This window comes from Triticum urartu, chromosome 2A (assembly GCF_056163025.1).
Source record: "Triticum urartu cultivar PI428250 chromosome 2A, HENAU_Tu73, whole genome shotgun sequence".
In the NCBI taxonomy this organism is placed as follows: domain Eukaryota; kingdom Viridiplantae; phylum Streptophyta; class Magnoliopsida; order Poales; family Poaceae; genus Triticum; species Triticum urartu.
The window spans coordinates 343,183,449-343,247,559 of record NC_141874.1 but is presented as its reverse complement, the minus strand read 5'-3'; the positions used below and the strand labels follow the sequence as shown (position 1 = coordinate 343,247,559).

The 64,111-nt window shown below is 45.3% G+C and overlaps 1 pseudogene; it reads left to right on the top strand.

Moving 5' to 3' along the window:
• Positions 1-4,937: 4,937 nt before the first annotated feature.
• LOC147985034 (uncharacterized) lies at positions 4,938-61,175 on the top strand (annotated as a pseudogene).
• Positions 61,176-64,111: the final 2,936 nt, after the last annotated feature.

Here is a 64,111-nt window from a genome sequence, read left to right as displayed (position 1 = left end):
ACTTCTGGGTGAGCTAAGGAAGGACTACATCATCTTCTCATTGAACATTTTCTTCTTGACCAATGTCTTCAGCTGCGATGGTGTCAACAACTATAATCTCTTCAGTGACATGAGCATCTATGGGAGCAGGTTCATGCACAACCATACCTCTTTCTTGGTGGGAGGAGGCAGAGAAAACAATTGAGATGGGCTCCACAAGCAGCGGCTCCTGAGGATCAGATGAAGAGGTTGGTGCTTGTGCCCTTCGCGAAGCCTTCGACGACTTCGTCTTCTGCCGCTTCTGTGAAGAAGGGACATTAGAAGCATCTTGGTGTTTTTGCTTCTTGGCTTCGGCTTCATCTTGCTTTGTCTTCTTCCTTTCGGAAGCAACAGATGGAGCGAATGGCTTCGAAGCAGCAAAACTGGGAGGGAAGATACTCTTCGGCACTTCTTGTCGTCAAGCCTCAGCTTCGGGTATGACGGGGCGACCAAGTGCATTTCTCTTCAAGGCCTCATTATGAGCCTGAACACACTTTTCAGCATAGTACTTGAGGCGCTCACGAGAGCCCTTGGCTTCATCACAACACTTTTGAAATTCCGCCTTCAGGTCAGCCATCATCAGATGAAACTTCTGAACATCTGAAACACTGAGCTTTGCCATATGCTTCTTGAAGACGACCTTTTCATGATCAATCTTGTTCTTATGCTCAATGACCTTCTGAGCAATAGCAAGTTCCTTGGCAATGCAGCCTTAGGAGGTGACACTGATGCCAATGGGCAGCTGCAAATCATCAATAGTAAGTGACGTATCTTCGAACCACTCATCAATAAAATTGTTCAAGATGTCGGCATCAAACAGAGACAGGTCCTTGAAGATTTCAGCCTCCTGCTTGCTCTTGATCAGCAGCTCCAGTGCATCATCAGCAATATCTTCACCACTGGACAGATCTATGATGTCATCATCATCGCACATAATACTTACTAGTGTAAGGCCTTGTCTCGAGATTTTCTTTGTCTTCGGAGAGGTCTGAGACAAGGCTTTAGAATGCACATTGGATTCAGGAGGTGCAATTTTCATAGGCTTCACTCTTGAAGCTTTTGGTGCAGATACAACCTTTGAAGCCTTTGCCTTCTTGGTAGGCTTTGGGGACTCAGGAGTGACAATTTCTTCTTGAGCAGCTCCAATGCTTGCCCTTTGGTCAGTGCAGTGTGCAAGATAAGAAGCAAGGTCATTAAAGGGACCAATAATATTGGGTTCAGCTTCACGGGTGCCATCTGGCCTAGGCTTTGCTGGACGTGGGTTGAAGTCAATCCCAATATCCTTCTTGTTCTGAGGTGTAGAGCCTCTGGCAAACTGGTAGTTGGCTTCAAAAATATCATCACCATGACACCATAACAGGCTTGAGGGATCAGGGTTTTCAGGCAATGACCCTCTCACCATGCACGGATAGAAGTTCAACTGAATGGCTTCAGCCTTTGTCTTCGGATAAAGCTTCTTATAGACAATATCGGCCCACGGTGGCCTCATAACGTTCTTGGCAGCATACTCTGGGGTCACAAACTTATATTGAAACCATTGTTCAGCCCAGTACATGCGAACCCATTGCACGTGTGATTTGCGCTCAACATAACTTTCCACTGGATCAAATTTATACATTTCATATAGATCTGGAAGCAGATCCAATGCAGTATTCTCACGACGCTGTCTGCCCCCCTTTTTAGTAGATTTTCCACCTTCCATTGGCTTCACATATATGATTGGCTTCACAGAAGGGATTGTCTTCGCTTTGCTTGTTAGATAAGAACTAGTTTCAAGAGAGTCAAGGTGAAGCTGTAAGAAGTCTGCAAATGAATTCAGACTATGAGAACCAAGAGACTCGCCCGCGGACATGTACCTGTGAAAGAATTAGAGATGTGAGGGAAACAGGAGAGGTCATATGCATTCTCAGAGTATTTTGAAGATAAAATCAGTTTGAAGATATTGACCTCATAGTGCGAAGACATTCACTTATTGGGATAAGTTGGTTCCAAATTTGTACTAATTCGTGAATAGGTACAAGTGAGGAATCACACTAGTTGTGAAGCATAAGTGGAAGTAATTGGCAAATCACGAGATGCAAAAGATAGAAGATCCATATGTGAAGTGACAAAACAACTTTCTGAAGATACAGAAAGTTTAACGGATAACAGATGGTAAAAATTTAGATTTTATTTACCGCTCAAGAACCGGGAATGAACTGCAAGATGAGTTGGAGAGGAGGCCGAGCAGTTCGATCTCCTGCGCCCTAACTTGGCGGCAGAAGACAGCGATGGTAGCGGCGGGGCGAAGATGACCGTGGCCGGCGTGAGTACGACGATGGAGAGGTTGTGGCAACAAAGCGCTTCCTCTCCGGCGACGATGATGGCTAGCAACGATGCTGTTGGGGAACGTTGCATGGAAAACAAAAAAAATTATATGCACACGCAAGATCTATCCATGGGGATGCATAGCAACGAGAGGGGAGAGTATGTCTACGTACCCTCGTAGACCGTAAGCGGAAGCGTTTGACAACGTGGGTGACGTAGTCGAACTTCTTTGCGTTCCATCCGATCGAGCATCGAACATACGACACCTCTACATTCAGCACACGTTCAGCTTGATGACGTCCTCCGCCTTCTTGATCTAGCAAGACGGTGAGGTAGTGGATGAGTTTCGGTACCATGACAGCGTGGTGACGGTGATGGTGAAGCTATCTTCGCAGGGCTTCGCCTAAGCACTACGAAAATATGACCGGGGGTGTAAACGGTTGAGGGGGGCGTCGCACGCGGCTAAGACAATGTTGTCTTGTGCTAGGCATCCCCACACATATATAGGTGGGAGGGAGGGGGAAGCAGCCAAGGAAGCGCCTCAAGTAGGCCGAATCCAACTTGGGGTCCTCCCTTAGCCGCGCGCCCCTCTTCCATATATAGGTGCGGGGGAAAGCCAGGGGAGGGAGGCACCCCCTTCCCTTTCTCCCATGAGAAGGCGAAGGCAGGAGGGGTTAGCCCTCCCTCTTTCCTCCCCTAGGGCTGGCCGGCTAGGGAGAGGGGTGCACCAGCCCCCTATGGGCTGGTCTACCCCCTCCTTGGCCCATTAAGCCCATATACCTGCCGGGGGGTGTTCGGAACCCTTTCCGGTGACCCGATGACTATGCAGTGCATCCCGAAACTCTTTCGGTGTCTGAATATTATTGTCCTATATATCAATCTTTACCTCTCGACCATTTCAAGACTCCTCGTCATATCCGTGATCACATCCAGAACTCCGAACAACATTCGGTCATCAGAACATATAACTCATACAACACTATATCGTCAACGAACGTTAAGCGTGCGGACCCTACGGGTTCGAGAACTATGTAGACATGACCGAGACACATCTCCGGTCAATATAACTCATATAACACTATATCGTCAACGAACGTTAAGCGTGCGGACCCTACGGGTTCGAGAACTATGTAGACATGACCGAGACACATCTACGGGTTCGAGAACCTAGATGCCCATTTGGCTCCTACATATTCTACGAAGATCTTTATAGGTCGAACCGTTATGACAATATACGTAATTCCCTTTGTTCATCGGTATGTTATTTGCCCGAGATTCGATCATCGATATCTTCATACCTAGTTCAATCTCGTTACCGGCAAGTCTCTTTACTCGTTCCATAATACATCATCGTGCAACTAACTCATTAGTCACTTTGCTTGCAAGGCTTCTTATGATGTGTATTACCGAGAGGGCCCAGAGATACCTCTTCGATACTCGGAGTGACAAATCCTAATCTCGATCTATGCCAACTCAACAAACACCTTCGGAGATGCTTGTAGAGCATCTTTATGATCACCTAGTTACGTTGTGATGTTTGATAGCACACAAGGTATTCCTCTGGTATCCGGGAGTTGCATAATATCATAGTCGAAGGAATATGTATTTGACATGAAGAAAGCAATAGCAATAAACTGAACGATCAATATGTAAGCTAACGGATGGGTCTTGTCCATCACATCATTCTCCTAATGATGTGATCCCGTTATCAAATGACAACACACGTCTATGGTTACGAAACCTTAACCATCTTTGATCAACGAGCTACTCTAGTAGAGGCTTACTAGGGACACGGTATTTGTTTATGTATTCACACACGTATTTAAGTTTCCGATCAATACAATTCTTGTAACACCGCGGATGTAACCTACCTTATTGTATTCCAACTCTTGCAGTTTCCGGCACTAAGTTATTTTATTTCATCGTTGTCGGGTTTTTGTCTCCGTGTGTTTTGTCTTTGTCATGCATCTCATATCATATCGTCATGTGCATTGCATTTGTATACGTGTTCGTCTCATGCATCCGAGCATTTTCCCCGTTGTCCGTTTTGCATTCCAGCGCTCCTATGTCCTCTGGTGTCCCTTTCTACCTCTTTCCGTGTGTGGGGGTTAAATGTTTTCGGATTGGACCGAGACTTGTCATGCGGCCTTGGTTTACTACCGGTAGACCGCCTGTCAAGTTTCGTTCCATTTGAACTTCGTTTGATACTCCAACGGTTAACCGAGGGACCGAAAAGGCCTCGTGTGTGTTGCAGCCCAACACCCCTCCAAAGTGGCCCAAAACCCACCTAAACCTCCTCCATCATCTAGAGCATTCGATCACGATCGCGTGGCCGAAAACCGTGCTCAATTTGGAGCCTCCTAGCTCCCTCTACCTCTATATATAGTCCCCTCCACGAAATTTCAGATCTCTTCCTATCCTAACCTAGCTCCCCGCCTCCTCTGCGCGGCCGGACAACGTCCGCCGTCGCCGGACACAACCGCCACACCAGTCCCCGCGTGCCATGTGGCGCGCCGCCACTCCCTCCGATGCCGGCCCGACGAGGCCCAGTTCGCCCCCCAAGCCCATCCACGCACCGCCGCCCGCGCGGGTGCCCGAGACCCCGCCGCCCAATGGCGCTCGCCCCGCCGTCCGCCGTAGCTCGCCCCGCTGCCCGCCATTGCTCGCTCCGCCGCCAGCCGGCGCTCGCCTCTGCCGCGCCGCCCGAGGCCGGTGCCGCCACCACCGCCATCATCCTCCTCGACGACCGAGCCCCTCCGGCGAGCTCCCTCCTACTCCTGCCACCTCCTCCAACTCTGGCGCCCCAAGCTTCTCCTGCGAGATCCGCCACCGCATCGCTACAGTACCCCCGCGCCGGATCCAGATCTGAGACGATCTCGGGGTTGACTTTTTCGTCCCTAAACCCTAGCATTTTTTTTGCAATCTTTGTCATGCCATAACTCTGCATCCGTAGCTCCGATTCGTGCGTGGAGCATATCAAAATGTTCGCCTCGACGAGTACATCATTTCATCCCATTGCATCATTTTCATTTGAGCTCATCTTGATGCCCGAAATGCTGTTGGAAGAGGGCTATGTGATGATTATTTCAGATCTGTTTCAGCAAATGCACTTTTGTCATTTTTGCCATGATTAATGTGTGCATGCTATGATCCTGAGCTCTACATGTGTTTTGAAGAATGCCATGCCATCTTTACAGGGGTGTATGCCATGTATTTTTGTGATCTTTGTGGTGACTAGCACAAGCATGCAAAGTAGCTTACTTAATGATGCTGGTTTCAGGGACTTAGAATTTCACGAAGTCCTTGCCCTGTCATTATTTTTATGCCATATGTTCATGTTGTTTCCTAGTGATCCGCGCATCTTTTGGGCATGATCAGTAAGGATGTTTTGTAGATAATGTTATGCTCTATCCATCCATGTCGTTGTTTGCAATTATGGAGCACCCTAGCTTGAGTCAATCGAGCTCTACTTTTGCTATTAAATGTTCCTGGCAGATTGTTAACATGTTTACCAATTTTGCCGAGCTTGTTGTTGTTGATCCGTGCATGCTATGTTGTTGTTCTTGTCATGTCTAGCTTCTATGCCGTGTCTATTTGCTGGGTGTATGCTTAGTTTGTCAAGCAATGCCTCGTAGTGAGTGCATCGAGCTCGTAAACATGCCTACTTGTTAACTGTTTTGCATGCTCTAGTTTTTCACCAAGTCTGAATCTGTTTATGTTTTGCTATGTTCACATGCTTGCAATTGTATTTTTTGATCCCTTTTGGCTCATGGTCACTAAGGGACTTTTGTTATATGCTTTGAGTAGCTTCATGCCATGCCTTACGTTGCCATGATATGTTCCTGTAGCATGTAGTTTTCATGCTCTAAACATTGCTTCCTCATGATAATTTCCTGACTTGCTGTTAATTTCACCAAGTCTGAGACCAGTAATGTTTTGCATTTTTGCCATGCTTCTTTGAGCTTGTTATTGAGTGAATTAGCCATAGCTCAGTGTTCATATTTTGATAAGCATCATGAGTGGATCACTGACATGTATTTTGTTGCCATGTTTGAGTGCCGTAGCATATTTATCTTGATGCATTTAGATGGCTACTTGCTGTTTATCGCAGACCGGTGCCATATTTGTTTTGCTTGCCATTTCCAAACCGTGCATCCTATTCCGGTGATGTTTATATCGATTTCGACAGAAATCAACTCACCTTTCCAGTGGCACTCTTGGTTTTCCAAGTTGAGGCCAGGTTCAATCATTCCTTTCCAAGTAATGCATATGCATCACATATCGCATCCCGCATATCATACCATGTTTGCATCATGTTGTTTGAGCATTGCACGTGGTTGATTGTGTTCCTTTTGCTTGTTGTTCTTGCTTGGGTAGAGCCGGGAGACGAGTACGTGAACGAGGAGCCCGTCGAGTACGCTTTCGAGGATCAAGGCAACTCTGAGAACTTTGCAGGCAAGATGACCATACCCTCGAAATCACTTCTATCTTTGCTTTCTAGATGCTCACTCTTTTGCTATGCCTATGCTACGATGCCTACCACTTGCTTATCATGCCTCCCATATTGCCATGTCAAACCCCTAACCCACCTTGTCCTAGCAAACCGTTGTTTGGCTATGTTACCGCTTTACTCAGCCCCTCTTATAGCGTTGCTAGTTGCAGGTGAAGATTGGAGATCGTTCCTTGTTGGGACATGTTTATTGTTGGGATATCACCATATTATCTTGTTTATCTTAATGCACCTATATACTTGGTAAAGGGTGGAAGGCTCGGCCTTTGCCTAGTGTTTTGTTCCACTCTTGCCGTCCTAGTTTCCGTCATATCGGCGTTATGTTCCCGGATTTTGCGTTCCTTACACGGTTGGGTTATAATGGGAACCCCTTGACAGTTTGCCTTGAATAAAACTCCTCCAGCAATGCCAACCTTGGTTTTACCATTCGCCACCTAGCCCCTTTTTCCCTTGGGTTTCCGGAGCCCGAGGGTCATCTTTATTAAACCCCCCTGGGCCAGTGCTCCTCTGAGTGTTGGTCCGGCTGAGCTGCCTGCGGGGCCACCTCAGGGAAACTTGAGGGCTGGTTTTACTCGTAGCTAGTCTCATCTGAGTGTGCCCTGAGAACGAGATATGTGCAGCTCCTATCGGGATTAGTCGGCACATTCGGGCGGTGTTGCTGGACTTGTTTTACCATTGTCGAGGATGTCTTGTAACCGGGATGCCGAGTCTGATTGGAATATTTTGGGAGAAGGAATATCCTTCGTTGACCGTGAGAGCTTGTGATGGGCTAAGTTGGGACTCCCCTGCAGGGATTTGAACTTTCGAAAGCCGTGCCCGCGGTTATGGGCAGATGGGAATTTGTTAATGTCCGGTTGTAGATAACCTGAAACTTAACTTAATTAAAATGCATCAACCGCGTGTGTATCCGTGATGGTCTCTTCTCGGCGGAGTTTGGGAAGTGAACACGGTGTTGGAGTAATGCTTGACGTAGGTTGTCCTAGGATCACTTCTTGATCATAGTTGTTTGACCGTGCTTTTGCCTTCTCTTCTCGCTCTCCTTTGCGAATATGTTAGCCTCCATATATGCTAGTCGCTTGCTGCAACTCCTCATCATACCTTTACCCTTCCTATAAGCTTAAATAGTCTTGATCGCGAGGGTGTGAGATTACTGAGTCCCCGTGACTCACAGATTACTTCCAAAACCAGATGTAGGGACCGATGATACCACTCCAGGTGATGCGATTGAGCTCAAGTGGGAGTTCGATGAAGACTCTCGTCGTTAGTATGTGTCTTTCCCAGATGATCAGTAGTGGTGCCCAGTTGGGGCGATCGGGGACTTTGTCGCATTTGGGGGTTGATCTTTATTTTGGTTTCGTAGTCGGACCTTGAGTGTATTTGGATGCATGCAATGTTATTTATGTATTTGTGTGTCGTGGCCAGTGTAAGCCAACTATGTATCCTTTCCCCTTTATTTATATTACATGGGTTGTTTGCGAAGATTACCTCACTTGCGACATTGCTTTCGATGCGGTTATGCCTCTAAGTCGTGCTTTGACACGTAGGAGATATAGCCGCATCGAGGGCGTTACAAGTTGGTAATCAAAGCCATCCCCAACCTTAGGAGCCCCCTGCTTGATCGAATCGCTGGCGTTGTTGAGTCTAGAAAAATGTTTTGAGTCATTTAGGATTATATATATCAGAGAGTAGGAATTCTTTTTACTCCTCAGTCCCTTCGTCGCTCTGGTGAGGCATCCTGACGTAGAGTTTTGACTCTTCTCTTCTCAAATTTCACTAATTTTTTTAGGATCACGCGGGTATCTTGGAATCGTTCCAATGGTTTTGTGACGAGAACATTGTTCTTGGTGCCTCCTGACATTTAGGGGTTGTGGCAGTGTCCCGGGGAGTTGAGCTCCGAGGTGTTGTCGTCACAATTTTATCGTTGAGATTCTGGAATACCTGAGTTTCGCCGACATCGAAAATCTCTTTTATGCAGTTGTTGGTGAGATAACCTCGACGCCACCCAGTACTGGGGCGGGAGTTCGGAAGTGTCGCTCTAACTCGTATAACAGATGCTTTTCGAAGGTTGAGGTAAATGGTTTCCGAAGGTTTCTTGGTTATGTGTTGAAGGATGGATACACCTGGATGTAGGATTTGCTAGCTTTGGGTGAGATATTATGCTTCCCATGTATCCCCAACACCTGATTGCATAACCAGAAAGGTTCGGGAGTTTCATAGGTGGGAATTCTTGTAGCTCTAGTTCTTCTTCCGCGGATATTTGGTTTGTGATTGGGTAATCCTTACCAAGTATTTGTTCTTGTCCGTACCTTGTTGTTTTATTCTTCTACCTCTATCTAAGTGGCTTCTCAATTTATGGATATGTGACCATTTCAATTGGAATTCATTCGTTCATGTTGTTCGGATGTGAAGGCTATAAGTTCCAATTTCGATCCATTTGATTCAGCTTGAATATATGTCTGTCAAGATGCTAACGGATGTCACCCTCTCTAGGATGGCTCCTCCAACGCGCACGACTCCGACTCCAGAGGCATGGCAAGCTGTGATGGCCGCTACCAATGCAAACACACAGCTGATCATGCAAATTCTGTAAGAGCGCAACCAAGGCCATGGCAACAATCAGAATCAGTTTGCTACACTCAACCAGTTCCTTGCTAATCAGCCAAAGACCTTCAGTAACTGTGTCGAGGCCTCAAACGCTGATGATTGGCTCGTGGATATCTGCAAGCATTTCGAGTGCAGCAACGTCATGCCTGAGGACTTTGTCAAGTTTGCCTCCTTCCAACTCAAAGACCAAGCTGCAGAATGGTTTCAGCAATACAAAGATTCCAGAGGAGGCCGTGTGATTACCTGGGATGAATTCTGTTAAGACTTCAAAGCTCATCACATTCCTCAGAGTGTTGTTGAAAGCAAGCGTGAGGAATTCCGCAACCTGAAGCAAGGCACTTTGTCTGTTTATCAGTATAACATTCTGTTCCAGAGGCTCGCCCGTTTCGCTAAGCAGGACGTCCCTGACGAGAAGAGCATGATATATCAGTTCAGGGGTGGCCTCAGAGAAGAACTCCAACTAGCTCTCGTCCTTTTTGAGCCCAAGAAGTACGATGAGTTTTACAACATGGCAATGAAGCAAGAGGCTGCCCAACTGAAGTGCGATGCTTCCAAGAAACGAGTCAGAGATGTGACTTCTTCTTCCTCAACTCAAGTGGTTTCTAAGAAGCAAAAGTATTGGCTGCCTCCTCCTCCGTTCCGTCAGCCTTATCAGCAGAAGAACAAGAGTGGCAGTGGATCTTCCCACCCACCCAACCCAGGCTTTCAGAACAAGACTTCGTCTCAATCTCCAAGATCAAGTGCTCCGTATCACCGTCCGCTCTCGGAGGTCACGTGCAACAAGTGTCAGCAGAAGGGTCACTATGCCAACAAATGCTTCAATCAGAGGCATCTTCCTCCTCCTGTGAGATCTGCTAGTACCGCAGTGGTCAAGCATAACCCCAAGCACGCCAAGGTCAACTTGCTGAATGCAGCTCAGGCAGAGGACTCGTTAGATGTGATTATGGGTAACCTTCCTGTTAACGATATTCCAGCAAAAGTTCTTTTTGACTCTGGTGCATCGCATTCTTTCATGTCATTCCCATTTGCATCGGAGCACAACTTTGGCACTAAGGCATTACCTAAAGCTTTGCAAGTTGTTTCTCCGGCTAAGCGTTTGAGTTCTAGCATGATGGTCCCGGATATTTCTATCATGATGGGTGATTTCAAGTTTCTGGCTTCCCCAATGGTCCTTGGTAACTTGGATATCGATCTTATTCTTGGAATGGACTGGCTTTCTAAGCACAAGGCTCAGCTTGATTGTGCCGCCAGGCAGATTCAATTGACTCATTCGTCTGAGGATGTAATTGTCTTTGCCGCAAGGGATAATACCATCCGTCTGTTTTCTCTCAATGAGAAGGGCGAGCTGGATGCCATCTCGCAAATTCCGGTCGTTTGCGAATATCAAGACATCTTTCCAGAAGAGCTTCCAGGAATGCCTCCGCACCGGCCAGTTGAATTTGTCACCGATCTTGAGCCTGGCACGGAACCTGTTTGCAAACGTCCTTACAAGCTTGGACCTGAAGAGTTGAAGGAGTTGAAGAAGCAACTCGATATTCAAGAGCGTATGGGTCTCATCCGACCTAGTTCTTCTACGTGGGGTTGTGGAGTTCTTTTTGTGAAGAAGAAGGATGGAACAGACCGACTTTGTGTCGACTACCGTCCATTGAACAAGAAGACTAAAGAACAAGTACCCACTTCCCAACATCAACGAGCTGTTTGAACAACTCAAAGGTGCTCAAGTTTTCTCCAAGCTTGATCTCCGTATGGACTATCATCAGATTCGCATTCGTGAGCAAGATATCCCTAAGACAGCATTCAGAACGAGCTATGGTTCATATGAATGCATTGTCATGTCTTTTGGCCTCGTCAACGCTCCGCCAACATTCTCTCGCATGATGAAATTCATCCTCAACGCCCACACAAATGACTTCGTCTTGGTCTACCTCAATGACATTTTGGTCTTTTCCAAGAACAAAGAGGATCATGCCAAGCACTTGCGTTTGGTGGTGGATAAACTCAGAGAACATCAGTTCTATGCGAAGTTTTCAAAGTGCGAGTTTTGGCTCGATGAGGTTCTCTACCTTGGGCATATCATCTCTGCCAAGGGCATAGCGGTGAATCCTGAGAAGGTGTCTGCAATTGTGAATTGGGAACCACCTCAGAACGTGAAGCAACTCCGCAACTTCCTTGGTCTCACAAGCTATTGTCGAAGGTTCGTTGAGAACTTCTCTGAGATCGCGGCTATATCTCCTACGTGTCGAAGCACGACTTAGAGGCATAACCGCATTGAAAGCAATGTCGCAAGTGAGGTAATCTTCGCAAACAACCCATGTAATATAAATAAAGGGGAAACGATACATAGTTGGCTTACAATCGCCACTTCACACAATACATGAATAAAGCATTACATCATCCAGATTCACACAAGGTCTGACTACGGAACCAAAATAAAAGAAGACTACCCCAAATGCTACACAGATCCCCGATCGTCCCAACTGGGCACCACTACTGATCATCTGGGAAAGACACATAGTAACAACGAGAGTCTTCATTGAACTCCCACTTGAGCTCAATCGCATCACCTGGAGTGGTATCATCGGTCCCTACATCTTGTTTTGGAAGTAATCTGTGAGTCACGGGGACTCAGCAATCTCACACCCTCGCGATCAAGACTATTTAAGCTTATAGGAAGGGTAAAGGTATGACGAGGAGCTGCAGCAAGCGACTAGCATATATGGTGGCTAACATATTCGCAAAAGAGAGCGAGAAGAGAAGGCAAAAGCACGGTCGAACAACTATGATCAAGAAGTGATCCTAGAACAACCTACGTCAAGCATTACTCCAACACCGTGTTCACTTCCCGGACTCCGCCGAGAAGAGACCATCATGGATACACACACGGTTGATGCATTTTAATTAAGTTAAGTTTCAGGTTTTCTACAACCGGAAATTAACAAATTCCCATCTGCCCATAACCACAGGCACGACTTTCGAAAGTTCAAATCCCTGCAGGGGTGTCCCAACTTAGCCCATCACAAGCTCTCACGGTCAACGAAGGATATTCCTTCTCCCAGGAAGACCCGATCAGGCTCAGAATCCCGGTTACAAGACATCCTCGACAATGGTAAAACAAGTCCAGCAAAGCCACCCAGATGTGCCGACAAATCCCGATAGGAACTGCACATATCTTGTTCTCAGGGCACATCGGATAGGTCAAGCTACGAGTAAAACCAGCCCTCGAGTTGCCCTGAGGTGGCCCCGCAGGCTGCCCGTTTCAGACCAACACTTAGAGGAGCACTGGCCTGGGGGGGGGGGTAAATAAAGATGACCCTTGGGCAGGCCTACCCAAGGGAAAGAAAAGGCTAGGTGGCAAATGGTAAAACCAATGTTGGGTCTTGCTGGAGGAGTTTTATTCAAGGCGAACTGTCAAGGGGTTCCCAACCCAACCGCGTAAGGAACGCAAAATCCGGGAACATAACACCGATATGACGGAAACTAGGGCAGCAAGAGTGGAACAAAACACCAGGCATAAGGCTGAGCCTTCCACTCTTTACCAAGTATATAGATGCACTAATTAAATAACAGATATTGTGATATCCCAACAAAATAACCATATTCCAAACATGAAACAAGCTCCAATCTTCACCTGCAACTAACAACGCTATAAGAGGGGCTGAGCAAAGCGGTAACATAGCCAAACAACGGTTTGCTGGGACAAGGTGGGTTAGAGGCTTGGCTTAGCAATATGGGAGGCATGATAAGCAAGTGGTGGGTATTGCAGCATAGGCATAGCAAAAGAGCGAGCAACTAGCAAGCAAAGATAGAAGGGATTTCGAGGGTATGGTCATCTTGCCTGAAATCCCGAAGAAGAACGAGCCCATGAAGAAGACAAACGAACGTAGTCGAACGGATCCTCACAAACGCGACGTTATCAGAACCAACCCGAAGAAGCAACACCAGAAAGAAGCAAACCACACAGTAAACAACCACCACATTAACATGGCATGATGGACAATCAAGTATGATGCATGTCTGGTTTAAAGAAGCATGGCATGGCAAAGTGCACAAACAATCCTACAAATTAAGTGAATCTCAATATGCAATGAGTTGCATATTGATGGAACACCACATTCAAGTTATTTAGTTCGATCTCGGTTATGTACCCAACAATATTAAATGTTGTTAAACATGGCAAGAGGGTGAAGCAAATGAAAACTACCTATCTAGGCAAGTTTAAATGAGGCCGGAACAACAAGCAACAAGTCCGGAAAAATCCTCATGTGCACAACCTTCTCCAGAAGCACGTCAAGTACGTCTGGTCTCCTAAATGTGACATCGCTTTCAACACCCTGAAAGAGAAGTTAGCCACTGCTCCAGTTCTGACTCCTCCTGATGAATCCAAACCGTTCGAGGTCTTCTTTGATGCTTCCCTTCAAGGTCTTGGTGCAGTGTTGATGCAAGAGAAGAAAGTTGTGGCTTATACCTCTCGCCAGTTGAAGCCCAACGAAAAGAACTACCCCACTCACGACCTCGAGTTGGCGGCAGTTGTGCATGCTCTTTTAACTTGGAGACATCTCTTATTGGGAAGAAAAGTGGACATCTTCACTGATCATAAGAGTCTCAAGTACATCTTCACTCAGCCTAATCTCAACCTCAGCCAGACTCGTTGGGTCGAAATTATTCAAGAGTATAATCCGAGTATCGAATATACTCCGGGCAAGGCCAATGTAATTGCTGACGCATTGAGCAGGAAGGCTTACTGCAACAATTTGATTCTCAAGCCTTACCAACCCGAGCTTTGTGAAGCTTTCCGCAAACTCAACCTTCAAGTTGTTCCTCAAGGTTTCCTCACCAACCTCCAAGTCTCTCCTACTTTGGAAGATCAGATTCGCGAGGCTCAACTTCTTGATGCTATGGTGAAGAAGGTGAAGATTGGGATTGCCAAGAGTCAACCCAAGTACAAGTGCTATCATCTTGATGACAAGGATACTCTATTCTTCGAGGATCGCATTGTTGTGCCTAAAGGTGATCTTCGTAAAGTCATTATGAACGAGGCTCACAATTCACTCCTCTCTATCCACCCTGGAAGTACAAAGATGTACCATGACCTCAAGCAGTCGTATTGGTGGACTCGAATGAAGCGCAAGATTGCTCAGTTCATGAACGAATGTGATGTCTGCAGAAGAGTGAAAGCAGAACACTAACGACCAGCTGGTCTCCTCCAACCTCTTGCCATTCCAGAATGGAAGTTTGACCACATTGAGATGGACTTCATGACTGGATTTCCAAAGTCCAAGCGTGGCAATGATGCTATCTTCGTTGTCATCGACAAACTCACTAAAGTGGCTCACTTTCTGCCTATCAAAGAATCTATCACAGCAGCTCAATTGGCAGAGCTATATACCTCCCGGATTGTCTTGCTGCACGACATTCCGCAGTTGATATCTTCAGATCGTGGCAACATCTTCACCTCTAAGTTTTGGGATTCTTTTCAGAAGGCCATGGGCAGCAACATTCGCTTTAGCACAACTTTTCATCCTCAAACTAGTGGCCAAGTTGAGCGAGTAAATCAGATTCTTGAAGATACGCTCAGGGCTTGCGTCATCTCCTTCGGTATGATGTGGGAAGATTGTCTTCCATATGCCGAGTTCTCCTACAACAACAGCTTCCAAGTGAGTTCGGGCAAGGCCCCATTCGAAATTCTCCATGGCAGGAAGTGCCGTACTCCTCTTAACTGGTCAGAGACTGGTGAACGTCAACTTCTTGGCAATGACTTGATCACAGAGGCAGAAGAGATGTGCAAAGTCATTCGTGATAATCTCAAAGCCGCGCAATCGCGCCAGAAGAGCTACTATGATAGCAAGCACCGTGACTTGGCTTTCGAGATCGGAGACCATGTCTACCTCCGCGTCTCTCCAATGAAAGGTACTCGTCGCTTCGGTATCAAAGGGAAGCTTGCCCCTAGATACGTGGGTCCTTTCAAGATCGTCAGCAAGAGAGGCGATCTGGCCTATCAACTTGAGCTTCCCTCCAACTTTGCAAATGTGCATGACGTGTTCCACGTGTCTCAACTCCGCAAGTGCTTCAAGACTCCTGACCGCACCGTCAACTTCGAAGACATTGATCTCCAAGAAGACCTGTCTTATCGTGAGCACCCCGTTGCTATTCTTGAAGAAACTGAGTGCAAGACTCGCAACAAGTCAATAAAATTCCTCAAAGTCAAGTGGTCACATCATTTCGACCGTGAAGCCACCTGGGAATGCGAGGATCACCTCCGTTCTGAGTACCCGGAGTTTTTCCAACCCTAGATCTCGGGACGAGATCCTTTCGTAGTGGTGGAGTGTTGTAACACCCCGGATGTAACCTACCTTATTTGTATTCCAACTCTTGCTGTTTCCGGCACTAAGTTATTTTATTTCATCGTTGTCGGGTTTTTTGTCTCCGTGTGTTTTGTCTTTGTCATGCATCTCATATCATGTCATCATGAGCATTGCATTTGCATACGTGTTCGTCTCATGCATCCGAGCATTTTCCCCGTTGTCTGTTTTGCATTCCGGCGCTCCTATGTCCTTCGGTGTCCCTTTCTACCTATTTCCGTGTGTGTGTGTGGGGGGGGGGGTTAACCGTTTTCTGATTGGACCGAGACTTGTCATGCAGCCTTGGTTTACTACCGGTAGACCGCCTGTCAAGTTTCGTGCCATTTGGACTTCGTTTGATACTCCAATGGTTAACCGAGGGACCGAAAAGGCCTCGTGTGTGTTGCAGTCCAACACCCCTCCAAAGTGGCCCAAAACCCACCTAAACCTCCTCCATCATCTAGAGCGTTCGATCACGATCGCGTGGCCGAAAACCGTGCTCAATTTGGAGCCTCCTAGCTCCCTCTACCTCTATATATAGGTCCCTCCATGAAATTTCGGATCTCTTCCTACCCTAACCTAGCTCCCCGCCATCTCCGCGCGGCCGGACAATGTCCACCGTTGCCGGACACAACCGCCGCACCAGTCCCTGCGTGCCACGTGGCGCGCCGCCACTCCCTCCGCCGCCGGCCCGACGAGGCCCAGTTCGCCCCCCCAAGCCCATCCGCGCGCCGCCGCCCGCGCGGGTGCCCGAGACCCCGCCGCCCGACGGTGCTTATCCCGCCGTCCGCCGTTGCTCGCCCTGCCGCCCGCCGTTGCTCGCCCCACCGCCCGCCGGAGCTCGCCTCTGCCGCGCCGCCCGAGGCCGGTGCCGCCACCGCCGCCATCGTCCTCCTCGATGACCGAGCCCCTCCGGTGATCTCCCTCCAACTCCGGCCACCTCCTCCAACTCCGGTGCCCCAAGCTTCTCCGGCGAGATCCGCCACCGCATCGCTACAGTACCCCCGCGCCGGATCCAGATCTGAGACGATCTCGGGGTTGACTTTTTCGTCCCTAAACCCTAGCCTTTTTTGCAATCTTTGTCATGCCATAACTCTGCATCCGTAGCTCCGATTCGTGCGTGCAGCATATCAAAATGTTCGTCTCGACGAGTACATCATTTCATCTCGTTGCATCATTTTCATTTGAGCTCATCTTGATGCCAGAAATGCAGTTGGAAGAGGGCTATGTGATGATTATTTTAGATCTATTTCAGCAAATGCACTTTTGTCATTTTTGCCATGATTAATGTGTGCATGCTATGATCCTGAGCTCTACATGTGTTTTGAAGAATGCCATGCCATCTTTACAGGGGTGTATGCCATGTATTTTTGTGATCTTTGTGGTGACTAGCACAAGCATGCAAAGTAGCTTACTCAATGATGCTGGTTTCAGGGACTTAGAATTTCACGAAGTCCTTGCCCTGTCATTATTTTTATGCCATATGTTCATGTTGTTTCCTAGTGATCCGTGCATCTTTTGGGCATGATCAGTAAGGATGTTTTGTAGATAATGTTATGCTCTATCCATCCATGTCTTTGTTTACAATTATGGAGCACCCTAGCTTGAGTCAATCGAGCTCTACTTTTGCTATTAAATGTTCCTGGCAGATTGTTAACATGTTTACCAATTTTGCCGAGCTTGTTGTTGTTGATCCGTGCATGCTATGTTGTTGTTCTTGTCATGTCTAGCTTCTATGCCGTGTCTACTTGCTGGGTGTATGCTTAGTTTGTCATGCAATGCCTCGTAGTGAGTGCATCGAGCTCGTAAACATGCCTACTTGTTAACTGTTTTGCATGCTCTAGTTTTTCACCAAGTCTGAATCTGTTTATGTTTTGCTATGTTCACATGCTTGCAATTGTATTTTCTGATCCCTTTTGGCTCATGGTCACTAAGGGACTTTTGTTATATGCTTTGAGTAGCTTCATGCCATGCATTAAGTTGCCATGATATGTTCCTGTAGCATGTAGTTTTCATGCTCTAAACATTGCTTCCTCATGATAATTTCCTGACTTGCTGTTAATTTCGCAAAGTCTGAGACCAGTAATGTTTTGCATTTTTGCCATGCTTGTTTGAGCTTGTTATTGAGTGAATTAGCCGTAGCTCACTGTTCATCTTTTGACAAGCATCATGAGTGGATCCCTGCCATGTATTTGGTTGCCATGTTTGAGTGTTGTAGCATATTTATCTTGATGCATTTAGATGGCTACTTGCTGTTTATCACAGACCGGTGCCATATTTGTTTTGCTTGCCCTTTCCAAACGGTGCATCCGATTCCGGTGATCTTTATATCAATTTCAACCGAAATCAACTCACCTTTCTAGTGGCACTCTTGGTTTTCCAAGTTGAGGCCAGGTTCAATCATTCCCTTCCAAATCATGCAAATGCATCACATATCGCATCCCGCATATCATACCATGTTTGCATCATGTTGTTTGAGCATTGCACGTGGTTGATTGTGTTCCTTTTGCTTGTTGTTCTTGCTTGGGTAGAGCCGGGAGACGAGTACGTGAATGAGGAGCCCGTTGAGTACGATTTCGAGGATCAAGGCAACTCTGAGAACTTTGCAGGCAAGATGACCATACCCTCGAAATCACTTCTATCTTTGCTTGCTAGATGCTCGCTCTTTTGCTATGCCTATGCTACGATGCCTACCACTTGCTTATCATGCCTCCCATATTGCCATGTCAAACCTCTAACCCACCTTGTCCTAGCAAACCGTTGTTTGGCTATGTTACCGCTTTGCTCAGCCCCTCTTATAGCGTTGCTAGTTGCAGGTGAAGATTGGAGATCGTTCCTTGTTGGGACATGTTTATTGTTGGGATATCACCATATTATCTTGTTTATCTTAATGCACCTATATACTTGGTAAAGGGTGGAAGGCTCGGCCTTATGCCTAGTGTTTTGTTCCACTCTTGCCGTCCTAGTTTCCGTCATATCGGTGTTATGTTCCTGGATTTTGCGTTCCTTACATGGTTGGGTTATAATGGGAACCCTTTGACGGTTCGCCTTGAATAAAACTCCTCCAGCAATGCCCAACCTTGGTTTTACCATTCGCCACCTAGCCTCTTTTTCCCTTGGGTTTCCGGAGCCCTAGGGTCATCTTTATTAAACCCCCCTGGGCCAGTGCTCCTCTGTGTGTTGGTCCGGCGGAGCTGCCTGTGGGGCCACCTCGGGGAAACTTGAGGGATGGTTTTACTCATAGCTAGTCTCATCTGAGTATGCCTTGAGAATGAGATATGTGCAGCTCCTATCGGGATTTGTCGGCACATTCAGGCGGTGTTGCTGGACTTGTTTTACCGTTGTCGAGGATGTCTTGTAACCGGGATGACGAGTCTGATCGGAATGTCTTGGGAGAAGGAATATCCTTCGTTGACCGTGAGAGCTTGTGATGGGCTAAGTTGGGACTCCCCTGCTGGGATTTGAACTTTTGAAAACGTGCCCGTTGTTATGGGCAGATGGGAATTTGTTAATGTCTGATTGTAGATAACCTGAAACTTAACTTAATTAAAATGCATCAACCGCGTGTGTATCCGTGATGGTCTCTTCTTGGCGGAGTCCAGGAAGTGAACACGGTGTTGGAGTAATGCTTGACGTAGGTTGTTCTAGGATCACTTCTTGATCATAGTTGTTCGACCATGCTTTTGCCTTCTCTTCTTGCTCTCTTTTGCGAATATGTTAGCCACCATATATGCTAGTCGCTTGCTGCAGCTCCTCATCATACCTGTACCCTTCCTATAAGCTTAAATAGTCTTGATCGCGAGGGTGTGAGATTGCTGAGTCCCCGTGACTCACAAATTACTTCCAAAACTAGATGCAGGGACCGATGATACCACTCCAGGTGATGCGATTGAGCTCAAGTGGGAGTTCCATGAAGACTCTCGTCGTTACTATGTGTCTTTCCCAGATGATCAGTAGTGGTGCCCAGTTGGGGCGATCGGGGACTTTGTCGCATTTGGGGGTTGATCTTTATTTTGGTTCCGTAGTCGGACCTTGAGTGTATTGGGATGCATGTAATGTTATTTATGTATTTGTGCGTCGTGGCGAGTGTAAGACAACTATGTATCCTTTCCCCTTTATTTATATTACATGGGTTGTTTGCGAAGATTACCTCACTTGCGACATTGCTTTCAATGCGGGTATGCCTCTAAGTCGTGCTTCGACACGTAGGAGATATAGCCGCATCGAGGGTGTAACAAGTTGGTAATCAGAGCCATCCCTGACCTTTGGAGCCCCCTGCTTGATCGAATCGCTGGCGTTCTTAAGTCTAGAAAAATGTTTTGAGTCATTTAGGATTATATATATCGGAGAGTAGGAATTCGTTTTACTCCTCAGTCCCTTCGTCGCTCTAGTAAGGCATCCTGACGTAGAGTTTTGACTCTTCTCTTCTCAAATTTCACTAAATTTTTCTTTAGGATCACGCGGGTATCTTGGAATCGTTCCGATGGTTTTGTGACGAGAACATTGTTCTTGGTGCCTCCTGACATTTAGGGGTTGTGGCAGTGTCCCGGGGAGTTGAGCTCCGAGGTGTTGTCATCACAATTTTATCGTTGAGATTCTGGAATACCTGAGTTTCGCCGACATCGAAAATCTCTTTTATGCAGTTGTTGGTGAGATAACCTCGACGCCACCCAGTACTGGGGCGAGAGTTCGGGAGTATCGCCATAACTCGTATAACAGATGCTTTTCGAAGGTTGAGGTAAATGATTTCCGAAGGTTTCTTGGTTATGTGTTGAAGGATGGATACAGCTTGATGTAGGATTTGCTAGCTTTGGGTGAGATAGTATGCTTCCCCTGTATCCCCAACACCTGATTGCATAACCGGAAAGGTTCGGGAGTTTCATAGGTGGGAATTCTTGTAGCTCTAGTTCTTCTTCCGCGGATATTTGGTTTGTGATTGGGTAATCCTTACCAAGTATTTGTTCTTGTCCGTACCTTGTTGTTTTATTCTTCTACCTCTATCTAAGTGGCTTCTCAATTTATGGATATGTGACCATTTCAATTGGAATTCATTCGTTCATGTTGTTCGGATGTGAAGGCTATAAGTTGCAATTTCGATCCATTTGATTCAGCTTGAATATATGTCTGTCAAGATGCTAACAGATGTCACCCTCTCCAGGATGGCTCCTCCAACGCGCACGACTCCGAATCCTGATCCGCTGCCACCACCTCCACCTCCGGAGGCATGGCAAGCTGTGATGGCCGCTACCAATGCAAACACACAGCTGATCATGCAAATTCTGCAAGAGCGCAACCAAGGCCATGGCAACAATCAGAATCAGTTTGCTACACTCAACTAGTTCCTTGCTAATCAGCCAAAGACCTTCAGTAACTGTGTCGAGGCCTCAGACGCTGATGATTGGCTCGTGGATATCTGCAATCATTTCGAGTGCAGCAACGTCATGCCTGAGGACTTTGTCAAGTTTGCCTCCTTCCAACTCAAAGACCAAGCTGCAGAATGGTTTCAGCAATACAAAGATTCCAGAGGAGGCCGTGTGATTACCTGGGATGAATTCCGTCAAGACTTCAAAGCTCATCACATTCCTCAGAGTGTTGTTGAAAGCAAGCGTGAGGAATTCCGCAACCTGAAGCAAGGCACTTTGTCTGTTTATCAGTATAACATTCTGTTCCAGAGGCTCGCCCGTTTCGCTAAGCAGGACGTCCCTGACGAGAAGAGCATGATATATCAGTTCACGGGTGGCCTCAGAGAAGAACTCCAACTAGCTCTCGTCCTTTTTGAGCCCAAGAAGTACGATGAGTTTTACAACATGGCAATGAAGCAAGAGGCTGCCCAACTAAAGTGCGATGCTTTCAAGAAGCGAGTCAGAGATGTGACTTCTTCTTCCTCAACTCAAGTGGTTTCTAAGCAGCAAAAGTATTGGATGCCTCCTCTTCCGTTCCGCCGGCCTTATTAGCAGAAGAACAAGAGTGGCAGTGGATCTTCCCACCCACCCAACCCAGGCTTTCAGAACAAGACTTCGTCTCAAGCTCCAAGATCAAGTGCTCCGTATCATCATCCGCTCTCGGAGGTCACATGCAACAAGTGTCAGCAGAAGGGTCACTATGCCAACAAATGCTTCAATTAGAGGTGTCTTCCTCCTCCTCCTCCTGTGAGATCTGCTAGTACCGCAGTGGTCAAGCATAACCCCAAGCACGCCAAGGTCAACTTGCTGAATGCAGCTCAGGCAGAGGACTCGTCAGATGTGATTATGGGTAACCTTCCTATTAACAATATTCCAGCAAAAGTTCTTTTTGACTCTGGTGCATCGCATTCTTTCATGTCATTCCCATTTGCATCGGAGCACAACTTTGGCACTAAGGCATTACCTAAAGCTTTGCAAGTTGTTTCTCCAGCTAAGCGTTTGAGTTCTAGCATGATGGTCCCGGATATTTCTATCATGATGGGTGATTTCAAGTTTCTGACTTCTCCAATGGTCCTTGGTAACTCGGATATCGATCTTATTCTTGGAATGGACTAGCTTTCTAAGCAGAAGGCTCAACTTGATTGTGCCGCCAGGCAGATTCAATTGACTCATTCGTCTGAGGATGTAATTGTCTTTGCCGCAAGGGATAATACCATCCGTCTGTTTTCTCTCAATGAGAAGGGTGAGCTGGATGCCATCTCGCAAATTCTGGTCATTTGCGAATATCAAGACGTCTTTCCAGAAGAGCTTCCAGGAATGCCTTCGCACCGGCCAGTTGAATTTGTCATCGATCTTGAGCCTGGCACGGAACCTGTTTGCAAACGTCCTTACAAGCTTGGACCTGAAGAGTTGAAGGAGCTGAATAAGCAACTCGATATTCAAGAGCGTATGGGAGTAATAAACCTTTATCATGAATAAGGAAACATAAAATAACAACTTTATTATTGCCTCTAGGGCATATTTTCTTCGGTTTCCCACTTGCACTAGAGTCAATAATCTAGATTACATTGTGATGAATCTAACACCCATGGTGTCTTTGTGTTGATCATGTTTTACTCGCGGAAGAGGCTTAGTCAACGGGTCTGCCACATTCAGATCCGTATGTACTTCAAAAATTTCTATGTCTCCATCCTTGACCTTTTCACGAATGGAGTTGAAGCATCTCTTGATGTGTTTGCTTCTCTTGTGAAACCTGGATTCCTTCGCCAAGGCAATTGCTCTAGTGTTGTCACAAAAGATTTTCACTGGACCCGATGCACTAGGTATTACACCTAGATCGGATATGAATTCCTTCATCCAGACTCCTTCATGCGCTGCTTCCGAAGCAGGTATGTACTCTGCTTCACACGTAGATCTCGTCACGACGCTCTGCTTGGAACTGCACCAACTGACAGCTCGACCATTCAATATAAATACGTATCCGGTTTGTGATTTAGAGTCATCCGGATCAGTGTCGAATCTAGCATCGACGTAACCATTTACGACGAGCTCTTCGTCACCTCCATAAACGAGGAACATATCCTTGGTCCTTTTCAGGTACTTCAGGATGTTCTTGACCGCTGTCCAGTGATCCACTCCTGGATTACTTTGGTACCTCCCTGCCAAACTGATGGCAAGACACACATCAGGTCTGGTACACAACATAGCATACATGATAGAACCTATGGCTGAGGCATAGGGAATGACTTTCATTTTCTCTCTATCTTCTGTAGTGGCAGGGCTTTGAGTCTGACTCAATTTCACACCTTGTAACACAGGCAAGAACCCTTTCTTTGACCAATCCAATTTGAACTTCTTCAAAACTTTATCAAGGTATGTGCTTTGTGAAAGTCCAATTAAGCGTCTTGATCTATCTCTATAGATCTTGATGCCCAATATATAAGCAGCTTCACCGAGGTCTTTCATTGAAAAATTCTCATTCAAGTATCGTTTTATGCTATCCAAAAATTCTATATCATTTCCAATCAACAATATGTCATCCACATATAATACCAGAAATGCTACAGAGCTCCCACTCACCAGCTTGTAAATATAGGCTTCACCGTAAGTCTATATAAAACTATATGCTTTGATCACCTCATCAAAGCGTATATTCCAATTCCGAGATGCTTGCACCAGTCCATAGATGGATCGCCGGAGCTTGCACACTTTATTAGTACCTTTAGGATCGACAAAATTTTCTGGTTGCATCATATACAACTCTTCTTTAAGAAATCCATTAAGGAATGCAGTTTTGACATCCATTTGCCAGATTTCATAATTATAAAATGCGACAATCACTAAAATGATTCGGACTGACTTAAGCATCGCGACGGGGAGAAGGTCTCATCATAGTCAACCCCTTGAACTTGTCGAAAACCTTTTGTGACAAGTCGTGCTTTGTAAATGGTGACATTACCATCAGCGTCTGTCTTCTTCTTGAAGATCCATTTATTCTCAATGGCTTGTCGATCATCGGGCAAGTCCACCAAAGTCCACACTTTGTTCTCATACATGTATTCTATCTCAGATTTCATGGCCTCAAGCCATTTATCAGAATCTGGGCTCATCATAGCTTCTTCATAGTTCGTAGGTTCGCCTTGGTCTGGTAACATGACTTCCAGAACAAGATTACCGTACCACTCTGGTGCAGATCATGCTCTAATTGACCTATGAGGTTCAGTAGCAACTTGATCTGAAGTTTCATGATCATCATCATTAGCTTCCTCTCTAGTTGGTGCAGGCATCACGGGAATGGATTTCTCTGATGTGCTACTTTCCAAATTGAGAGAAGGTACAATTACCTCATCAAGTTCTACTTTCCTCCCACTCACTTTTTTCGAGAGAAACTCCTTCTCTAGAAAGGTTCCATTCTTGGCAACAAAGATCTTGCCTTCGGATCTGTGGTAGAAGGTGTACCCAATTGTTTCCTTAGGGTATCCTATGAAGACACACTTCTCTAATTTGGGTTCGAGCTTATCAGGCTGAAGCCTTTTGATATAAGTGTCACACCCCCAATTGTAAGAAATGACAGCTTAGGTTTCTTGCCAAACCACAGTTCATATGGTGCCGTCTCAACCGATTTAGATGGTGCCCTATTTAACGTGAATGCGTCTGTCTCTAATGCATAACCCCAAAACGATAGTGGTAAGTCGGTAAGAGACATCATAGATCGCACAATATCTAATAAAGTACGGTTACGACATTCGGACACACCATTACGCTGTTGTGTTCCAGGTGGCGTGAGTTGTGAAACTATTCCACATTGTTTTAAATGAAGGCCAAACTCGTAACTCAAATATTCGCCTCCGCGATCAGATCGTATAAACTTTATTTTCTTGTTACGATGATTCTCCACTTCACCATGAAATTCTTTGAACTTTTCAAATGTTTCGGACTTGTGTTTCATCAAGTAGATATACCCATACCTACTCCAATCATTTGCGAAGGTCAGAAAATAACGATACCCACCACGCGCCTCAACATTCACTGGATCACATACATCGGTATGTATTATTTCCAATAAGTTATTAGCTCGCTCCATTGTTTCAGAGAACGAAGTTTTAGTCATCTTGCCCATGAGGCATGGTTCGCAAGTATCAAATGATTCATAATCAAGTGATTCCAAAAGTCCATCTGCATGGAGTTTCTTCATGCGCTTTACACCAATGACCTAAACGACAGTGCCACTAGTATGTTGCACTATCATTATCAACTTCACATCTTTTGGCATCAATATTATGAATATGTGTATCACTACGATCGAGATTCAATAAGAATAGACCACTCATCAAGGGTGCATGCCCATAAAAGATATTACTCATATAAAGAGAACAACCGTTATTCTCCGATTTGAATGAATAACCGTCTCGCAATAAACAAAATCCAGATATAATGTTCATGTTTAATGTTGGCACCAAATAACAATTATTCGGGTATAAAACTAATCCCAAAGGTATATGTAGAGGTAGTGTGCCGAGGGCGATCACATCAACCATGGAACCATTCCCGACGCGCATCATCACCTCGTCCTTAGCCAATCTTCGTTTATTCCGCAACTCCTATTTCGGGTTACAAATATGAGCAACCGAACCAGTATCAAATACCCAGGCGCTGCTACGAGCATTAGTAAGGTAAACACCAATAACATGTATATCAAATATACCTTTTTCACTTTGCTATCCTTCTTATCCGCCATGTATTTGGGGCAGTTCCGCTTCCAGTGACCAGTCCCTTTGCAGTAAAAGCACTCAGTTTCAGGCTTGGGTCCAGCTTTGGGCTTCTTCCCAGGAGTGGCAACTTGCTTGCCATTCTTCTTGAAGTTCCCTCTCTTTCCCTTGCCATTTTTCTTGAAACTAGTGGTCTTGTTAACCATCAACACTTGATGTTCCTTCTTGATTTCTACCTCCGCGGCCTTAAGCATTGTGAAGAGCTCATGAATCATTTTATTCATCCCTTGCATATTATAGTTCAGCACGAAGCCTTTGTATCTTGGTGGTAGTGATTGAAGAACTCTGTTAATGACATTATCAACTGGAAATTCAAGTCCTAGCTGAGTCAAGTGGTTATGATACCTAGACATTTTGAGTATGTGTTCACTGAGAAAACTATTCTCCTTCATCTTGCAGCTATAGAACTTGTTGGAGACTTCATATCTCTCAACTGTGGCATTCGCTTGAAATATTAACTTCAACGCTTGGAACATCTCATATGCTCCATGACGTTCAAAAAATCTTTGAAGTCCCGATTCTAAGCCATAAAGCATGGCACACTGAACTATTGAATAGTCATCAGATCGAGCTTGCCAGCATTCATAACATCAGCTTCAGCTCCTGCAGTAGGCCTTTCACCTAGCGGTGCATCAAGGACATAATTGTTTTGTGCAGCAATGAGGATAATCCTCAAGTTACAGACCCAGTCTGTGTAGTTGCTACCATCATCTTTCAACTTAGCTTTCTCTAGGAACACATTAAAATTCAGGGGAACGGTAGCTCGGGCCATTGATCTACAACATAGATCTGCAAAACTATAAGACTAAGTTCCTGATAAATTAATTTCAATTAATCAAATGACTAATGAACTCCCACTTAAATAAACATCCCTCAAGTCATCTGATAGAGGCTAAGGTGTCCCGATGTTTCGATGAGATGGTGGCTATCGTTTTCTGTGGGAGTCGACCTTGACGATCCGACTACGAACGTGCGAGACGTCGCGCCTTAGCAACCGCTAAACCAACTTCCGAGGGTTATTGACCACGCCGGAGCACGGTCAACCTGACCACGAGGGTCTGTTTCCTGCGAGCAAACGAAGAACAAGCAAGAAACTGAGATTGCAATCGGGATATTGCGAATATAAGATGAAAGCTTTATTGATCAAGGTGGGGTTCTGTGACGCCTTGGTCTGGTCGTTGGACACAAACGAAGTACGCGAAGTTGCAGCTATGGCGAACTTTTAATCTAAACAAAACCCAAAGTCTAAACGACGCCCTAAGGGCTGTATATATGGAGGAAGAGGGGGGGAATTTCGTGGCCCTTGAGGGTGGGGTCCGAAACCAACCCTAACTCTTGTTTCCCCACACATACGGACTCTAAAATAGCCTATACTTAAGTATTTCGAAATTACATGGGCCTGGCCCATTAATAAGGTGACGCAGCACCTAGAATAGCCTATGGACGAATATTATGAAGTGGCATCTTGTATATTTCGTCCAAGGCTTCATGCACTCCTTATGGCGGCTTCAAAGTCCTGAAATCATCACTTGTAACTCCGTTCTTGATCCCCTTGCGCATGCCATCAACTCCATGCGTGTTCTTGCTCCAATGTTCATCCTTCTCCAAGCTAGGCCCTTCATTTGTAAGCAAAACAAATGTATCCAATTTAGGCAGCATCATAATCTCATGAACATTAGAATCATTACCAAGAAACGAAAGTACCTGGTAATTTAATTGGCGTGCGCGAGCTCTAGTAATTGGTCTAGTATATGTAACAGTAGGGGCTGTGGGTGTAACAATGGTATTGATGTCCTCATCATCCTCCCCTTATTGAAATGAAGTCGTCCTCGACGGAAGCGCATCTTCCTCACCCAAATAAGGCTTCAAATCTGCAATGTTAAAAGTGGGACTAACCCCAAAATCTACAGGTAGCTCAAGTTTATATGCATTATCATTTATTTTCTCTAACACCTTAAAAGGACCATCAGCACGTGGCATTAGCTTTGATTTGCGCAGATTAGGAAATCTATCTTTACGCAAATGTAACCAAACAAGATCTCCAGGCGCAAACACAACATGTTTTCTACCCTTATCTCCAGCAAGTTTATATTTAGCATTCATACGCTCAATGTTTTCCTTAGTTAACTCATGCATTTTTAAAATCAATTCAGAACGTTCTTTAGCATCAAAATTAACCTTCTCTGAAGATGGAAGAGGCAACAAATCAATAGGTGCACGAGGTAGGAAACCATACACAATTTCAAAAGGGCACATCTTAGTAGTAGAATGCAATGAGCGATTATAAGCAAATTCAATATGAGGCAAGCATTCTTCCCACATTTTCTTGTTATTCTTGAAAACAGCCCTAAGCATAGTAGACAATGTTCTATTGACTACTTCAGTTTGTCCATCAGTTTGGGGGTGACAAGTAGTACTAAAAAGCAGCTTAGTCCCCAACTTAGCCCATAAACATCTCCAAAAGTGGCTAAGAAATTTAGTATCACGATCTGAAACAATAGTATTTGGCACACCATGTAAGCGAATAATTTCATGAAAGAACAAATCAGCAACATTAACAGCATCATCGCTTTTATGACATGGTATAAAGTGTGCCATTTTCGAGAACCTATCCACGACAACAAATATGCTATCCCTCCCCTTCTTTGTTCGAGGTAAACCTAAAACAAAGTCCATAGATATATCCTCCCAAGGAACACTAGGTACTGGCAAAGGCATATATAAACCATGAGGATTGAGTCGTGACTTAGCTCTTTGACATGTAGTGCAGCGAGCAACAAAACACTCAACATCCCGTCTCATCTTTGGCCAAAAGAAATGTGTAGCAAGTATATCCTCCGTCTTCTTGACGCCAAAGTGTCCCATTAATCCTCCTCCATGCGCCTCCTGCAACAACAAAAGACGAACGGAGCTAGCTGGAATGCATAGCTTGTTAGCACGAAACACAAATCCATCGTTAAGAACGAACTTGTTCCAAGTTCTCCCTTCCTTACAATTCTGCAATACATCTTTAAATTCAGCATCATGAACATATTGATCTTTGATGGTCTCCAAACCAAATATTTTAAAGTCAAGTTGTGAAAGCATAGTATAACGACGAGACAAGGCATCAGCAATACATTTTCTTTACCCTTCTTGTGTTTAATGACATAAGGGAAAGTCTCAATGAATTCAACCCATTTAGCATGTCTACGGTTCAATTTTGCTTGACTTCTAATGTGTTTCAAAGATTCATGATCAGAATGTATAACAAATTCCTTGGGCCATAAATAATGTTGCCATGTTTCTAAGGTCCGAACAAGAGCATATAATTCTTTATCATAAGTAGAATAGTTCAGACTAGGCCCACTCAATTTTTCAGAAAAGTATGCAACAGGTTTTCCATCTTGTAATAACACACCTCCTAATCCAATTCCACTAGCATCACATTCAAGCTCAAAAGTCTTATTGAAATTAGGAAGTTGGAGTAAAGGAGCATGTGTCAACTTATCTTTCAAAACCGTGAAGGCTTCTTCCTGTGCGGTACCCCAAACAAAAGGCACATCCTTCTTTGTAAGCTCGTTGAGAGGTGCAGCAATGGTGCTGAAATCTCTCACAAAACGCCTATAGAAACCAGCGAGGCCAAGGAAACTCCTCACTTGTGTGACCGTTTTGGGCTGCGGCCAACTCTCAATAGCTTCAATCTTAGCTTTATCAACTTCAATTCCCTGTTGAGTAACAACATAGCCAAGAAAAGATACTCGGACGGTGCAAAAGGTGCACTTTCCAAGGTTTCCAAACAAACGTGCATCACGTAGAGCAATAAAAACAGCACGTAAATGTTCCAAATGTTCCTCCAAAGATTTGCTATAAATGAATATGTCATCAAAGTAAACTACCACAAATCGTCCAATGAAAGCACGTAAAACTTCGTTCATTAACCTCATGAAAGTACTAGGTGCATTAGTTAACCCAAAAGGCATGACTAACCACTCATATAATCCAAACTTAGTTTTAAATGCTGTTTTCCATTCATCACCCAATTTCATACGAATTTGATGGTATCCACTACGCAAATCAACTTTGGAGAATATTGTAGAGCCACTCAATTCATCAAGCATATCATCTAGCCTAGGAATAGGATGACGATAACGAATAGTAATATTATTAATGCCTCTACAATCAACGCACATACGCGACGTACCATCCTTTTTCGGCACTAAAATGATAGGAACAACACAAGGACTAAGGGATTCGCGTATATAACCTTTGTCGAGCAGTTCTTGTACTTGACGCATAATCTCCTTCATCTCCTCTGGATTGGTACGGTATGGTGCACGGTTGGGTAGCGAAGCACCGGGAATTAAGTCAATTTGATGCTCAATCCCTCGAATAGGTGGTAATCCCGGTGGCACGTCTTGTGGAAAGACGTCAGCGAACTCCTGCAAAATGTTAGTGACAACAGGGGGCAAAGAGGAAGGCACGTCCTCGAATGAAAATAATGCCTCTTTGCACACAAAAGCATAGCAAACAGATTTGCTGAAATCTAGCTCATCAATATCAGATTTGGTGGCAAGTAAACATGCACTTTTCAATTTAATTTCAGAAACAACAGTAGATGGTTTATTATTAGGCTTCATTTGGTGCTCAAATTCTTTTGCCACAATCTGATTTTCACTCTTATTTGTCTCCTGTTTTGCTTTATTAGCTCTATTAATATCATCTTTCAAAATGGAATCAGGAGTCATAGGAAGCAAAGTAATATTTTTATCATTATGAACAAGAGTATACTGATTGTTTCTACCATGGTGTACAGAATTTTTATCAAATTGCCATGGTCTACCAAGTAATAAGGAACATGCTTGCATAGGTACCACATCACAATCAACATAATCAGCATATGTAGAGATACTAAAATGCACACGAACAGTACGTGTTACCTTAACCTTGCCACTGTTGTTGAACCATTGGATGTAGTAAGGATGTGGATGTGGTCTTGTGGTGAGAGATAGCTTCTCCACCATCTCCATGCTAGCCAAGTTATTGCAGCTCCCTCCATCTATGATCACGCGAACAGAACGTTCCTTCACAACTCCCTTTGTTTGGAACAAATTATGCCTCTGATTTTGCTCAGCTTGTGTAACCTGCACACTCAAAACACGTTGAGCAACTAAACTTTCATACCTATCAGCATCTTCAGGAGCCATGTATTGCGTCTCATGATCAGAATCGTCTCTACCGTGTTCGTCACGTGTAATAAGAGCCAAAGTCTCCTCATCATAGTCACTAGCGGACTCATACCCACCATCCTCAGTAACAATCATCACGCGCTTAGATGGGCATTCTCTCGCATAATGACCTCCACCCTTGCAACGTCGACAAATAATATCATGTGTTTGCCCTGTTGATGCCATGGATGAAGAAGAGCTCTTTGCAGGCCCAGAAGGTGTGCTCTTGGCAGATAGTGGTGATTGTGCCTGCTTTATTGTATCACGGTTGGAGGTGGTAGCCGACGGAGGCGCCGGTGTAGCAGAACGTGTGGAAGTAGATGATGCATGTGGTGTCCATGATGAAGGTCGACCTGCAGAAAAGTTAGTCCGCGCCAATGCCTGTCGATCCTGCACTTCACGTTCAGCTTTACAAGCAAGATGGAATAAACGAGTGATATTAGTATACTCCTTATACTCTAGAATCGTCTGAATCTCTCTATTTAATCCACCCATAAAACGTGCAAGCATAGCTTCATTCTCCTCAACAATACCACATCTAATCATGCCAGTTTGTAATTCCTGATAATATTCTTCTATAGAATTTTTTCCCTGTCTTAGGCGCTGCAATTTTTGAAGTAATTCACGTTGATAATATGGTGGAACCCAACGAGTACGCGTAGCAGTTTTCAAAGCAGCCCAAGTAGCCGGAATAGGATATAATCTACAATGCTCAAACCACCAAACACATGCAAAACTAGTGAAAGCACAAACAGCAGCAGGAACACGTCTCTCCTCGGGATATTGTAAACATGTAAATCGTTGTTCAGTTTCTAACTCCCAAGTAAGATATATATCAGGAACATATCTACCCTCAAATGGTGGAATATTCAATTTTAGTTTAGGGAGATGGTCATGATCTCGTACCTGAGGGTGAGCCCTACCATTGCCATTATTTGCATGTGGACGACCTGGTGGTTGCTGTGCTGTTGGTGGCACGTAGTTCTGATTTTGATCAACCTCATCCTCATAATCTCCCACATAAGCATCCTCCTCCACATCAGCAGTAGGAGCCACAGAAGTATCAACAGCAGCACCAGCAGTTTGGCCCGACTGAAGAGGGACACGGCTCGCTCGGCGGAGGGCTGTTTCCCGACATGGAGGTAGTCGGTGTTGTTGCTGTTGTTGCAGAGGTGCGGCAGGAGCAGCTGGTGGTGGTGGTGGAAAACGCGAAAGCAATTCAGCAAACTTGTTATCGAGCTTTGTTTCAAACGTCTTCTCCATGCCATCTATCTTCTCCATGGCCTCTTCAAATCTGTTTATCACATCTTGCACCTGTCCATTCATCATTTGCTGAAACGTATCATGAAGCTCCTTGTTCGTCAAGTTCTCCCAGTCAGTCTCGTCGGCTTGTGATCCTGGCATGGTTAGCAGCAATAGAAACACACAAGAATATGATCCTACAGACTACTAACAAGTGGTGGTGGTGGCGGGTGTCACAAATCCGTCAAGCAAATCTCAAATTCTTACCAGTTCTTACCCAGCAGCAGGCGGTGATCGGCAACCATTGTAGTCAAAAACTCTCAAAAGCTTGGATAGAGCGATTGCCAGGGAGAGTCAAACGCACGACGTAGATGTATGTGGAGCTGGGAAGGCTTATAGTATGGTAGCAAAAAGGGTCAGCAATAATCAATTCAGAGATGCAAAGTTGAATAAACGCTCAACGACGGTACTGTGCTGGTCCTAGGCTAGACCGTGCTAGAGACGCGAGCCTAGAACACTAACAAAATCACGGCGCTGCACATAAATATGGGAAAAGCACACTCTGGAACTTTTTTTTTCGCTCTTTTTTTTGCGCTCCTCTTTTTTTTGCGAAAAATCACTATAATGGCGAGTGTCTCAAAACTCTTCCCTCGTCAAACTGATAGGATGGACACGAAAATTTTTTTTTTTCACTTTTTTTTCGGAAATCAGGGCAGCGACGACGAAAAAGTGCGACAAAAAATCACTATGATGGCACGTGGCTCAAAAGACTCAGAAAAGCCTAAAAATAGGATAGGGAAAAAAAAATTTGCCCGTGAAAATTTTGGCCTAAAAACTGCCCGGGAGTCTCCAGACTTTTTTTTTCCGAGACCTACGCAGGCAAGGAAACACGAATCGGAATTTAGATTGATCTCAAGAACAAACCTAATATGAGAAGATGAGGACATCAAGGATAAACAAAATATCACATGCAATCAAAATATCGAGATCGCACGGCAACTATTGCTTCTACAACTATCGCTAATGCATAGTGATAAAGTAAAGCAATTACATGGCGCTTGCACTTCATACAATAAAGAGACAACCCTAAGGCTCCTACCGGTTGTCTGATGAGGACATCAATACCATTGTTACACCACAGCCCCTGCTGCTATACATACTGGACCAATTACTAGAGCTCGCGCACGCCAATTAAATTACCAGGTACTTTCGTTTCTTGGTAATGATTCTAATGTTCATGAGAATATGATGCTGCCTAAATTGGATACATTTGTTTTGCTTACAAATGAAGGGCCTAGCTTGGACAAGAAAGATGAACCTTGAAGCAAGTTCAAGCATGGAGATGATGGCATGCGCAAGGGGAACAAGAATAGAGTTACAAGTGATGATTCCAGGACTTTGAAGCCACCATAATGAGTGCATGAAGCCTTGGACGAAATATACAAGATGCCATTTCATAAATTTCGTCCAGAGGCTATTCTAGGTGTTGCGTCACCTTATTTTTGGGCCAGGCCCATGTAATTTCGAAATACTTGATTATAGGCTATTTTTAGAGTCCGTATGTGTGGGGAAACAAGAGTTAGGGTGGGTTTCAGACCCCTCCTCCAAGGGCCACGAAATTCCCCCTCTCTCCTCCATATATACAGCCCTTAGGGCATCGTTTAGACTTACGGTTTTGTTTAGATTAAAGTTCGCCATAGCTGCAACTTCGCGCACTTCGTTTTTGTTCAACGACCAGACAGAGGTGTCACAGAACCCCACCTTGATCAATAAAGCTTTCCTCTTATATTAGCAATATCCAGATTGCAATCTTAGTTTCTTGCTTGTTCTTCGTTTGCCTGTAGGAAACAGACCTTCGTGGTCAGGTTGGTCGTGCTCCGGCGTGGTCAATAACCTCTCGGAGTTGGTTTAGCGATTGCTAAGGCGCGACGTCCTCGCACGTTTGTAGTCGGATCATCAAAGTCGACATCCTCCAAAATGATAGCCACCAACTCATCGAAAGACGAGACACCTTTGTGTCTATCAAGTGGTATCAGATTTTCAGATTGCTCAGTTAGATTTTACAATTTTTCGTAGTTTAGATCGAGTCTGTTCTTCATACCTACAGTCCATGAAAAAGCCACAAAAAAATTAGGGTTAGTTCATCATATCCGAACCAACCCGAGCCTTTGCATAATCTTTTTAGGGTTTTTGCTTTGTTGAATTTGCGGTTGCATCGTCGTGTCTAGTTGCTGGTCTTAGCGTCTAGTCTTTTAGAGTTTCAAGTTCTGGTCATAAGTTGTCACGCCGCCACCGCACCATCATTATCGCCCCTACCATCTACCACCACCGCTTATCCGCCACCGCTCTGAATCCGTATCCTTATACCACCACCAATCTGTATCCATATACAACCACCGCTGCCATATCCTACCACCAATCCGAGTTCCTTTCATATTAGGTTTGTTTTTGAGATCCATCTAATTTCCAATTCGTGTTTCCTTGCCTGGGTAGGTTTTAAAAAAAGAGTCTGGAGACCCCCGGGCAGTTTTTAGGCCAAAATTTCGGCGACCGAAAATATTTTTTCCTTATCCTATTTTTAGGCTTTTTTGAGTCTTTTGAGACACGTGCCATCATAGTGATTTTTTGTCGCACTTTTTCGTCATCGCTGCCCTGATTTCCAAAAAAAAGTCAAAAAAATTTCGTGCCCATCCTGTCAGTTTGACCTGGGAAGAGTTTTGAGACACTCGCCATTATAGTGTTTCTTTGCAAAAAAAGGAGCGCAAAAAAATAGAGCGAAGAAAAATTCCAGAGTGTGCTTTTCCCTTGTTTACGTGCCAGGTGTGATTTTGTTCGTGTTCTAGGCTCACGTCTCTAGTACGGTCTAGCCTAGGACCAGCACAGTACCGTCGTTGAACAATTATTCAATTTTGCATCTCTGAATTGATTATTGTTGATCCTTTTTGCTACCATATTATAATCCTTCCTAGCTCCACGTACATCTACGTCGTGCGTTTGACTCTCCTCGGTAATCGCTCTACCCAAGCTTTGAAAGTTTTGGCCACAATGGTTGTCGATCACCGCCTGTTGCTGGGTAAGAACCGGTAAGAATTTGAGATTTTCTTGATGGATTTGTGACACCCACCACCACATCTTGTTAGTAGTCTCTAAGATCATATTCTTGTGTGTTTCTATTGTTGCTAACCATGGCAGGATCACAAGCCAACGAGATTGACTGGGAGAACTTGACGAACAAGGAGCTGCATGATAAGTTTCAGCAAATGACGAGTGGACAGGTGCAAAATGTGCTAAACAGATTTGAAGAGGCCATGGAGAAGATAGATGGCATGGAGAAGACGTTCGAAACAAAGCTCGATAACAAGTTTAATGAATTGCTCGCGCGTCTTCCACCACCACCACCAGCTACACCTAGCGCACCTCTACAACAACAACAACAACAACAACATCGCCTTCCAAATCAAGTGGGATGGGCACTGCGCATTCCCCTTGAGCCTGGTCAAAATTCTAGTGCCACTGTTGATGCTTCTGTAGCTCCTGCTGCTCCTGCAGAGGTGGAGGACCATTACGAGGAATATGTTGATCAAAATCAAAACTACGTGCAATCACCAGCACCACCGCCAGCAGGTCGCCGTCATGCATATCATCACAATGGTAGGGCTGCACAACCACCTGAGGTATGGGATCATGACCATCTTCCTAAACTAAAATTGAATATTCCACCATTTGAGGGTAGATATGTTCCTGATATATATCTTACTTGGGATTAGAAACTGAACAACGTTGACATGTTTACAATATCCTGAGGAGAGACGTGTTCCTGCTGCTGTTTGTGCTTTCACTAGTTTTGCATGTGTTTAGTGGTCCGAACATTGTAGATTATATCCTATTCCAGCTACTTGGGCTGCTTTGAAAACTTCTATGCGTACTCATTGGGTTCCACCATATTATCAACGTGAATTACTTCAAAAATTGCAACGCTTAAGACAAGGAAAAAATTATGTAGAAGAATATTATCAGGAATTACAAACCGGCATGATTCAATGTGGTATTGTTGAAGAGAATGAAGCTATGCTTGCATATTTTATGGGTGGATTAAATAGAGAGATTCAGACCATTCTAGAGTACAAGGAATATAATAATATCACTCGTTTATTCCATCTTGCTTGCAAAGCTGAATGTGAAGTGCAGGATCGACAGGCATTGGCGCACACTAACTTTTCTGCAGGTCGGCCTTCATCATGGACACCACGTGCATCCTCTACTTCCACACGTTCTGCTGCACCGGTGCCTCCATCAGCTACCACCGCCAACCATGATACAAGAAAGTAGGCACAACCACCACTATCTGCCAAGAGCACACCTTCTGGGACTGCACAGAGTTCTTCTTCATCCATGGCATCAACAAGGCAAACACATGATATTACTTATCGTTGTTGCAAGGGTGGAGGTCAGTATGCGAGACAATGCCCATCTAAGCGTGTGATGATTGTTACAGAGGATGGTGGGTATGAGTCCGCTAGTGACTATGATGAGGAAACTTTGGCTCTTATTACAAGTGAAGGACACGGTGGAGATGATTCTGATCATGAGACGCAATACATGGCTACTGAAGATGCTAACAGGTATGAATGTTTAGTTGCTCAACGTGTTTTGAGTGTGCAGGTTACACAAGCTGAACAAAATCAGAGGCAAAATTTGTTCCATACAATGGGAGTTGTGAAGGAACGTTTTGTTCGCGTCATCATAGATGGAGGGAGCTGCAACAACTTGGCTAGCATGGAGATGGTGGAGAAGCTATCTCTCACCACAAGACCACACCCACATCCTTACTACATCCAATGGTTCAACAACAGCGGCAAGGTTAAGGTAACACATACTGTTCGTGTGCATTTTAGTATCTCTACATATGCTGATTATGTTGATTGTGATGTGGTACCTATGCAAGCATGTTCCTTATTACTTGGTAGACCATGGCAATTTGATAAAAATTCTGTACACCATGGTAGAAACAATCAGTATACTCTTGTTCATAACGATAAAAATATTACTTTGCTTCCTATGACTCCTGATTCCATTTTGAAAGATGATATTAATAGAGCTAATAAAGCAAAACAGGAGACAAATAAGAGTGAAAATCAGATTGTGGCAAAAGAATTTGAGCACCAAATGAAGCCTAATAATAAACCATCTAGTGTTGCTTCTAAAATTAAATTAAAAAGTGCATGTTTACTTGCCACCAAATCTGATATTGATGATCTAGATTTCAGCAAATTTGTTTGCTATGCTTTTGTGTGCAAAGAGGCGGATGTACCTTCCTGTTTGCCTCCTGCTATCACTAACATTTTGCGCGAATGCCATGTGCTGATGGTCCTTTTAAGGTGTTAGAGAAAATAGATGATAATGCATATAAACTTGACCTGTCTGCAGATTTTGGGGTTAGTCCCACTTTTAACATTGCAGATTTGAAGCCTTATTTGGGTGAGGAAGATGAGCTTCCGTCGAGGACGACTTCATTTCAAGAAGGGGAGGATGATGAGGACATCAATACCATTGTTACACTCACAGCCCCTGCTGCTATACATACTGGACCAATTACTAGAGCTCGCGCACGCCAATTAAATTACCAGGTACTTTCGTTTCTTGGTAACGATTCTAATGTTCATGAGAATATGATGCTGCCTAAATTGGATACATTTATTTTGCTTACAAATGAAGGGCCTAGCTTGGACAAGAAAGATGAACCTTGGAGCAGGTTCAAGCATGGAGATGATGGTGTGCGCAAGGGAAACAAGAACGGAGTTACAAGTGATGATTCCAGGACTTTGAAGCCACCATAATGAGTGCATGAAGCCTTGGACGAAATATACAAGATGTCATTTCATAAAGTTCGTCCAGAGGCTATTCTAGGTGATGTGTCACCTTATTTTTGGGCCACGCCCATGTAATTTCGAAATACTTGATTATAGGCTGTTTTTAGAGTCTGTATGTGTGGGGAAACAAGAGTTAGGGTTGGTTTCGGACCCCTCCTCCAAGGGCCAGGAAATTCCCCCTCTCTCCTCCATATATACAGCCCTTAGGGCATCGTTTAGACTTTGGGTTTTGTTTAGATTAAAGTTCGCCATAGCTGCAACTTCCCGTACTTCGTTGGTGTTCAACGACCAGACAAAGGTGTCACAGAACCCCACCTTGATCAATAAAGCTTTCCTCTTATATTCGCAATATCCAAATTGCAATCTTAGTTTCTTGCTTGTTCTTCGTTTGCCTGCAGGAAACAGACCTTCATGGTCAGGTTGATCGTGCTCCGGTGTGGTCAATGACCTCTTGGAGTTGGATTAGCGATTGCTAAGGCGCGACGTCCTCGCACGTTCATAGTCGGATAGTCAAAGTCGACTTCCTCCAAAACGGTAGCCACCATCTCATCGAAAGACGGGACACGTTTGCCTCTATCATTGTCGTTATTACAAAATATGACCATCTCATACATCAACATATATCACATCATATCTTGACCATATCACATCACAACATGGCCTACAAAAACAAGTTAGACGTCTTCTACTTTGTTGTTGCAAGTTTACGTGGCTGCTATGGGCTTCTAGCAAGAACCGTTCTTACCTATGCAAAAACCACAACGATGATTCATAAAGTTTGCTATTTTAACCTTCTTCAAGGACCGGCCGTAGTCAAATTCGATTCAACTAAATTAGGAGAAACAGACAGTCGCCAGCCACCTTTTATGCAAAACTAGTTGCATGTAAGTCTTGGAACCGGTCTCATGTGCGTGGACATGTAAGGTTGGTCCGGGCTGCTTCATCCGACAATACCGCCAAATCAAAAAAAGACGTTGGTGGTAAGAAGTATGACTATCACCACCCACAACTCTTTGTGTTCTACTCGTGCATATCATCTACGTATAGACCTGGCTCGGATGCCACTGTTGGGAAAGATTGCATGGAGAACGAAAATTTTTGTATGCACACACAAGATCTATCCATGGAGATGCATAGCAATGAGAGGGGAGAGTGTCTCTACATACCCTTGTAGACCGTAAGTGGAAGCGTTTGACAACGCGGCTGATGTAGTCGAACTTCTTCGTGTTCCAACCGATCGAGCACCGAATGTATGACACCTTCGCGTTTAGCACAACTTCAGCTCGATGGCGCCCTCCGCCTTCTTGATCCAGCAAGACAACAAGGTAGTGGATGAGTTTCGGCAGCACGACGGTGTGGTGACGGTGATGGTGAAACTATCTCCGCAGGGCTTCGCCTAAGCAATATGAAAATATGTCCGGGGGTGTAAATGGTGGAGGGGGGCACCGCACACGGCTAAGACAATGTTGTATTGTGCTAGGTGCCCCCACACACACATATATATATATATATATGTGGGAGGGAGGGGGAAGCAGCCAAGGAGGCGCCCCAAGTAGGCCGAATCCTACTTGGGGCCCTCCCCTAGCCACGCGCCGCCTTCCATATATAGGTGCGGTAGAAAGGCAGGGGAGGGAGGCACCCCCTTTCCTTTCTCCCATGAGAAGGGGAAGGCAGGAGGGGTTAGCCCTCCCCCTTTCCTTCCCTAGGGTTGGCCAGCCAGGGAGAGGGGCGCACCAGCCCCCTGTGGGCTGGTCTGTCCCCTCCTTGGCCCATTAAGCCCATATACCTACCGAGGGGTGCCCGAAACCCTTTTCGGTGACCCGATGACTACCCGGTGCATCCCGAAACTCTTATGGTATTTGGATATCATCATCCTATATATCAATCTTTACCTCTCGACCATTTCGAGACTCCTCGTAATGTCCGTGATCACATCCAGTACTCCGAACAACGTTCGGTGTCAGGACCTCAATTCTAAGTCATACCGATCTAGCCTGTAACACCTCATATCACATTGCGGCCTCACACATGGTATTCCCACGGGTGTCGCCTTACCATGGCCCGGGACCGTTTGCACCTTTTGGCTCACGTATATGATAGTGTCGCTAGAATCCATATGACAGAGAACCCGGGCCGACATGACTAGTCGTGAACCCAAAGTGGCACTAACTTACGGGGATAGGCATACATGAATCAACATCGAGCATCTCGGTCAGCAGCGTGCGAATCCGGGCTGTAGAACTGGGCTAACAGGACTCCGGGAACTCGGGCTGTAGCAGGCTAGGCAGGACTCCGGATGTCACCGCGTGACATTTCCCCGAAGGGACAGACACATGAACAAAGTGAATCACATGCCAACCAGTCAAGTGTTCCGGAGCAATAGTGCTGGGCTAGCAGGACTCTGGTGAACCGGGCTGTAGCGGACTACTATGGCTCATGGAAGCACAAGACTACATTTCCTCATAAGAGAGGCTACCAAGGATAAACAACTAGGTTGTCGGATCCCACACATACCAAGCATTTCAATCATACACACAATATGCTCGATATGTGTAAATACAACATGTCATCACAACATAACTCTACGACTCGAGTATTTATTCAATAGGCTCCGAGGAGCCAAGTATTACAAACATGGGTCTCATGACCCAACATACAGAGCATACAAACAACAAGCACATGAGGAAGCTTAACTTGTCTGAGTACAGACAACTAAAAATGAAGAAGGCTGAGAAGCCTGACTATCTATAAGACCCTGCCGAGGGCACAAGATCTTAGCTGAGGTAACAAGCTAAACGTCGAAGTCCACGCAGAACTACTAGCGAGACTGACGTCTCTCTGCAAAAACATAAAATAGGCAAACGTGAGTACAAATGTACCCAGCAAGACTTACATCAGAACTAACTACGTATGCATCCGTATGAACAAAGGGGTGGTGGAGTTTAACTGCAACAAGCCAGCTTTGACTCGGTGGCTATCCTGAACTACGACAACAAGTAACTCTTTTGAGGTGGCGCACACGAGTCCACATATTCACCATATCAATACACCACTATGGATCCACTCCCGTCTCCCTACAAGAAGGCCATCCATAGGACTCACGCTTATCTTGCGAGTTTTAGAGTATCCATTTCAAGTGATCTATGAACTGTACAGGCAACCCAGAAGTCCTTTACCGCGGACACGGCTATTCGAATAGATGATGTTAACCCTACATGGGTGTACTTCTTCATACATGTTTCCACCACTTAGCGTCTGCACACGACATGTGCTCGACAGACTTCAAGCGAAAGCCGACGTGGGTGTAGACCACGACCTACCTAAACACTCAAGTCTCTAGTCTAGGTTTATCGCCTATCCAGGTTCCATCTGCAGGGAGTCCGGCCGAGGTTTCCACATACGGCCCCGAACGATGTGTATAGGGTTCTGCGACACCAAACGGGCGCCTGGCATACCCGGCCACGTGCCTACCGCATCACAGCCCACCCCTCGGGCCAGCGCTGCACACGGCCTCCAGCATTCTACAAACACCAGAAACTACTTGGAACTCCTGGACAGAGGACTAGGGTGGTTAAGAAGTCGAGCGGGGTCATATTTCAGGGCCCAATGCACGGTAGTAGCTGTTTCATGGATCACAAACACAAAGCTCAGTTCCTGAGGATGGTTTCAATGAGACAACCCACCATGTACTCCTACATGGCCTCTCACCGCTACCTTTACCAAATCGTGTTCACACACTTAGCTCACACACATTAGGACATGTTCACAACTTTCCAATTCATCCCCGATGAATCAGACCTGACACAACTCTAAGCAATAGCAGGCATGACAAACAAGCATGAATGAGTAGGCACATTAGGGCTCAAACAACTCCTACTCATGCTAGTGGGTTTCATCTATTTACTGTGGCAATGATAGGTCATGAAGAGGAAAGGGGTTCAACTGCCGTAGCATGTAACCGTTGAATCGTTGTTGTCCTAATGCATTAAAAGAGAGCAGGAGCGTGAGAGTGGGATTGTATCGGAATGAACAAGGGGGTTTTGCTTGCCTGGCACTTCATAAGATAGTATAGCTCTTCATCAGTGTCATCGAACTCATCGTCGAAACCACGTCTACTGAGAGGGGACAAACACCGACAAACAGGAGGGAACACAATCAATGCAATGCAACAATATGATGCACGATCATGACATGTCAAGAATGTTACGATTTACACTAATGCATCTAGCAACAGTTTAAATGAAGTCCATATGAGCTAAGGGTTCATATGCAAACTCCATATTTAGCATTTAAAATGTCATTATCATGTTTTCACCTATACAACAGGTATAACTTAGTTTGACATGCATGAAAATGTTACAGATGGATAGATTGCATTTTCTGATAATTTTTCATATATAAATTATTTAATTTGGAGTTACGGTTGAATTTATATGATTTTTAGAAGTTTTGGGAATTTTCTGAATTTCCTGAATAAGAATAATTCCAAGAAAAACCTATTACTACGTCAGCAGGTCAACAGGCACCGTCCAGGTCAAACCTGACCAGTGGGGCCCACAGGTCAGTGACTCAGTTGGTTAACTGGGTTGATTAGGGTTAGACTAATTCTAACAAAATTGTCAGTAGGGCTGGGCCCACATGTTAGTGGCTCAGGGTTAGTTTAGTGAGGGGATTAACACATAATAGCGGTGATTAGCACTAACTAACACCTAACTAATCCAGTTTGGGCCGGCCCCACATGTCATAGTCTCTGGGCGGGGCCCAGCCGGGGTCAAAGTGGGTCAAACCCACCGGCGACTCGACGCCGGCGAGGCCCGAGACGGCGGCGTGGCTCGGGAAATGCCCACAGGGCACGGACAAGGCCGTTCTTGGGCTCGTTGGAGAGCTGTTGCAGGCGCGCGTCGAGTGGTGGTGGAGGCCGGGCGTATGGTGGCCGGAGCCGACGACGATGAGCTCCAAGGCGGCGGTCGGAGTTTGGGCAACGACGGGTTCGGCGCTACGGTGCATGGGAGGAGGAGCTGGTGGGCGCTACGGGCTCCCGGGAGTGCACTGAGTGTAGTGACGCGCTCGGTTTGGACGAAGGCGAACCAGAACGACGACGGCGACAAGTCCGGCGCCAGTGAGGTCTCGGTCTCGACAGAAACGAGGGCCACGATGAGCTAATGGACATGAGAGTAGGGGGGATCGGTAGAGGAGCTCACGACGAGTGCAGAGGTGGCCTCGGCGTGCTCGGGGAAGCACCGGAGCGAGGGGGGCGGCGAGAGGGATCTTCGGCGGCCGGCGACGAAGATGATGAAGATGGCGTCGATGCACGGCCTCCGGCAAGGCGTGGCTGGACGGAGGGGACGAGTGAGGCGTGGCGATGCTCGTGGACACATCGGGGAGGCGAGGGAGCACGGGGGTTGCGTCTATGGCGTACGGCGGAGATGAGCTCCGCTCAGGCAGATAGGAAGAGAGAGAGCAGACGAGGGGGAAGAGGTCGGGAGAGGGTGAGAGAGTTCCAAGGGGTGGCGTGGTGCTGCGGGAGACGTCCAGGGGGAGGAGGAGGCAGCCAGGCAGGGAGGAGGTGGCCGGTGTGTGGCTGCCCGCGCTAGGCACGCGCCCCTGCCTACTGGCGCGAGGAGGAAGGCGACAGAGGGTTGCGGCGGTGGGCTGGGCCGCCAGTGGGCCTGCCAGGTGTGTTGCCAGGTGAGTTTCCCTCTCTCTCAGTTTTCTGTTTTTGTTTTTTCTATTTTTATGCAACTTCTGAGCTTTATTAAAAATATCAAATCGTTTTCAAAAATCCTGAAGATAATTGTGGGCTCTGTTTGGATTATTCCTAACAGCCCTCACTTAAGTTCGGAATTAATTGAGGACTTAAAATAATATATAGCATTTAAATGCCCAATTGCAAATAGCATATGATTTAATTTAGTGACCTTATGTGTCATATAAAATTGTGCACCATTTTTGTCAGAGGTTCTGGACCAAGGCAAAGATGATGAACATTTTAGAAGGGCATTTCAGGTTCATTGAGAAAATTATTTAGTAACCCTAGTTGGTTTAGGTGGTGCTGGGGGTTTTGAATCATCCCCATTTCAAGTTTCTTTCAAGATTAAACATGATGCACACATGAGGCTAGCCTAGTGCATTACAAGAAGCTAGGGATGTGACAACTCACCCCCACTAAACAAGAATCTCAAGAGAGGCACTGTAGACTAAAATGTCGTCAAATAACACGAGGGCGCATTTGCGCAGAAGGGGTTTGTTTGAGAGTGGCGTTCATGGCTCCCAAGAAGGTGGCTGGTGCTCCCGCGAGGCCGAAGGACATGACCTTGTACTCGTAGTGCCCTTCCAGAGTCTGGAAGGCTGTTTTGAATTCATCGCCAGCTGCCATACGAATCTGGTGATAACCAGCTCTGAGATCGGGTTTAGAAAACCATGAGGCACCAGACATCCAGGAGTTCTTTGACATCCCGAGATTCAAGCATAGGGTAAGATGAAGGGGGAACACAACTAACACAATCTTCACGATCCAGGTTGCACTTCGTAAGAACATTGATTCGTCACCATCTTTGTCTCAACGTCTTGCTTCGGAAACTTCAACCAACACGACAATGAGAAAAAAAAGAAAACTCTAGAAGAATCGATCTTCTTGAAGATCAAACAACTCAGGATCAACTCATGGAGTGAGACATTGAAAACATCTCTCGAGCTGAGACACAAAGCATACATCCAGAGGGATGGAGTGAAACCGATGACGAAGATTCACTAGGTAGGCAACAATTCCACACTTAAGAAGGTGGTGAACGGTTGTCAACGTAGCGAGGAGTTGAGTTGCCATGATACCATAACGAGACATCTTAGAGGAGGTGACTCGTAGAATTATTCCCTTAAGTGGCAAAAAGAATTACTTTTGATACGAAGATCATTGGAACTCTTCTTACCAGCCTAAGGCAATTTACAAACGTTCGTTTGAAGGAGTTTGAAGGAATGACATACTCGGACTAGGATGGATGATGTGGACTACCTTGTTGATGACAACGTAATGGATGATTTGCTTATCATCGGAGATGGATGGGACCCATGGTAAGTCCACTTTTGAAGATGATCCTAAACAACAACTACCAAGGTGCAAGCTGGGAACAAAATGCAAATGATGGGAATGATTCTGGTAACTGGGGAAAAACTCAATAGTCGAGAGTGTTTCCAACGTTCCAATGGTTATAGAATCATCGAAGAAACTGAGAGCACAAGGATCCGTAAGGAACAATTTCAAGAATAAGTCATGCGAAATCCTCATGGGAGGTGACCAAACAGCTTAATCAAGATACTACAACAATAGTGCTTCCAGCTAGGTGCGTCCACTTCACTAGAACCTATATCATAGTTCTCGGAAGAAGTTCCAACCATCATATCTGCCTGAGATTCAAATCTGGTTGGTAACAGGGTAATTCATACAACATGTCTGGAAAATAAAATTTGCAACAAAAACCGACGAGATGACGTTGCGAGATTCTCGGGAGATGAACTACGATAACATGCTCCAAAACATGAGCTGGTTCTGCTAAACACATGTGAACACGCTGTCCGAGACAAGCATGACCACATAGTAGTCTTACAATGAAACACAACCGAGTCCTAGTTGGGAACCATCATCAAGGATATCGAAGCCCTTTCATAAGTCTTGCTCTTAAGAGGGAACTTCTTCTCCTTGAACAAATCAATCTGTGGCTTAGTGTGCTAGGAACACATATGGAATGGAGGTAATTAATCTACCAAACCACAGAATACTTCGCACATGCATGACTGACTTGGGATGATTCCAGAGGAAGCAAAAACAAGCTTTCTCGAATTCACGACGGCAACTTGCATCAAATGCACATGAATTAGAGGAAGTCACTTCTTTCATCCAAACGTAAGCTTCATGAACAGAACACGAAGGCATTGCTTACAAAGTTTTCAACACCAGGTTGATGTTCAACATGAATCATGGGGGAGACAAAATGCTGCTGATGGGTTCAACAGCAACTCATCGGAATTTCCATATCACTGGACTTCCACCATCATGTGAACACGGTGATAGCATTGGTCAGACCAAAAGATGTAATGGTGTATGCTCGAGGAATCAACCACGAGTAAGACAACATTACGAACATCATTGGTTCTGATTTGACTTGACAATAACCCATACTCAAGTCAAAGTTTTGACAAGGCAATAGATCCAACAACTGATCACGAGGACCAATCGATGGAGATATCATCTTTCTTCAACACACACACACACAAAGATATCCCTTAACATGAACTAAGTCGGCAAGCTTTTATCTTCCAACTCTCCAAGTTGTTGTTTGGCTTAACCAACTAGCTGAGGGGTATCCCGCACAGATTCTTGGAGAATGGGTGGTTTGGAGGAAACCAACATGATCACAAACTCAACATAGCGGTCAGGTGACAACCTGGTAATACTTCCGAGAAGATATTCGGAACATCACGAACCACCGATATGTTACTAAGCTCGAGAACAATCTTGCTTTTCAGAGCAAGATGATATGATCAAATAAGCAATGGATTGAATAATCCTCACTCATTGATGGAAGAGTGCACCAGAAATAAGGACTAGGTAGCACAATCTATCTTAGAATGATGACTCAATAACCAACACGCTAAGAATGAGCATATTGTCCATTTACTACCAAGCAACTAGTTGCTAGGAGTATTGATTTCACACATCACGGTTCGGTATTCCGGTTGCAACAACACAGAACCGAGGAGCGAATGATGATGGCGAGAAGTATCACTGCATCAAGAATTCATAAGAGAAGGTGCAATTCTCATGATGTTCCTGACATAAAGTGGGTAATACTTCAGGGTAGAACGGAATCAAAAGCTAGATTGGCATTTTGATCTGCGAAATATAACTACTTTGACCCAATCCTAGATATGGATGAGGTACTGGAGTTTGTTTATCCTAGTCATTCTGAAATAGAATGGCTTGATGGACCACAAGAATAATAGGCATTGATAACACGAATGCACAACTAGTCCTGACTATCAATTGATAGACAGAGGTCAGAATACAACTAAAGAGGGACAACTCAAAAGAACATCTGATTTTCTGAGTTGTGGATGCTTAGATTAGTATGTCGAGCAAAGCTCAACATTTCTTCTGGATAACCCATGCAGAAAGGTAGAACTGGCAGATTCACAATGTAGAATGAAGAACTCATCAAGAGCACTCTTATTGTGGCCTTTTGGTTCAAAGGAACTCCTGCCAAGGATGGTTCATGGTATTTGGAAGAAGGAAATACCACGGACCTCGAGGACTATCGCAAAGGTTACTAATATCCTACGAGCAACACTATCAACACGAGGTAAGTAGAGTGAATTTTGGGTCAAGAACCCAGGAGTAGAATACCTACTACTAAATGGCATCACGGGATGCTTTCGAGAATGGTGGCCAGAATCATCACATAGGGAACACAAACATGGCTAGATTACTACGTGACTCCCTAAAACACCTAGGGTCATAATAATAGCTCCAACATATATGTCGAGGCAACAGAGTACCTCAACTTACCGATTAGTATGATTAATCTCGCCCAAATGGACATCAGGAACATAGAGGAATGATTGCAAGTGCATCAGACTATCTAGAAACCTGGGATGACTCGGACATCGTAACAGTTGTAAATGCTCAAAATATTTAGGACATCCTGAAAAATGGTGGCATAACCACTCAACATCACAATATCAAGGTTCTGAGATCAATTTTCAACACACGGAAGTAGTAGGAACTGAATTGGGGCTTGAAGCTATCAATCCTATAAGTCTATAGATTAGTAACACGTGATCCTGATAGAAGAATGAGAAGTCTAGTTCTTAATCCTCGTAGAAGAGAAGAGGATGACTCGGATCAGAAGGGCATAAGGTAAAGGAGTAAAAAGAGCATTACGTTCCCTTCCATAATCAATTCCCTTATATAACTAAAGCATTTCTAGACTCAAATTCGATCAGTTTGGCTTGGTAATCCTACAGGTAGTCAGGCTCTGATACCAAAGCTGTCAGGACCCCGATTCTAAGTCACACTGATCTAGACTGTAACACCTCATATAACTTTGCGGCCTCACGCACGGTATTCCCATGGGTGTCGCCTTACCATGGCCCAGGACTGTTTGCGCCTTTTGGCTCACGTATATGATAGTGTCGCTAGCATCCATATGATAGAGAACTTGGGCTGACATGACTAGTCATGAACCCAAAGTGGCACTAACTTACGGGGACATGCATACATGAATCAATATCGAGCATGTCGGTCAGTAGCGTGCGAATCCGGGCTGTAGCACTGGGCTAATAGGACTCCGGGAACCCGGGCTATAGCAGGCTAGGCAGGACTCCGGATGTCACCGCGTGACATTTCCCTGAAGGGACAGACACAAGAACAAAGTGAATCACATGCCGACCAGTCAAGTGTTGCAGAGAAGTAGTGCTGGGCTAGCAGGACTCCGGTGAACCGGGCTGTAGCGGACTACTATGGCTCATGGAAACACAAGACTACATTTCCCCATAAGAGAGGCTACCAAGGATAAACAACTAGGTTGTCGGATCCCACACATACCAAGCATTTCAATCATACACACAATATGCTCGATATGTGTAAATACAACATGGCATCACAACATAACTCTACGACTCGAGTATTTATTCAATAGGCTCTGAGGAGCCAAGTATTACAAACATGGGTCTCATGACCCCAACATACAGAGCATACAAACAACAAGCACATGCGGAAGCTTAACTTGTCTGAGTACAGACAACTACAAATGAACAAGGCTGAGAAGCCTGACTATCTACAAGACCCTGCCGAGGGCACAAGATCGTAGCTGAGGTAACAAGCTAAAGGTCGAAGTCCACATGGAACTACTAGCGAGACTAGCATCTCTCTTCAAAAACATAAAATAGGCAAACATGAGTACAAATGTCCCTAGCAAGACTTACATCAGAACTAACTATGTATGCATCGGTATCAACAAAGGGGTGGTGGAGTTTAACTGCAGCAAGCCAGCTTTGACTCGGTGGCTATCCTGAACTACGACTGCAAGTAACTCTTTTGAGGTGGCGCACACGAGTCCACATATTCACCATATCAATACACCACTATGGATCCACTCCCGTCTCCCTACGAGAAGGCCATCCATAGCACCATGCTTATCTTGCGAGTTTTAGAGTATCCACTTCAAGTTATCTATGAACTGTACAGGCCACCCAGAAGTCCTTTACCGCGGACATGGCTATTCGAATAGATGATGTTAACCCTACAGGGGTGTACTTCTTCATACATGTTTCCACCACTTAGCGTCTGCACACGACATGTGCTCGGCAGACTTCAAGCAAAAGCCGATGTGGGTGTAGACCACGACCTACCTAAACACTCAAGTCTCTAGTCCAGGTTTATCGCCTATCCAGGTTCCATCCGCAGGGAGTCCAGCCGAAGTTTCCACATACGGCCCCGAACGATGTGTACAGGGTTCCACGACACCAAATGGGGGCCCAGCATACCCGGCCACGTGCCTACCACATTACAGCCCACCCCCCGGGTCAGCGCTGCGCATAGCCTCCAGCATTCTACAAACACCAGAAACTACTTGCAACTCCTGGACAAAGGACTAGGGTGGTTAAGAAGTCAGGCGGGGTCATATTTCAGGGCCCAATGCATGGTAGTAGCTGTTTCATGGATCACAAACACAGAGCTCAGTTCCTGAGGACGGTTTCAATGAGACAACCCACCATGTACTCCTACATGGCCTCTCACCGCTACCTTTACCAAATCGTGTTCACACACTTAGCTCACACACAGTAGCACATGTTCACAACTTTCCAATTCATCCCCGATGAATCAGACCTGACACAACTCTAAGCAATAGCAGGCATGACAAACAAGCATGAATGAGTAGGCACATCAGGGCTCAAACAACTCCTACTCATGCTAATGGGTTTCATCTATTTACTGTGGCAATGACAGGTCATGCAGAGGAAAGGGGTTCAACTACCGTAGCATGTAACAGTTGAATCGTTGTTGTCCTAATGCAGTAAAAGAGAGAAGGAGCGAGAGAGTGGGATTGTATCGGAATGAACAAGGGATTTTTGCTTGCCTGGCACTTCAGAAGATAGTATAGCTCTTCATTAGTGTCATCGAACTCATCGTCGAAACCACATCTACTGAGAGGGGACAAACACCGGCAAACAAGAGGGAACACAATCAATGCAATGCAACAATATGATGCATGATCATGATATGTCAAGAATGTTATGATTTACACTAATGCATCTAGCAACAGTTTAAATGAAGTCCATATGAGTTAAGGGTTCATATGCAAACTCCATATTTAGCATTTAAAATGCCATTATCATGTTTTCACCTATATAGCAGGTGTAACTTAGTTTGACATGCATGAAAATGATACAGATGGATAGATTGCATTTTGCCTGATAATTTTTCATATATAAATTATTTAATTTGGTGTTACGGTTGAATTTCTATGATTTTTAGAAGTTTTGGGCATTTTCTGAATTTCTTGAATAAGAATAATTCCAAGAAAAACCTATTACTGCGTCAGCATTGCGTCATGCTGACCTCAGCAGGTCAACAAGCGCCGTCCAGGTCAAACCTGACCAGTGGGGCCCACAGGTCAGTGACTCAGTTAGTTAACTGGGTTAATTAGGGTTAGACTAATTCTAACAAAAATGTCAGTAGGGCTGGGCCCACATGTTAGTGGCTCAGGGTTAGTTTAGCGAGGGGATTAACACCTAACAGCGGTGATTAACACTAACTAACACCTAACTAATCCAGTTAGGGCCGGCCCCACATGTCATAGTCTCTAGGCGGGGCCTAGCTGGGGTCAAAGTGGGTCAAACCCACCGGTGACTCGACGCCGGCGAGGCCCGAGACAGCGGCGCGGCTCGGGAAACGCCCATAGGGCATGGACGAGGCTGTTCTTGGGCTCGTTGGAGAGCTCTTGCAGGCGCGCGTCGAGTGGTGGTGGAGGCCGGGCCTATGGTGGCCGGAGCCAACGACGGCGAGCTCCAAGGCGGCGACCGGAGTTCGGGCAACGACGGGTTCGGCGCTACGGTGCATGGGAGGAGGAGCTGGTGGGCGCTACGGGCTCCCGGGAGTGCACTGAGTGTAGTGACGCGCTCGGTTTGGACGGAGGCGAACCAGAACGACGACGGCGACAAGTCCGGCGCCGGTGAGGTCTCGGTCTCGACGGAAACGAGGGCTGCGATGAGCTAATGGACATGAGAGTAGGGGGGATCGGTAGAGGAACTCACGGTGAGTGCAGAGGTGGCCTCGGCGTGCTCGGGGAAGCACCGGAGCAAGCGGGGCGGCGAGCGGGATCTCCGTTGGCCGACGATGAAGATGATGAAGATGACGTCGTTGCAGGGCCTCCGGCGAGGCATGGCTGGACGGAGAGGACAAGGGAGGCGTGGCGATGCTCGTGGACACGTCGGGGAGGCGAGGGGAGCACTGAGGCTGCATCTACGGCGTACGGCGGCATGAGCTCCGCTCGGGCAGAGAGGGAGAGAGAGCAGAGGAGGGGGAAGAGGTCAGGAGAGGGTGAGAGAGTTCCAGGGGTGGCGTGGTGCTGCGAGAGACGTCCAGGGGAGGTGGAGGCAGCCCGACAGGGAGGAGGTGGCCGGCGTGTGGCTGCGCGCGCCGGGCACGCGCCCCTGCCTACTGGCACGAGGAGGAAGGCGACAGAGGGCTGCGACGGTGGGCTGGGCCGCCAGTGGGCCTACTAGGTGGGTTGCCAGGTGGGTTTCCCTCTCTCTCAGTTTTCTGTTTTTGTTTTTTCTATTTTTCTGCAACTTCTGAGCTTTATTAAAAATACCAAAGCGTTTTCAAAAATCCTGAAGATAACTGTGGGCTCTGTTTGGATTATTCCTAACAGCCCTCACTTAAGTTCAGAATTAATTGAGCACTTAAAATAATATATAGCATTTAAATGCCCAATTGCAAATAGCATATGATTTAATTCAGTGACCTTATGTGTCCTAGAAAATTGTGCACCATTTTTGTCTGAGGTTCTGGACCAAGGAAAAGATGATGAACATTTTAGAAGGGCATTTCAGGTTCATTGAGAAAATTATTTAGTAACCCTAGTTGGTTTAGGTGGTGCTAGGGGTTTTGAATCATCCCCATTTCAAGTTTCTTTCAAGATTAAACATAATGCACACATGAGGCTAGCCTAGTGCATTACCAGAAGCTAGGGATGTGACATTCGGTCACCAAAACATATAACTCATATAACACTATACTGTCAACGAACGTTAAGCGTGCGGACCCTACGGGTTCGAAAACTATGTAGACATGGCCGAGACACATCTCCGGTCAATAGCCAATAACGGAACCTGGATGCCCATATTGGCTCCTACATATCCTAGGAAGATCCTTATCGGTCGAACCTTCATGACAATATACGTAATTCCCTTTGTCCATCGGTATGTTACTTGCCCGAGATTCGATCGTCGATATCTTCATACCTAGTTCAATCTCGTTATCGGCAAGTCTCTTTACTCATTCCGTAACACATCATCGTGCAACTAACTGATTAGTCACTTTCTTACAAGGCTTCTTATGATGTGTATTACCGAGAGGGCCCAGAGATACCTCTCTGATACTCAGAGTGACAAATCCTAATCTCGATCTATGCCAACTCAACAAACACCTTCGGAGATGCTTGTAGAGCATCTTTATGATCACCAGTTATGTTGTGACTTTTGATAGCACACAAGGTATTCCTCTGGTATCTAGGAGTTGCATAATCTCGTAGTCGAAGGGATATGTATTTGACATGAAGAAAGCAATAGCAATAAACTAAACGATCAATATGCTAAGCTATATATATATATATGTAGAGAGAGAGATAGAGAGAGATTCGCAATGAGATCAAAATAGAACGTGAAGATAAATCCAATGTTGAAGACAAACCAATTATAAAGATAATGCAATGTATGTGACGCCAAACAAAAATCTTCAAGAAAGATTTGGTGGTGGCATTACCCACCGTATAGAAAGTATTAGACCCAGACACAACGCACAATTATCATGATGCTCTCATGTCATTTTCCACATTAATGTCTTCAACATGCATAAGTGTTAGGATGTGTGTCCATTCATAGGACATTTGAGGATTCTAAGATATTTAGCTCACACCGCAGCTTGCAAAATCTCTTTTCATCCAATGAATTTGTGAAGATATCTGCCAATTGCTCTTCAGTGTTGACGTGAATGATATCATTGTCTTCGTTCAGCACATGATCTATGAGAAAATTATGACGAATCTGAATGTGCTTTGTCTTGGAGTGCTGAACATGATTGTGTGCAATCTTGATGGTGCTTTCATTGTTGTAGTAGAGGGGCACCATCTTATTTTTGATGCCATAGTCCTTGAGAGTTTGCTTCATCCAGAGAAGCTGAGCGCAGTAAGATCTAGTATCAATGTATTCAGCTTCGACAGTAGAGAGTGACACACGTTCTGCTTCTTTGAAGACCAACAGACAAGTGATCGACCAATAAAGTGGCATGTGTCTGATGTAGACTTGCGATCCACCTTGTCACCAGCATAATCAACATTTGAGGATCCAACTGGATCAAACTCTGAGCCCTTTGGATACCATAATAATAGCATTGGGGTGTGAGCCAAATATCAAAGTATTCGCTTCACTACGAGGTGATGCGACTCCTTTGGCGTCGCTTGGAATTGGGACACATGCAAACCCAAATCATTATATCTGGCCTAGATGCACATACGTACAATAAAGAACCAATCATGGAGCAGTATACCTTTTGATTGAACTCTTTACCATTGTCGTCGGAGCCCAATTGACCGTTGGTTGGCATTGGCGTCTTGTAGCCTTTGCAATGTTACATTCCAAACTTCTTCAGACAATCCTTGACATATTTCTCTTGAGATATGAAGATGCCATTGCTTTGTTGACGAATTTGAAGACCAAGAAAGAATTTCAGCTCTCCCATCATGGACATGTGATATTGCTCTTGCATCATGTGACTGAACTCATCACTGTATCTCTTGTCAGTGCAACCGAAGATAATATCATCCACATAGATTTGGCATACAAACAGTTCCCCATCATATGTCTTCGTGAAGAGAGTGGGATCTAGAGAACCAGGTTTATAGCCTTTGCTCTTGAGGAATTCTTTGAGTGTGTCATACCAAGCTCGAGGGGCTTGTTTGAGGCCATATAGTGCCTTGTTGAGCTTGTAAACCATGTCAGGATGCTTGAGATCTTCAAAACCAGGTGGTTGAGCAATATAGACATCTTCAATTTTGTCGTCGAGGAAAGTGCTCTTCACATCCATCTGATACAGAAGGATGTCATTGTGATTTTCATAGGCAAGCAGTATGCGAGTGGCTTCAAGTCTAGCCACAGGAGCAAAGGTTTCATCGAAGTCAATTCCCTCTACTTGTGTGTAACCTTGAGCAATGAGACGAGCTTTGTTTCTGACAACTTGACCATCTTAATCTTGTTGTTGCGGTAGATCCATTTGGTTCCATCAATATTGTGCTTGCGTGGATTAGGATGCTTGACTAGCTCCCAGACATTGTTGCGCTCAAATCGTTGAAGCTCTTCTTGCATAGCTTGAATCCATTCTGGTTCCATGAAAGCTTCATCAACCTTTTTGGGTTCAGATATGGAGACGAACGCAAAGTGCCCACAGAAGTTTGCTAGTTGCGTAGCTCTTGATCAAGTGAGCGGACCAGGTGAATTGATGCTATCAATTATCTTCTCGTTCTGGACTTCATTAGCAATAAGAAGATAAACAGGGCGAAGACTCTGCTATTGCTGATCATTGTCTTCATTTTCAGCATTGTCTTTAGGCTCAACATTGTCTTCACGCTGAACAGGGGCTGGAATCACAACTTCATCATCACCTTATTCCTCAGTGGGTATGATTTCTCCAGTACCCATTAGCTTGATAGCTTCACCAACCAGAACTTCATCTATCACATTTGGCAGGTGCTCTCTTTGGGAGTCATTAGTCTCATCGAATCGCACATCTACAATTTCAACCACTTTATAGTGAAAGAGGTTGAAGACCCTGTAGGTGCGCGAATCCTTTCTGTAACCAAACATAAAACCCTCATGTGCTTTTGGTGCAAATTTGGAAGTGTGATGTGGATCCCTTATCCAGCACCTAGCACCGAAGACTTTGAAATAACTTACATTTGGCTTCTTACCAGTGAGTAGTTCATAGGATGTCTTCTTGAAGAACTTGTGAAGATATACTCTATTGATGATGTTTCATGTAGTATCAATGGCTTCAGGCCAGAACTTTCGCAGAGTCTTGTATTCATCAAGCATAAGAGCCCTATTCTTGTGCTCCACGACGCCATTCTACTGAGGCATATATGGAGCAGATAGCTCATGCATGATGCCTAGAGTATCAAGATAAGTTCTGAGGCCAATGTTCTTGAACTCAGTGCCGTTGTCACTACCGATATGCTTGATCTTGATGCCATAGTTGGTCATGACATGATTGGTGAATCGTCAGAAGACATCCTGCACTTCAGTCTTATAGAGAATTATGTGCACCCAAGTATATATAGAGTAATCATTGACAATCACAAAGCCATAGAGATTTGCAGTAGTAGTAAGGGTAGAGTAGTGAGTAGGGCCAAATAAGTCCATGTGTAGCATCTCGAAGGGACGTGAGGCTGTCATAATTGTCTTCGAGGGATATTTTGCCCTAGTCATCTTCCCAGCTTCGCAAGCACCACACAGATGGTCCTTCTTGAACTTGACACCCTCGATGCCAATGGTGTGCTTCTTCTTCATAAGAGTGTGCAAGTTCCTCATGCCCGCATGTCCTAGCCTTCAATGCCAAAGCCAGCACTCTAAAGCTTTTGCTAGAAGACATACGACAAGTTGTGGTCCTGCAAAGAAATCTACCATATATAGATCACCTCTTCGATAACCTTCGAAGACTCGAGATTTATCAGAAACCATTAGCACAAGACATCAATATTTTCCAAATATCACAATCATGTCAAGATCACAAAGCATTAAGACATGCATTAGGTTGTATCCAAGGGATTCAACAAGCATTACTTTATCCATATGTTGATCCTTTGAGATAGCAACCCTACCTAGACCCAATACCTTGCTTTTACCAATGTTAGCAAATGTGATATGGCTTTTTGTAGATGGTCGAAGAGTAGAGTCCATGATAAGCCTTCAATCATCGGTCATGTGGTTAGAGCATCCACTATCCATGATCCATTCAGTAGTGATGTAGAGGATCCCACGATCATCCCCATGGAAACTACCTCAACTACCCAAGCTCCAAGTGGACCCATGACAAGAGCTCGAGCACGTGCTATTCAATCCGAGGTGACATCTCTCCTACTTGAGCTTCCCTTACATTCGAGTGAGACATGGCTACTGCCTAAGTCAGAAACACTACGTGTGATCAGGTACAACGCACAAGCCACGGAGCCGAGAGCTGAGGAAGAAGGAGCAAGCGTCAACTCTCTGTTCATCCTGGAACCTCCGGCCTCCCCGGAACTTCCGGCCTCCGATGACCCAGACAAGCCCGGGCATGCCAACTCTCTAGTTAGCTTGGAACCAGCCCAGAACCTGGCCCGGACCTTCCGGTCCCCAAACCTCTGGCCTGCCTGGACCTTCCAGCCCCTGGACGCCAGCCAACCTACCACCGTGCCAACCCTTTGGTTAGGCCGAACCCTCCCGGACCTTGGCCCGGTACCTCCGACGCCTGGAACTTCTAGCCTCGCCTGGAACTTCCGGCCTTTCCTGCGCAATGACTCGGGCCGAGGCCATGTATCCTTTTGCCCCCTAGACTATAAATACTCTTCTTCTACCTCTGTTTTAGGTTTATCATTGGTTTAGCTCATACTTGAGACAGAGCTTTGCTCATCCATCCAGATCTACTCCACCTTGAGAGACCGCGGCCTCTATGGAGAAGATCCACCTTGGATTCAAGACCCCTAACGGGAAGACCCTCAAGACCTCCTCACGGAGAAGAACTTGCTACTTGTATTGCCCCTTGTTGATCGTGGATCGTGTATCTCTTTGTGTTTTGAGGATCTAGTACATGTGTAATCAAATCTTTTTAGTTTGAGTGATTTCCTCTCGTGTTTCGCCTCATTTTCCCCTCGTGTTCTTTGTGTTCTTCGTGCGATCCGCTCCAATCGTGAAAGATCGGGCATCTAGGGTTCATCTTGGTATCATTAGCCACGTTGATCATGATTTCGCAGCCTCCCTCTTTGTTTTCTAGCCTAATTTTGTTGTGATTTGTCCCAATTTTGAAAATCCCCACAAAAATAGCCCCCCCCCCCAATTTTTTTGTGATTTGTTGGTTTGATGAAGTTTTGTTGGATTTGATCCGTGGATTTTGCGTGTGGCACGTAGATCTAGCTTTCCTACCCTTCCATCCACCCAAAGTTTTTGTTTTCCCCCTCGGATTTGGGTTTTTCCCAAAGTTTTTCCGCCAAATCCATGATCCCCAAGTTTTTTGTTCTTGGCAGAGTCACGACTCCCGGAACTTCCGGCCCCACCTGGACCTTCCAGCCATCGGACCTTCCAGGCTGCCCGGAACTTCCGGCTCCCGCACCATCTATCTTGCCCGGAACCTTCGGCCTAGACAGAACGTCTGCGCATCTTCGATGACTTTTGCTACTTCGGCAACTACAATTACGGTGCAACGACATCTTCGCCAACATACTGAAGACCGTGCATTACGACATCACCAACGATCGCATCACCTTTGACACTATCAACCATAAGCAGGGACAGTAACTTCGACAACATTCTTTGTCTGCACCTTGCCATTGCATTGATAACCCCATAGCCTTCCTTTTGTGTCACTTACCCATCGAGACTAGCCTTTGAGTATTGCCGGCAACGTTACTTGTGCACATTAGTGATCATCATCTCGTTGCATATATCATATAATCTTGGTATTCATATCTTGATATCATATCTTTTGTCACAAGGTTGTCATAGCATATACACATTGCTATCTTGGTTTGTGAAGTTTTGCACGAGAAAGAGCTCAAAAGAGAAAGAGCCACACAAGCTTTTAAGTAAAAGGAAAAGATAAGCAAAGAGCTTTTAAGCAAGAACAATAGCATCATTCTACATTAAGATTGTCATACTCGATCATCTTGGATCATATCATAGGAACACCATACATATGGCATACTTGGGATAGAAGTCGTTGCATTTTTGCTTTATAGGTTGTCCACAATTTTGGTATCCGCCTATTGTGCAATCGTGCTAGCGTCTCTCTAGAGTTGTGCAACAAGAGCATTTTCCATGGATTCCACATCTTGAGCTCATTTTTGGTCTGCACAACCCCATTTATATATTTGTGTTTGTGTTTCTGTGTACCACTACTTTCTATCGGTCTACTTGTTGCATTTGCAAATTTGTGAATGTTTCCCAACATTATTGAGTCTCACTAACAATTGCATAAATTTTGCGCCACCATCCTAACTGAGCTCCACCATAAGCTTTTACTTGTGAGAACCGATAAGAATTGGTACCAATTGTGCTATTCCCTTGTTACACATTTGAGTGATCATTGATCCATCTTCAACTTCGGTCAAGGTACATTTGGTATAAGTTCTTCTGTTTCTCCCACTCTCATATTTGCTTGGAATGGTGGATAGGCCAAGTTCTTCTACCAACCCACTCTTCATCGAGCAAGACAACGACTCGAAACCTACGTCACCAAGAGCTACCTCTTCGATGCACAATGAGCTTTGCATCAAGAACACCAAGCATTGAGTGACCGCATTGACAACCTTGCCACCAACTTGCGACTCTCCGAGCATCATACAAGAGACTACTTCGACAACAAGCTTGATGAAAAAAACAAGAGAACAATGCAAGAATGGATGAGATTCGTGCCTTGTTGATCAACCACTCTTCTACCACTTTGTCATATTCAAGATGGAGCCACTCAAGTCGACACTCCTCTGATAACTCAAGTACACTGATGTCGAACACTCTTCGTCAAGCCGCACACCAAGACCGTCAAGAAAACCGCAATCCTCTACACGACAATCATACGCAAGAGCAACTTGAAGAGCAAGCACACCGGCATCGCCAATACTAAGCTACCTTGGCGCAAGCACAAGAACGGCAACGTCTATGCCAACAGGAGGAAGAATGAGCGCACCTACACCAAGACGAACAAGATGCGGAGGCACAACATTAAGAACAACTACGACGAGGAGCTCAAGCACTTGAGGCGCAACGTGCCCTCCACGACACAAGTCGCGCCGTTGCCGCACGCAACCGCCATAGGTGCGAGCAAGAAGAAGCACTTCGCGATGAAGTTCATGAGAGGATTTATCAATCATGGTTGCACCGACAAGTTCCTCAAGCTCCTCCACAAGCTAGACAAGCTCCTCCACAAGCTCGACAAGAACCTCAAGTTCACCAAGAGCAACAAGACAATGGAAATCATCCATGCCAAGAGCAAGTTGAGGGGGACAATCCTCCTTGTCAAGGACGCCATCACCCTCGAGCCCAACACAATGAAGAGCAACACTACGGCAAACTCAAGTTCACCATGCCCAAGTTTTCCGGAAGCAATGATCCAGAAGAGTACCTTTCATGGGCATTGAAGGTCGACAAAATCTTCCGTTTGCACAACTATGAGGAAGAGAAGAAGATCGCCATGGCATCCCTCGAGTTCCAAGACTACGTCCTCATTTCGTGGGAACAACTCATTGAGCACCGTGAGGTAAGAGGTGAATGTGGGCACAAATGAAGGATGTCATGAGAGCATGTTTTGTGCCAGCCTACTACAATCGCGACCTCTTCGAGAAACTGCAACTTCTCAAGCAAGGAACAAAGAGTGTTGAAGAGTACTACAAGGAAATGGAGATTGCCATGGTACGAGCTAATGTCAAGGAAGATGATGAGCAAACTATGGCACATTTCTTGAATGGTCTCAATCATCCTATCAAGAAGATCGCTGACTTCCAACCTTACTCAAACCTCATCGAGCTAGTGCACCAAGCCACTAAGACGGAATGACAAGTGCAAAATGATTTCAAGTACGTCAAGTTCTCTTCCAAGTCCTATGGCTTCTCCAACACCCAAGCTTCAACGACTCCAACACCCTCTACCTCAACCAAACCTTCTAAAGCAACGGTGATAAGTCAAGTTACAAGAAAATTTTGACAACCTCCAGTCGTCCTCCAAATACGAGCAACTTCGAGCCGCGAGCTTCATCATCTACAACTCCACCGGATGAGACCATCAAGACAAGTTTCATCAAATGCTTCACATGCGGCAGCCGAGGCCACAAGTCCTTCAAATGTATCAACAAGAGCACCGTGATTCTCAATGACGATGGTACATACGACTCCATGAGTGAAGGAGAAATGGAAGCACTTGATAATGTGGCTATGCACCGACAAGTGAATGAGGATGAAGATGATCAAGTCTTTTGTGACGAAGATTTGAGCCCCGCTCTCGTTGTCTCCAAGGTCTTGACACTTCAACATCAACAAGATGAAGACCAAAGATGCCATATCTTCCGCACTAAGGCCGACATCAATGGAAGGTCCGTGAAGGTCATCATCGATGGAGGTAGTTGCCATAACTTGGCAAGTGAAGAGCTATGCTCCAAGCTCCAATTGGTCAAGATGAAGCACCCTCATCCCTACAAGGTCCAATGGTTAAGCGACTCCAGCACTATTCAAGTGGAGCACATGGTGCAAGTTTCCTTCAAAATTGGAGCATACGAAGACACTTTGGAGTGTGATGTCGTTCCAATGTCCGTTTGCCACCTCCTTATTGGACAACCATGGCAATTTGACCGAGGCGTCATCCACAATGGGCGTACCAATCACTATAGCTTCAAGATGAAGGGAAAGGAGTACGTGCTACGACCTATGTCTCCAAGCCAAGTGATCGCACAAAAGAAAGCCACCCATCGTGGAGAGAATAGTGAGAGAGCGAACCACCAAAAAGAGAGTGAGCTCCACAAGCCCAAATTGAGTGCCTCCATGATGAGCGACAAGAAAAACTTAGTACTATTTGCCACCAAAAGTGAGATGAGAGAAGTGTGTGAGAACCCATCAAGTGTTATTCACTATGTCCTTTTGTGCAAGGACGAGGCACCAAAAACAAACATCTCTCACAATCTACCTTTAGTGTTATCTTCTTTATTGCAGGAATTCCAAGATGTATTCCTAGACGAGCTACCTTCAGGTCTACCTCCACTACGATGCATCAAACACCACATCGACCTCATCCCCGGAGCACCTCTTCGTAACAAGGCCCCCTACCGCATCAACCCCAAGGAAACCAAGGAGATCCAACAGCAAGTGCAACAACTCATCGAGAACGGCCATGTACATGAAAGCTTGAGCCCTTGTGTCGTCCCGGTAATCCTTGTTCCCAAGAAAGATGGTACATATCGCATGTGTTACGATTGTCGTCCTATCAACGCCATCACTGTTAGATATCGTTATCCTATTCCTTGCCTTGATGATATGCTATATGAGCTTAGCGGAGCCACAATTTTCTCTAAAATTGATCTTAAAAGTGGCTATTACCAAATCTCCATACAAGAAGGTGATGAATGGAAAACCGCATTTAAGACCAAATTTGGCTTATATGAATGGCTTGTTATACCAATGTGTTTATCTGAAGCACCCGGTACATTCATGGGAGTCATGCATTTTGTTCTTTGCCCCTACATTGGCGTATTTGTTGTGGTCTATTTCGACGATATCCTTGTCTTCAGCAAATCTCTTAAAGATCATGTCACCCATCTGAGAACCATTTTAGAAACTCTTAGAAATGAGCGCCTTTATGCTAATATGAACAAATGCCTTTTTGGTGTTGATAAGCTTGTTTTCTTGGGTTTTGTAGTATCTTCGAAGGGTGTGCATGTAGATGAATCTAAGATCAATGCTATTAAAACTTGGCCCCAACCAACCAATTTGCAACAAGTGCGTAGTTTCCTTGGTTTAGCCGGTTCCCATCGTAGATTTGTTAAGGATTTTAGCACCATTGCATCCCCTTTACATGCTTTGAGTAAGAAAAATGCACCCTTTGTTTGGGGACCATCCCAAGATACCGCATTTAATGAACTTAAAAATTTGCTTAATCATGCTCCCGTGCTTGCATTATGTAATGCTCCGGACACACCCTCCGGTGGTCGTTACTCCTGGCGGGATCTAGACTGTCCCCACAGATCAATACTAGTCTTTTCTGCGCACTTTGTCCTCACTCATGCGCACCCGGGAGCAACTTCCCGGTCGGTCACCCATGCTGAAACTACTCCAAGCTGAGCACGCTTAACTTTGGAGTTCTGTCAGAATGGGCTCCCGGAAAAGAAGGAATTCCTCATTGATATGAGTAGTCTATCATCCCTAATAAGCCAGGCCATCACATACACCCCCACTCAGAGGAACCGACGTCCTCGTCGGGCCACAGGAACGTTCCCTCTTGGCACATACGTCTGTGCTTCCAGTCCGGTACATGTGCCATGACGTGTGCCCCGACGGGTCACAAACGTCATGAACAACATGACCGCACACCTCTCCGCAAACATCCATGTAACCGTGAGGGTCGGCTCTGATACCAACTTGTAAAGCCCCGGACACACCCTCCGGTGGTCGTTACTCCTGGCGGGATCTAGACTGTCCCCACAGATCAATACTAGTCTTTTTTGTGCACTTTGTCCTCACTCGTGCGCACCCGGGAGCAACTTCTTGGTCGGTCACCCATCCTGAAACTACTCCAAGCTGAGCACGCTTAACTTTGGAGTTCTGTCAGAATGGGCTCCCAGAAAAGAAGGAATTCCTTATAGATATGAGTAGTCTATCATCCCTAATAAGCTAGGCCATCAGACATTACCCAACTTTGACAAACCTTTTGAAGTTCATCGCGATGCTAGCGGTAATGGCATAGGAGGTGTGTTAACGCAAGAGAAGCACCCCATAGCCTACTTTAGTGAGAAACTTTCCGGAGCGCAACTCAATTATCCCATCTATGACAAAGAGCTATATGCTTTAGTGCGAGTTTTGCGTGAGTGAGAACGTTATCTTCGCCCTCATGAATTTGTCATTCACACCGACCATGAAACACATAAGTACCTTAAGGGTAAAACTAAGTTGAATAAGCGTCACGCCAATTGGAGCGAATTCATTGAGTCTTTTCCATATGTCATCAAATACATCAAGGGCAAAGAAAATGTTGTGGCGGATGCGCTTTCCCGCAAATGCATGCTTGTCACTAAACTTGAATTGAATGTCATTGGCTTTGAGCACATAAAAGACTTGTATGCACATGATCCTACTTTTGCTATTCCTTATGCCAAATGTTTGACGCATACGTCTTGGGAATGCTGTTACACCAAAGATGATTATCTTATGAGAGCTAACAAACTATGTATTCCCGAGTCTTCTCTTCATTTGTTACTCTTGCAAGAATCTCATGGAGGAGGACTTATGGGACACTTTGGACGCGACAAGACATTCACAATGCTCTCCAAGAACTACTTTTGGCCCAAGATGTTCTGTGATGTCTCACACTACACCAACCGATGATCTACATGTCGCAAAGCTAAGTCTAAAGCTCAATCCCATGGTCTCTATATGCCACTCCATATTCCGTATGACCCATGGGAAGATATTAGTATGGACTTTGTGCTTGGTTTGCCTAGAACTAGGAATGGCAAAGATTCTGTGTTTGTTGTTGTGGACATTCTCTAAGATGGCACATTTTATACCATGCAACAAGATAGACGATGCTTCACATGTTGCAAATATTTTTTGTTGGGAAATCTTGCG